Below are 57,830 nucleotides of genomic sequence, written 5' to 3' on the forward strand. Positions count from 1 at the left end.
GAGAACTGGAGCTCAACCCAACATCCTCGTAAAGATCAAAAGTCTGTCTAACCCTAAAAGGGCAGTTAGGATTTCTTATTAGTCGCTCTTAAAAATGATCCTTACAGAGGTCTCAGTACCAATTGTAAGACCTGGAAAGTGGAGACAAAGCCATGCATATTCATTATAGCTAAATTTGTCTTTTTGCTGTTCTGTTTCTCCCTACCCATAAATTACTCGCTTAAGTGAGTGGAGAGCACTGATGTCTTGAAGTTGCTTGGGGCAATGGCTTTAAACTGAAAGAGGGGAGATTTCGATTAGATATAAGGAAGAAATTTTTTACAATGAGAGTAGTGAGGCGCTGCAACAGGTTGCCCAGAAGGAGTTGTGGCTGCCCCATCCATGGAAGCGTTCAAGGCCGGGTTGGATGAGGCTTTGGGCAACTTGGTGTAGTGGAAGGTGTCTCTGCCCATGGCAGGGGGGTTGGAACTAGATGATCTTTGAGGTCCCTTCCAACCCAAACCATTCTATGATTTTACGCTTCAAGTTCCAGGGTTAGGAATTTGCTCAGAATATCCTCACAGAAATTCTGGTCTCTAGGGTAGTTTGTTCTTGTTTATTGCTTCAATCTATGATGCTCTAGTTAACTTCTTTGGCATCAGGAACTGAGAAAATTGCTTTGTTCTCCATCTGTTCTGGTGAAAGGACAATTAGAAAGGGTAAGAAAACTGCAAGATGACTGGACTTTTCTAAATTAATATGACTAATAGTGATGGTTAATACTGTCCCAGAGCAAGGTGAAAAGCTCCTTCTTCATACAATGGATCCTGAAGAGCTGGTGGAAAGGGATGTTTTTAAAAGGACAAGTAAAGTAGTTGGAAAGTTTCATTCTCACATTTGGATGACCTAAATTTATGAGCTTTTCAAAGTTATCCAGGATGTTTGTTTTCAGAGATTATCATCTTCTAAAAATCTGTTTTGGATTATAGGTGGACTTATTGTAGAAAATAGTTGAAAAAAATAATATTTTTCTACATGAAGTGCATGTCAGATCTTGAAAGTAGAAAATACTATAAAAGGCAATTTTGATAAATACGTTTGCCACGTAAATTTGAAAAATTTATAAGTTAATGTGATACTCCTCCCAATCATCTTTAGTGTGAAGTTCAATTTTAAGATCTCATTCTTTAGAGTATTAAAGACAAATATGCATTTACTTCTTCGGGCCACAAGTTAAGACCAAGTTTACCAGATGATAGGATGCCAGCTGCCACAAGGAGGAAGTCACTAGGTAAGATATTTTTGGTGGAATAAGCATTCACACAGAATACTTCTATTTTCAATATTGAAAATACGTAGTTAAAGATCTGCTTTTCACTGTCTAAAGTAACAGTGCTAGAAACTATTTAAAAAAAAAAAAAGTTTCTTCCCGTAGAGTAACAGTACTTCTGGTTCTTGAGATTTGTTGAGTTTCTGTGCCGAGAGAAAAAAAAAAAAAAGGTAGTTTCACACTTGAGCTCTGCAAGCAGCAGCAGAGGCAGGAAGATGTAATCACGGATGTGGGTTCCAGCAAGCTGCTGCACAGGAGAACTGCGCTGGCGGCAGAGCTCTCCGCCATGAATCCAGAAGAACAAATTGTAACGTGGCTTATTTCATTAGGAGTTTTAAATTCCCCGAAGAAAATAGTAGATGATCCGGAGGAGTTCCTGAAAACTTCTCTGAAAGATGGAACTGTGCTTTGTAAACTCATTAATCGACTTCTGCCGGGATCTGCAGAAAAGGTAACTTTTTTTAAGACGTATTTCACTAGCCTGAAACGGAGCACTGCTCCACAAAATAATGTCCTGGTCATTCTGAGGTATGGTTTTCTTTGGTGAGATGAGCAAGGAGCATCAGAGAGAGGAGTGTTGTACATGTCAGTTACTAGTTGTATCTAATTGAGGGTGAAGTATGGTTGTAGCTTTAGTTCTCAGATTTTGCCTCTACATCCAGAAAAAGACCCCAAAAGGTTCCAGTTGGCCGAGTTACGCATGGTCATTCCGCGGCAGGAAATACTGGCCCACCAGAGATCAAAATGTCTTGGGTTTGAATAGAAGGATATGCAGGTTTTGTATTTACGTAAATACCCTTAATTACAGTTGTGAATACATTCACTCTTTCAGAACTTTTACTGTAAAATACTTTGTTAGTCAGAAAATACACTCAAGAAGCAGATTAGGTTAGGAATAAATAACAAACCTTGCACCCATGCCATTCCGAGCCGTCCCGAGCCCGGCAAATCCATCAGCACTGAAGCCGTTTGAGCCATGGGAGTAGCTCCGATGGCAGTTTTTACAAGGCATATATTCAGACGGTCCAAAAGTGTGAGAAGTAACTGCAAGAGGAAAAAAAGGAAGGAGTCCAATGAGAGATAGGAAATGGCAACGCAGAAGAGAAGCTGTTTAATTAAATAGCAACCAGCCCTGGTTCTCCACCCTGTAAAACAGGAGCCTTTATTTATGATGCAAAAAACAGGTTTGCTAGCTCCTTGTCTTTGCTCGTATGTGATGGTCGGGGGGGCAGGGTGCTCTTAAAGGTCACTGATTTCCCACTGGCACTTCGGGCACTGTCATATGTTGACATTCAAGACAAGATGCCGACCATGTCGATGTGTGCATCACTTCCTCCAGGGGCTCGCTCTTCCTGCCTCGACAGCTTGCCTGCCACCCCCACCGCCCCCTCAAGAAGCTTCCTTAATTCAGTATAAAACGCACATGTCAATATTCATGCAGGCCTGCTGAACAGAGGCTATACGGAGGGTAATGCAATGATCTCCGTGGATTTTCTTTCTTTAGTATTGCCCGGAGCCTAAAAATGAAGCTGATTGCATCAGTAATATCCAAGAGTTCTTGAAAGGCTGCGCACTCCTTAAAGTGGAGGTAAGTCAACTTGGATCCTTTTTTTTTATTGTCGTAATGTGCTTGTTTAATCAGCCTTCTGAAAGGAAGCCAGACACCAGAGGGACGAAATATTGGTAGTCATTCCTCATCTTTTGTATTAATAACATAAATTAGAGCATGGGTAATTTAATATTCTGTCTGGAGAATTTGGAAATGGAGTGTATCAACTGTGATCTTGACAGATTCCTCCTCGTCTTTTGAGACACACCTAAATGGTCAGGTAGAAATACGTGCAGCAGTAACAGGAGGTCTGTCTAAACAGAGTTAAGCAGTGTGGTCTTGTTTACTTTTTTTTTTTGTTATTACAGAGAAGGGATTGCAGGTGTTAGCCTTGCTTTAATACGAAGGTGAAATATTCTTAATACTGCAATGTTTTTCATCCCCTTGCAACTCTTGTGTGAGATTCTACCAAACACATAATATTAAATTGATCCTTACACTTGAAAACAATATTAATGAAGAATGGACACCTTTTCAGTGGCTATTCCTGATCCTAGCTATATGCTGACCATTATTCTTAGGCATAGCTCATATTTGCAAGATCAGAGTCTAAATTAATTTCAGAGTTCAGCTATTTTGCCATCAAATTTTTCACTAAGTGCATATGGATTTAAAATGTAGAGACTTTTGTATCCCACTTAACTTCCTACAGTAAAAAGGAAACCTGTAACTAAGAGCCGTCACTGTCTCGTTTGAAATATGCTCAACATTGTGAAAAAAATATATTCTGAAGACAAATTCTGCCAGAAGCAGGGACAGCCTCCTTGGGCATTACACAGAATATTCATGCACCGCAGTGAGAAAAGTCCAACCTGTGGTACCTCTTCCTGCGCTTTTGCTTTGAAGGTCTGATCAGGCAAAGAGCCTTTCTTCTCTTCGGAGCGTTTTAGCTAACCAGCATGAAAATCTGCTCATTCCAGAACTGTTTCACTGGCCTGTTGTCTCCCAGTAATGCATTTCTCAGAGCCTGCTGCAGCAGCCCAGTTTTAAGCGCAGATATATATAGAATCACTGAAGGCCTATCGCATCAGAAATCAGTTGTTGCCAGTCTTCTGCTGTTGATCGTGTGACTTCCTCCATTTTTCAGAGAGTTTTATTTTTCTATTTAAAAACTGATCATAATGGTTGTGGTGGAAAACATTAAATAATAGGAGTCTTAAACAGCTAAAAGATAGGACAAGAGAACAGTCCTCAAATGCCCTCATAGTTTTCAAAGCCAGTTCTGCAATATTGCAGTCACACTCCACAATTTTCAGATGCTGGGAAGTAGCAACGTTGTGTGTCCAGCTCTGGGTGTTGCTCTGATCCTCCCTGTGCCTTTCCTTCCTTGGTTTTAATTTAAGAAAAGGTTTCTGACTTCTTTTTTTCTTCTGATTTATAACCACCTTAAGCTTTGAGATATTCTGACCCTTCAGTAACTTCCCTAGTGCTCATGTGGTTGCCCCTGTCTTGCTTGCCATGAAAGGAGACCTCAAATCTCTCAAGCTCGAGTTTAAATTTTGCAGAGAAAAGAAAATTTTATTTTTTTCCAAAATATTAACTCATATTAGAACACTAGGGAAGATGGAAGAGGAAGAATCCTGGCTCCTCTCAGGCAGAGGAATGCTCAAGGTAGGACAGCTGAGATGGTGGGCAAGACACAGCACAAGTCTGAGTGCTTATGCTTCCCTCTGGCTCTCCTCTTCCCGCATTGCCAGCTTTTCTGAGTGCTCTGAAGGCAAAGCCAGAGGAGACATGAAAACCCTCTGCCATCTGTTCCTTCTAAACGCTGCCCTGTTTGGACCCTCTTGGCGAAGAGGCTCTACGAAGTGGACCTACAGGAGGTCCTCCCTCATGTCTGATGCTTCCTTTGCCTTGGGAAGGGTCACTGCCCTTCAGAGGGGGTTCCTCTGCAACACATTTACCCTGAACACGTTTGGAGCATCAGAACAGGCAGGGAACCTTCTGCTCCCAAGGTCTGTTGGCAAGGAAGTTGCAGTGATGTTTTATGTGTAAGGAAGAGGAGCATAGGATCTTTTCTGCTCCAGTAACCTAGCTTGAGAAAGGAGTAATATGAGGAAAGCTCTTGGCTTAACGGGTTTGAAATCCCTGTCACCCTACTGCTTACCCAGACTTTGGATTTGACAATTACACACTAATGGTTCTGTCAAATTCTGCCCTTCTCCAAATGCCAGAGAGAACTCTTGTTCCTTAGATATGAAGAAGTAGCCTGGGACCGGATCCGAGCCACTTCTCCTGTCTTCAGACTGACAAGTGCATGTTAAGGTCAGAGATTCTGTTCCTGTTGCAGATGTGAGCAAAAGAGGATGTTCTGAGGAAATTCAGAGCTCGTAACTTCTGCTCTGGATACTGACTTGTACAAAAGGGCCTCATCCTGGGCAATCTCAAGCATGAAAAACTTTTAAGGCAGCAGCTACCTTCATACTGTGCCTTAAATTTGCTTTTGTTGTAGACGTTTGTACAGCTGCCATTTGGATCTGAATACATCCCTCTGCTGAGCATTGCTAGCAGGGAAGGCGATCAGTGGGGAAGGTGGGGTTTCCACCAGCATTCGGTTGAAACCTGAGTCCCACCTTCCACTGAACGGATACTGGTTGCCAATCTCTTCCAGTGGGAGGGCATGTAAAGATGTAACTCCCGCAAAGCTACGCATACGCACTTCCCTCCTACCCTTCTTTGTTGTCCTGGTAACTCAATCTTAGGAAGAGGGAGAAAGACACAGCAAGGCAAACAGCACCTTCTCCTGTTTTCATAGAATCATAGAATGGTTTGGGTTGGAAGGGACCTCAAAGATCATCTAGTTCCAACCCCCCCTGCCATGGGCAGGAACAGTGAAATATTTGTTTTACAGGAACAGTGAAAGATTTGGACGTAGCGGAAGGGATGGAGAAGGATGCTCCGTGACCTTCCTGTTTCGAGGTGGCTCTGTTAAGTTGCAGCAGCTCTACAAGCTGGTGGTGTGAGCTGGAAGAGTCCATCTCATTGCAGGGTATAAATAACCAAACTCTTCCTTAGCTTCAGCCTAGGACTGAAACCTGCAAAGATTTGCTGCTTGAAATGTGTTAGTCCTGAAAAAGAAGGCAAGCAGGGGAATAAGTACCTTCTTCTAACTAGACAAGTGCTGTAATTAGGTGAAACAATGATACTGTCTCTAAAATATCCCGACTGCTTTTCAGTGTTAGAATTTGATCCAAGCCATAAGAATGTCTATCAGCCCAGCTCTCCTGAGACAAGAGGGCTGAGCAAGGACGTGGGCACCTTTTTGGAGCTTAACTGTCTTTAGGGGGTTCTTTGGTGGTTTGAACTGAAGAATGGTGCAGATAACCTGGTTTTGCTTCATTTACACTGTGGCTTCAACCTCTGAGCTGTGCATATGACCCAAGATGTGGTCCAGTGAGTGAGTACTGCAAAGGCAGTGACAGCTGGATGTAAGCAGGTTGAGATGGAAAGTGGAAGGCAAGAGGCTCAGACCTGGTGGCCAGGTGGAGTCTAGTTTGGAAGACACAGGGAAAAGATCATGAGGAAAGAGAAAAATCAGGTAGGAAAGAGAAAAAACAGGTAGAAAACTCCCAGCCTAGCTTGTTCTTGAGGACGCAAACAGGAACTGTTAAGTCTTGACTTTTGCTGTTGACACCACTGTGCATGTAACAACAGCAGCTCAATAGCTGAGCATCATTTACTGCTGAAGAAGCATAAGACCTTCATTCAGCAGCAGCATTTTATTGCTAATATAACCACAAAACTTCTGGCAAGAGGCTGAATTTTGTGAACTAAGAATGGTTTCTGCAAGATAAATCAATAGCTGGATTAAACCTGGCTGTCCTAGAAGGATCATAGAGCATGCAGCGTGTCATTGCCACCATGGGCAGAACTGAAGCTCTTTCTGCAGTTGAAGGTGCTTGCAACCTTCACCTGTCTGTTTGTACTTGGATGGAGGTCTCAAGAAGGCAGATGAAAAATCACCACCTGCCATGGCTCCCCATCCGTGTGCTCCCAAAGCCCGCTCTGCTTTGGCTTCACTCCAAAGTGGTTACCTTTCCTAGCTGCGCACTGCCAAATGCAAGAGCTCCTGCCCAGCACAAGCACAAGGGAATGGGTATGTCTGAATTCGGTGTCCCAGACCTCTGCCTTGCAGGTGTACGAGGTGTCTCTGACACACCTGTGACCCTGCATGAGGTTGGGACCTACAGCTGGGTTTCACCCTGGCTGTCAGGACAGCGCTCCGCTCCCTTTCCACGCTGCAGCCTGCTGTTGCACTGAAGCGTCCGGGGATTTTCACGCTTCCCGCAGCAAAGTGTTCCCCGAACAGATGGGCGCACGCAGCACAGGCGCCGAGCTCGCCGTGGCGAGGACATGCTGTCTCTGAGAACTCGCTGCCTCGACTGAACTGTGCCTGTCTGCAGGCCCTTCTGCAACGTGGTGCAAAACCACTGTAATAACCATTTCAATAACCTGGATTTTCCTTTCTTTTCCTATCCTTTCCTCTTCATTTTTCCGGTTCTTTTTCCTTTCCTTCTTCTTTTTTCTTTCTTTCCTTTTTCCTTTTCTTTCCCTTTCTTCCTTTTCCCTTCCCTTTCCTCTTGCCCCTCTTTCCTGATTTACTTTTTCCCTTTCCCTCCCCGCCTTTCCCTGTCCCTTTTTCCCTTCCCCTGTCCTTCCTCTTCTTCCCTTTCCCATCTCCCTTTCCCCTTTGCCGTCCTTCCCTCCCTCCCTGCCCCGGGCTGCCCCGCGCCTCCCGCCCGCTGCCGGCGGAGGGAGCTGCGGCCGCACATCCCGCCCGCGTCCCGCAGCGAGCGGCAGCGGCGGGGCGGAGCGGTGCGGCGGCGCCGCCTGTCACTTCCCCTTCCCTTTCCCCTTCCCTTCCCTTCCCCGCGCCGCGATCCGGCTCCGGGTCAGAGCCGCACCGGCCGCCCCACGGCCCGCAGCACCGCCTGCCGCCGCCATGCCCCGGGGCTGCGCGCCCGCCCGCCCGCCGCCGTGAGTACCCACCGCTCCGCGGGCACCGGCACCGGGCGAGCTCTGCCTGGCCCCGGCCTCGCCGGCGTCCCCATCCTCCGGCAGCCCCGCCGGTGTCACCGGGCGGTCCCCGCGGGTGTCTCCAGTGGGTCTTCAGGGCTGTCGCCGGGCAGCCCCCGCGGGTGGTACCCCCACCGGGCAGCCCCGCGGGTGGTACCCCCACCGGGCAGCCCCCGCTGGTGTCCCCGCTGAGCTTGCCAGAGACGGAGCGCGGCTCGTTGCTGCCCAGAACGCCGCCCTGGTGTTGGGGCTGGCTGGGGGGTCTGAAAGCGTCGCGGCACCGACGCCGAGGGGTCCGAGGGCCGGGGGGGGGGCTCTGCGGCGGGGGGAGCCGCCCCGCACTCTGTCTCCGTCTCGCCGGTTCTCGCAGAGCCGGCGGGGTCGGGCCGCGCCGCCGCTCCCGCTGAAGGCGGAGGCGGGTCGGGCAGGGGGCAGCCGGGGTCGGGCAGCGCCCGGAGCGCCGGCACCGCCGGCAGTCTCGGAGCGGGCGTGGGACGATCTGGTTCCAGCCTCTCGTCCCTCGGGTTTGTGTCGCGGTCGTGCCAGGCTTTGGGCTTCGCACCCAGCTTGAGGTTTGCCGGGGTTTTGTCGTAACTGTGGAAGGGGTTGGTGCAGGTAGAGCAGCTCGGGCTCGAAAGACAACCCGGCTTCCCGTAACTTTTCTGCAGCTCCCATCCGAGTACTGAGATTTTGGGTGCTGATAACTTGCTAGATGCAGCTGGGTTTGGTTTTTCGTCCTTCCCGAAGAGGTGAGTGCTCTTCGGGTCACTGCCCTGCGAGCACCGGCCCCTCCTCACCTTCTCACCTTCTCGCTGTCTTTCGGAGGCGGACGGGCGGTGCAGGTTTGCTCTCTCCCGGTGTGATGCCTGACGGAGCAGCCGGACTGTTTCGCCAAGGGGAGCTGCAGCCTGTGATTCTGAAAGCAGGAAAAGCATTTAAATGGAGATCCTCAGATGACAGGCGTAGATTTAAGCGGGGTTTTACTTATGTCCACCAGATCTTTCGCAAGCTAAAAGCAAAAAAGCTATTCCCTCCTCTGTTTTTTGTCTAGCCTTGCAGCTTGTCTTTTAGTTAGAAATGGAATTATGGATGGATTGTGCTGGAAAAAGTAATTTTTAGCTGATAAATGAGGACTTTTCTATATAATGAATTTATTCTGGAGCAAGCCACAGAGTACATTTACATTACAGTAGCTGATCCAGAAGTTTTCCACACTGTTCCACGGTAGCTATTCCAGACAATTTCTCTATGAAGAAAAGCCCTGAGAGTTGTTGCTTGCTTTTGGACTAGAATTGTTTTGCGTATCCCTCCTGCCACCATTTTCCTCTGGATTTTGTCAGCCTGATGCCTCTGAGCTTACGGCATTATTCTGTGCATTGAAAGATCAGGGATGTATTTTACTACTTTAGTCTTTTTTTTTAAAAAAAAAAAAAATGATGCCATTCATTCAAGGCAGGACTTGTTTTTCTGGACTTACTGAAGCGGAAGAAAAGGATATGACTGAGAAAATGACACACCAGAGAGATGCACGCAGACATCCCAGCCTCGCTGTTTACTTTTCTCATCTTCTTGGCAGGAGGGTGAAGGCGCGTTACTGTAACGTTGCATCCTCCAGCAGCTGCCAACAGGGTCAGCGCACGCCCGGGCTCTCCGTTACCGTCTCCCTTTCCACGGAGACGCTAACGTCGCTGCTCAGGGCTGGAGGCGATGCTCAGATAGCACCGGCTGCAATTCCAAGGCAGGAAAACTAGTTCACACACCACTTGGCAGAGGGGATGGGGTCTGCGTGGTCCGAAGGAGCAAACCCAAGCGAGCGTGGGCGATAGATCAGCTCGGAAACAGCCCGAGGTAGGTGGGGGTGTCCCTGAAATGTGCAGAACATTAGATGTAATCAGAGCTGTGGAGCTACTGATTTTAATATTTGTAATGACAGCAGGCTGTTCCTTTCCTGAGCGTGGATTAAATTTCTTTAGGGTGAAGCCTTTCTCCGGGTATTGAGTGGCTGAGTCAATTTTTAAATATACTCTCAACAAAGAGCAGCCTTTGTACTGCCCGTGTTGGACTTTGTTGCTGCACTGATGTGTTGAAAGGAAGAGATGCCGTGAGCATCCAGAGGATGTGGAAGAGGTCAGTCCCCTTCCGATCTGAAATATGCCGAGCGTACTCAAGGAGCTATATGTGGAAAGCAAGGAAAGGGCCATTTTAAAGGGCATTACTGCCCTTAAGGTAATTATTACTCATGTGCTTATGTAGCAGGATACACTCTTTAGTGCTTTGGAAGTGTTTATAAGTAGATGATGTTTGCCAGGAGAGCTTTAAAATCATCTTTGCTGTTCATTCATGGATTTGTGGTCTCCATCTGCGAGACAACGTGTATTTGGGGGTTAGCAGATGCCTCAGTGGTACCAATAACAGGGGCTTTATTGCATCACTTATCTTTGCTTCATTAATGGTAGGATTTGTACAGTCTGTATGAACTCGAGAGCATTTCTCATGCTGTAGAGGGGGTTGCAGTGTTTTGGAAACTCAAATTGCCCCTCGTTGTGCTGGTGGTGATTTCTGAAGGGCTGGTGGTACAAGCTGCAGGTTGGCAGTCACACAGAGTAAGCCCTTGCTACCTATGTATATCTGGTTTGCTGTGGAGGCTTAGGAACACAAAATTCTTTAGAGTGGGATTTTTGCGCAGAGAATGACTGGTTTTGGATTCCTGTAAAAAACTGTACATGTATTACATATGCCATATTGCAATAGCAGAAAATTCGGTGTGTTTGTTTCTTGTGTTGCGGAAGATGTGTGTGTGTGTATATACATAGACATGTACAGCCTCAATCTCTTCAGCTTTCCGTAACAAAAATAGCAGCAAAATCTTTCCTTCCCTCAAGGCGAGCAATAACCTTCTCCGTGATTTTCAGAGGAGTCTCTTCTCTGCAGACAGCACCGATTTCTTCCTTCCCTGTCCCCAGCGTTATGCTCTAAATGCTGCCCGGGTCCCCCTGCCCTTCCCACGCCACCTGCCCCCGGCACCCCAGGAATTCACTTGCTAGAAAGGAAATGGGACTTGTCAGCCCTGAGTAAACACCCGTCCCCTGCAGAGACATACGGGCTATGGAATCCTCGCCGTCACCCTCTTCGTGGGCTGCTCAGATGGCCGGAGTAAGATGTTTTGGGTTCAACTGACCAAGGTCCTCTTTTGTAGGTGTTTGATCCCCATGATTTGTACACCGGAGAACAGTTCTCCAAGGTCCTGAGTACATTAACAGCTGTAAATAAAGCTACCGAAGGTAAGAAAAAAGGGGTTTTTCTGTTGCCTTTTCAAATTCTGTCTCGTATGTGTGCTGGGGTGGGCTGGTGGTGGGTGTTTTTTTGGTAATTCTTAGTTTATGAGGATTTCTAGAGCCTTGGCAAATTGGGCTGCCAGCACTGACCGCTGATGCTGGATGGTGGGATCAACATTTCGTGCTTCTACCAACTCAGAGTTTAGATGTAGTGTTCCACTGTGTGCACTTTGCAGAGCTTGATTATTATTGCTTTGCACTAAGGGACCTCTGCTCAGTTTTGACAGTACTAAGGGACCTCAAATTAGGTCATTGTAAAGGAGCTTCAATGTAAATCAGCATGCACCTCCCAAAATGCAAATACCAGATTTTAAATAGTGCATTTTAAAGCCAAAATCAGATCCATCTGCATGGTATCGTTACTGAATGCCAAAACAAACGTCGTTGCCAGATGCTCAGTCAATTGTATTGATGTTTCTCTCTCTCCTCTCCCTGAGTCCGTGGAGTAAGCTCCTAGATTCGGGAATCGAGCTGGTGGCTTGTCATGCCTCCCTGGGTGCTGGAGCAAAGCAAATCAGATCCTCTTGTTTCCATCCCAAATACGTAGCTGTTCCCCACGGGTTGCTTTAAACTGATACTCAGTCACAGTAGCTGTGAAAGGAGAAGTTTGATGAGGAGGACAATGACAGTGTAGTGCTCTGGGGAGGGGTGAGAGGACCAGGGTCTCTTTGCCAAGGGGCTGAGGAGCAGCTCTGGGCTGAGCTGGAAAGAGTTTGCAGGGTGGAAAGCATTTATGGCCCCCGTCATGCAAACGGATTTGCACAGAGTCCTGCACACCCACCAAAGTCCAGCACTACGAGGAGACGTGAATTTCCCAGTTGCAGATTACTTTTTAAGTGATTAAAAGGGGAAAAATTCTAAACCCAAACCCACGATTTTCCTTTCATGGGAAGGTTTTTCTGTTGGCTTACTGTGTTTTGGCCAGATTTGGTTTGCGGTGGTTTTCTCAGTTGTTTTGCTGCTCTTTCAACTGAGTTTTTGCTTTTGAGTCCTTTTCTGCTAGTACAGAAGCTGCTTGGGTGTTCCATGAAACAACTTCATTGCTGGGATTGGACCCTCTCCTCCCTTTTTCCTCTTTTCTGTGCTGTTCTGATACAAGGTTTTATAAAATTGTATATGTAAAAAAATACGTAGTATATTTACACATTATATAAACTATTGTACAAATTATTATGTATATATTATATAAACAGCAACAGACATAAGAATAATATAGTAATATACGATGTATAATAACATATATAATATCTAATAATAATATTATATATATGTACACACACACACGTGTGTGTATGTATGTGTGTACAATGCTGCTCTGAAGAAATTCAGGTTCTTAGACTGCCTTTCTGCAGCCAGTGCTCAGCTCTGCTGCCAGCTCGGTCCCTGGAAGTCCGTGATGGTAATTCAGCCTCAGCACATCTCCTTACAGCCTCTTACTCTCCGTTAAATGACAGTACCCCGTGACCCCGGGTAGAAAGCTCTTGTGGTTCGATATGATGTGGGATATAAAATGCAGGTTACCTTTGCAAATGCTGTCATTGTGATTGACGTTAGCTTCAGTATTCTGAAAGCAAAAAGAGTGAGAAACTTTCCTGCTCTCTTCTTGCAGCCACCTGTGTCCCCGCTCAGTCCATGCGATCACTGGGTGAAGCTCAGGACAGGGCTTTGCTGGGGAATAGTTTGTATCACACGTTACTGATGGGGCTATAGGAAAGCTGGAATCCTCTTGGTTTCATGGCAAACATCTGTTTGAACATATGCATTCCCCGTTTAAATGTTAAAAAGCACAATGCCTGCGATATAATTAGCTGCTGAGGCAGAGAGCGCCCTTGGGAAAAGTACAGGGTAAAATAAATACATGTCTAAAACGTTTGCTTTTTGGTGGCTTGGCCAAGTTCCTGAGAAGCAAAAGGCTGTGTCCTACAAATTGCCACTGCAGATGGTCCGGTTTGTCTGTCTTGCCAGAGGCCAAGGGCTGAAGGGAGCATCAGGACAAGCCTGGTACCGGCTCCTGCAGCTCCTATTATGGCCAAGGCTCCATCGTGCCTGTGCATCCCAACACCCGCAGAGCTGCTGCATCCCAACACCCTTGTTGGAGGCAGAGGGAAGTAGGTGACAGCTGAGGAAATGTGGTGAGAAGGTGTTTCTGAGCATCCATTTGAAGTCCAAATCCTTGTATCCTTGTGGATCTTATGCAAATAACTAGAGGCATCATTTATAGCAGATAAACTCAGAGTTCAGCAGCTGTCCATCAAATAATCACAATACAGATCTTGATGCTTTTATCTGAAAGAGAGGGCAGGGGAGGAAAACCAGCTGTGCTGGATCAGGCAAGGCTCATCTGCCAAAAATAGGGTAGGAATGTGAGCAGAAAACCCAGCTATTTTAACCATAGTTTAAGCAACATATGGCAGCAGTGTTCCACGCTGGACCAGACATAAAATAGGATGCTGTCATGATGCAATATAAATGATACACTTCCCTGCCAAGCTGTCAAAGTCAGTTTTACATTTGTTTCTAGGTTGCTGCAGATATTTATAAAAGCTTTGGAAGACTGGGAGGGGCAGGGAGAAACATAAAATCTCTAGTAACCGAGTCATTTCCGTGGGACTGTTGCTGATGGCTTGAATAAGCAGAGAAGTCTGGACTCGCTGTTTACACCCTCCCTTTTTAGAAGGAATCAGAGGAAGAACATCTCACGCTGGCAGTCGGCCACCCCTCCTGGCCGATGAGTCGCCAGGAGCAGCCGAAAACCACTCCTGCACAAATATCAGGATGCTTCAGAGAGAAAAAAACCCCACCACTCTGTGTTTGCAAAGTGGGTTTTCCATGCGGAGGGGTTTTGCTGTTGCTGCAGCCCGGGGAGCTGGGAATTCACCCTGCGGTCGTCAGGCGGCTGTGGAACGAGCAGGGCAAGACAGAAAAGTGACTCACGGACAGCACAGGAGATGTAACGTGGATGTTGTCCATTGCTGGAGCGTGGACTGGGTGGGCTGGTGCGTGGGGATGGTGTGGTTGGGGTTTGTAAGGCGGCAGCGCCTGGAAGCTGTAGTCACAGACCTGGAAGGCATTGGAGAAAGACAAAGCAAGTCCGTTCTCCGGGAGCTCGCAGTTTGCGTTGCTCCAGGTCCAATCTAAGGGTGAGGTGTTTTGCTATTGAAACAGAATCCTCTGGGGAGAGTAAAAGCCCAGCTGAGTTCCTGTAATTCCCACCAAACTTCCCTTTCAGAATGGTTTTTCCATGTTGATATTCAGGCTGAAGGAGAATGGGAACATAGCCGTCTTGGAGTTTGTGTTTTCTGGTTCCTGTGCATGCTCGGTGCCTCGATTGCCCTCTGCCCTTGGAGCATTTTTAGAGAAGAACTCCAAGCGTTATCCAGGGGACTTGCACACCCAGCACAGCGATGACCTCAGACTGCTCTTCTCTGTCCTCCTTTTGAGGTCCATGGGCACGCTACGTCCATACTGAGGTCCATGGGCATGCTAGGTCCATACTGAGGTCCATGGGCATGCTAGGTCCATACCACAAGGTGGAAAACAGCAGCTCTGGGATATAGAAATGTTCTTAAATCTGAAAAGAAGCTGCAGGGCAAATCTCAAAAGTACTTTGCAGTTTACTGAAATGGTAATGTCAGCCGGTGCTTCATCCTGAGCACTGTGGCACCTAGAAAGGGGGAGGTCTGAGTGTTGTCCCATGGTGTGGTATGAGGTAGAGTAGCATAGAAGTACTAGGAATTTCTGGGTGGTTTGAATCCCGTGTTTTTAGCGTTCTGCAGTGTTTGAGCCAGATTCTGGGGCTGAGTGCTGCCAGGTGCTGCAGGAGCCGGGACTTCTCTTGGTGATGAGGCCACTGACTCAATCTCAGCATGGAGCAGTTGTGACCAGGAACCTTTTTACCCTCTGGCAAGTTCTTTGGTATCAATATGGAAACAAATTGCTAATCGTGAAAAACAGATACATGTCAGAGCAGCAGCGTTATTTCCAGCGTCAGGCAGGTGGTGCCAGGAACAGGCCCAGAGACTAGTTTGCGAAACGATGAGCTTTGAGCATGTGAAGGAGACAACTCCGAGAGCTTCTGGGGCAGTCTGAGCCTTTCCGTGGTCTACTGGTCTCCTTGGCGTGGATCTCCTGTCCTTCATCAGCACGATCTGAATCCCTTTCTCACATGGTAGTGGCAACGGTCCATGAGCAGTAATCAAAATTGTGCCTAGCCTCTTTCAGCTGTATAATGAACCCAGAAGGACTTCTCTGAATAGAGAAGCGATTGTGTTGACCAGCTGTTCAGCATTCTTCCCCACTCAGCAGGGAAGCCCACGCTGCAGCTGTGGAGGTGACCTAAGCGTGCTTGCTTGCGAGCTAAACTTTGAAACACCTTCAACAACGCTTGCTCCAATCCCAGAAACGTTCCCAAATGGACAACAGCTGAGCATTATTCTGTTTTTCTACCATTTTAAGGGGGATTTCAAAAACATACCATGATCGGATGCGTGGCAGCAGAGCTGGCATAACCTAGGAGTGCCTTGGAATGCGATTCAACTTTTTCCATTGTGGAAGGGATAACCCAGGCCAGCAAAACCATCCTCACTGTTGACCAGGAGTACCCACGCTGGAGATACATTGCACTTGCTATTCTGCTCTGACAAATGCTCTGTCAGCTGTTGTGCCCTGTTCCTGCTTTCTTTGCGGGCTTCACTGTTTGCTTTGATGCAGAGGGATGGTGGAGAGTTGTGTGAAACTCAGATGTTTTTTCCTCACCAGATCAGCCGTCAAAAGGGCCATGTTCACATCTGTCATCTCTTAGCTCTGCGGCTGGAGGTCCCCACGCTGACTGCAACGGCACAGCTTCACAGTCAACGAGGCAGTCCAAGCCTGTGGTATCCTTTATTTAACATCTCATCAAGGGTTTGAAGGCTGTTGGGGGTAGAGGGATATGAGTGGTGCCTCTGGGTCAAGCACACCAGAGGAGTTTGTTCTCCCCTGATCTCCACCACGGCTTTGCTGCCTTGGCTGGAGAGAGTCTCGTGGCATCTCCAAATCATGATGCTCCTCTCTGTGGCATGAGAAGAGCGAGTCTCTTATCTGCCCACCGTTGCACTGTGAAATTAAATCAGTGCTTGGGAGGGACCTTGTGGTCCTCTGGCAGGAGTGCTTACACAAAACAAGATGTTATTGCTGTTATAAAGAGCAATACTGAAAAACAGCTGTCACAACAAAGAACAATAGCTTGTCCTAGTGGCTTCTGCTTTTTTGGACTGTTTACTGATGTTTTTCCATGTTTCTTTCCTTAGGAGATGACCGAGAATGGCAGTCATCAGCTGGTGGTAAAGGCCAGGTTCAATTTTAAGCAGACCAATGAGGATGAACTCTCTGTTAACAAAGGAGACATTATTTATGTCACCCGGGTTGAAGAAGGGGGCTGGTGGGAAGGGACCTTGAATGGAAAAACAGGCTGGTTCCCAAGCAACTACGTCAGAGAAATCAAATCCACCGGTAAGCAAATTGCTTTCAAGGGCTGCTTGAATGACGATGGTATAATGCAGTGTAGATCCTTGTGCCTTCGGGAAATTGCTGCTATTTATTAAAGACCATTTGAGTCCTCGAAGCAGCAGGGCTAATGGAAGGATGAACGAGGCCAGCAGGGTGAAGCCCAGTCTTTCGTTCGCATGAATTGTTTGAGAGCTGCTTCACCCTCTTCCCCGGCGCGTTGTGCCTTTCATTGCTCCCCCGAGCCCCAGCAGCGCGGGAGCGGGGCCGTCGCCGGAGGACGAGGCCAGAGATGTCTGCGTGGGTTCCCTTTGTCCTAAGGAGCTGCCAGGTCGTTCCGGTGTCTGAGCACAGAATTAGCTTTTTGTTAGAGACCTTGGTCAGGCAGAGTGTTTACATTTGATCCTGGCAATGGTGGATGCTCATGGTCTCAGTGAGGAAACCAACAAAAATCATATGGCCACAGGGGACGGTGCCCTGGTTTTGTCCATAGCGATGGCTGATTTCACGTAGCGCGATTTCCCCCAGACGCATCTTCTGCTGCGAAGCTGCAGGCGATGTTGGGAAAGGAAGAGGGAGGGAAGGATCCATCTGCTGACATCTGCCTTTACTGAGCTTTGTCTTGAGCGTCCTTAAAGTTTTCTGTGATGTGATTTCAACCAGATGTGGGATGGTGATGACATGAAGCATGCCCCGGCTAGCTGCCCTGTAGCATCACGTACCCATTCAGGCAGCTCACCCCGTTGTGCTTCCAAGGCCATTGTGTGACAGTAATCTTGTTTATTTTCAAAATCTGACTTTTAATTCCTCAGTGTGCCTTGAAGGCTTACCTTAGACAGAGACCTGCTGCGTGCTCGGTGCTGGTTTTATGGCTCAGGATCAGCTGTGAGACATCAAGGGTGGTCTGCAAAGTGTACGGCCCCTGTTAGATGTCCTGGCTCCTGTACTCACAAGCGAAAACACAAAGGAGAGAATAATAAAAAAAGTGAAGGAAGAGTAAAATTAAGAGTGAGTGTTCAGAATTAGGCCAGTTTTTATTTCATTCTTTATGAAAAATCGTTAGGATATCTCATCTCCCACTGTTTCCCTCTGGGAAATGCTGTCTGAGCTGGAGCAGGACGTGGCAGCAGAGATTGAAGGCTTGTCTGGCACGACCCAGGAATCGCTAATTAAGTCAGTGAGCGGAAAAGAGAAATGTTTTTTAAAAAGAGAGAGCAAACTTCAGTCCCATGGGGAATATCAGATGGGAGCTGCATGAAACAACCACACCTCATTGAAGCGAAGGGCGAGTCTCCCATTGACCCTGATGTAGCAGCCCATCCGATTATTTTTTTTTTTTTAATCTGCAGAGCTTTTCCCTCCAGATCCTCTCTCCAGCACCCATTTCACATGGAAGGAGGGTTCATTCCCCCAGTCTCTGCTTGTGCGGGACGCGTGGCCACATGGACCATCAGCTCACCCTCCCCTGCCCCTGGACCGCTGCCCAGGGGCTGTAGCCTGGGAGGAGCCCTCGCTGCCAGCCAGCGGGAGCTGCTGTCCTCGCCTCCGAAGTGCGAGACTTGTCACTCTAAATTGAGTTACTTGTTTTTTCAGCAGCGTCTGTACTTGCACTGTGTCCTGAGCGTGCCCTTCGGGTGGAAATAACTAGCTGTGTGGAGCAAAGCTCCTCCGAGTCTTTAAATGAGGCACAGAGCTCCCGGCTGGAAGTGACAAGGAGCTCTACAAGGGCAATAATTAGACAATACATCAAGCTGCAGTTTCCAGGGCTGAATTCATCATGCTGCAGTTTCCAGGGGCTGAATTTATCAATTTCAAGCTTCTCCCCTGCTATTGGTGTGGAAGTAATTGCCTTCCGTGAGCAATGGCAGGGAGAAAGGAGGGGCTGGCTGCTTGGCTTGGCTTGGCACGGCACAGGGGCGTTTCGGTACGAGGTGTGTGGCGTGGCCAGGGCTGGTGGTGCAGCCTCATGCTGCCGACCTTTCCCAGTCCGGAGGGGTAACGATGCCAGGAGAGCTGGCAATCCATGCTGCTGGCAGGGAACAGGCTTCTCTGCAGAAGGAAGGATGGAGCAGAAGCGTGTGTGTGCATGTGCATGTGTACCACGCTGGAGGCGTCAGTGGGGATTTAGCAAATGCAGCAGATGATGAGAGTTGACTTCCAGGTTTTTGGGAGCTTTTTATTCATATCTACCTTTGTTCAGTGAAGGATTTTGCATCTCAAATGGTGGCGGGAGTCAGGGTTAGGCGTACTGATTGGTGTTGGCTTCAAGTACCTTGTGAATCACCTGGAACAAATGGCTGTATCCAGCGTTTCTGGTAGACACCTGGTGTGAAAACCCAAATTTTGTGGGCCGCGTGAAGCTTCCCCGTAGCTCCAAACAGTGCCAGACGCTGGGCTGCTGCCAGGGATTTCAGAGCAAACCTGTAAGTTCGTTGGCAGAGGCTGCTGCCGGTGCCACGGGAGCGACTCGCTCAGCTGCCGCCAGTGCCACGCACGCCTTCGGTTTGCTCCTGGTTTTTCTGAAGCAGGCTGGCAAACCTCACAGGTGAAGTTTTGTGTTCACAGAGATGAAGTTGTGTTTGCTGGACATGATGCAGCAGTGACTTTTCCTGCTTGAATAGTGAGAGCTGTGCACTGTAATTTATTGATAAATTTTTTTTTGTACAGATAAACCACTCTCTCCCAAAGCATTAAAAGGACTTGAAAGCACTCAACTGACAAAGAATTATTACCCTGTGGTAAGTTTTAAAGTGCTGATCATACATTTTAATAAGTAGCATGTTATTAATCTTCTGAACTGGCTCCTTCCCTTAGAAATCATTGAAGCAATTTGTAACAATTGGGGATGTGACTCTGTATTTAAATGCAGCTGTTGCCGTTTCCTTGATTGAGGGCTGTCGAGACAGAAAACCACAAATGGAAGTTATTGCAAGATGTCCAAAGGAGAGACTCAAAGTAGGCAACCGAGATAACGTAGCAAAGGTGGCAGCTCTGAGATCAGTGTTGGGGAATAAGGGACGATGTCTCTGGTCCAGTCCTTGCCGTTGGCTGCCGGCTATCTCCCTTTGATGAAGATGGGGAGATAATGTCACGGTGTGAAGCAAGCCAAATTAGGGCTCTGATCCATAATCCCTTCCTTGGGTTTGGCTGCAGATGTTGCACCGCGGGCTGCCTGCTCTGTGCCTCTGCCAGCAGCCACAGCCTTTGGAGAAGGGGCAGCTGCCACGGCTCACAGCCTGGCTTGTTGGCTGGGCTTGGCTTTGGAGCAGGTCAGCCTGCCAGGCCGCGAACGGCGGCTGCGGAAGGGCTGGAGAAGCATCACCTCCTCTACTGTCTTGCCGCTGGAGCGGTGATGGCTGGCAAAGGGGGGCAGGTATCTTCCTGCTGCGTCCAGGCTGGAGCAAGCCCTGCCATGTAAGAGGGTTGAAATGCCTGCATGTGAACGTCCCTGGCTCTCGGTGCCGGAGGGGAAACGTGCTCGTCAGCATGTCTAAATATATTTCAAGCAAAGCAAAGCAGAAATAACATGTCCAAAGAGCTGGGAACCACTTTCACTGTCTCCAAAGCTCTTCTGCACAGAGAGACCCAAGTGCTGACTTGGAGCATGCAGGCGGTGGGTTTGTCTGCCCTGGTGCCGGAGACAAATTGTCTGCTGAGGTGGATTAGCGGGACCAAACCCAACTCGGCACGTTCTTGAAGTGGCAAGTGAGCTGTGGCCCGGCTCGAGCTGCCGCAGGAGCCGTCCTTGGTCCCGGCCACTGTTGCATTGCAGTTGTTGCCTGCCTTCGTGCAAACAGTGCTCCCGGGATGCATGCACAGGTTGTTGGTTTGCATACCTCAGCAGCCAGTTACGCATGCAGGGTTAGGCGAGAGCCTCTCAGGGGTCAAATACGAAACTGGGGTCAGAACTGACATTGTCTTCATGCTTTGCCAGAGAAGAAGAAGCAGCCCTTAACACCTGCTTTCCAGGCCTCCCCCAGTTTGCAAAGAAAATCCCCAAAATTGGACCCCCCCAGGGCTTTCCTGAGCATTCTGGGTTCTGTGTTAACAAATGTAATTTATAGACTTAAAATACACTTCCATGCTTTTCCACACTTGGAAGCTGATGTCATGTTCCTTTAACTAGTCAGTAGTACTAAGATCTACTCAGTGCTCTGTCTCTCACCCTAGGTGTTGCAAAATATTCTGGAAACAGAACGAGATTATGCGAAGGAACTACAGTCACTTCTGGGAACTTACTTAAGACCCCTCCAGTCTTATGATAAGTAAGATATAAGGGCATCTGAGGCGGAGACAACCCTGTAATATCAACCACAGTTGATACTACAGGATACGTTACTTTCCTGCTTTTGAATGCTTAGGGACTGTTACTGCTCTTCTTGTAAAGCCTTGCACCTTCTGTGAACCAGAAAAAAAAAATTCCCACGTTGTACAGGTTTCTGCTCTTCCCTGTTCCTCGGTTATCGTGCAGGCATTGGGCTGTGTGAGAGATGGGCATTTCCCATTACAGCCCATCCGCTGGCTGGCGTGTGGCTGTCCCGGCATGCATGTTTCCCTGTGCCTTGCATGGCTTCTTCCCTTGTAACGTGCCTTGTTGTGACTTCTCGGGCCCGAGCGGCGTCTCCTCTTCATCTCATCATTCCGCGCGCCACGATGTGTGTTCTCCGTGGTTAGATTGCCTCTTGCTAAACCCAAACTGCTGCTGAGCAAGAAGCGGCCCCCCTGGCACCCGCTGTCCACACAGCCAGTGGATGAAGCACCTCCGTGCTTGGGAAGAGCCCGTAGCCATCCCGTACGGCCTGGGCAACGCCAGCAGGGCTGGGGGCTTTGTCAGGGCTTACCTGCCGAAACAAGCTGATGTGTTTTCCATCCGTGCCGGATGTAGGAGTGTGGTGCAGAGGCAGCACACACTGCCCTGCCCTCACCCCGGCAGCGACAGGCAGCGTATCAGTGCCCATCAGCAGATTCCTATCAATGGTTTCACCCTGCGTGAAAGACCCGGCGCGGTTAGCTTTGCCTCCTGATTATCGCTCCAGCTTTACAATCGTCTTTTCCAAACGGTGCCGGTGCGACAACCCCATCCACGCGGCTGCGTTTGGGGCCAGGGTCCCTCCGGCTGAGCATGCTGCGAGGGGGACCGGGCAGCCCTGGGGACGTCACGGGCAGAGGGCAGATGTTTAGACATTGTCCAGCCCAGAGAGATGGGAGAGCAGTGTCTTGTATTTAAATCTCTCCTTCTTCCTTGTGTCTTCACGTGGGTAGATTCAGCTGTGAAAATTTCTTGTGCTCTCAGCCGTGTAGGCAGCAAATGGCTTAAATGAGGGTGGTATGAGAGCAGCTCTGAGGATGGCAGAAGCAGTCATGTTAGTTTTGGCTGAGAAAAATCCAACCTCGCTCAAGGAACAAAGCAACCTGTACCTGAGGGGCCGCTCTGCAGGACCCTCCTCCCATGGGGAAACCCACAGCATGAATCCCTGAAGACAAAGCTGTCTCTGTGCCTGTGCACACACCTCCCTCCCTACCCCTGGCTGAAATCCCATCTGTCTGTGTCTATGAGACAGCTAAACATCTGAGAAGATTAGTGTGATTAAGTGATTAAAATCCAATTAAGATAATCTTTGACAGCAGACGTCTTCTCTGGGAGGCTGTGGTCTGTAGCTCACAGATGATGGATTTTGTGTTTTCCTGTGTCCCATGGTGTGTGTGGGGAAAGATAAATTCCTGGGCTTTTTCGGAAGGACCTCTTACAGATACCATGGGGATGCTCCTGAGAGCAACTTCTCTTTGATCCTAATTGGTGGTTTGATTCTTTTAGGCTCAGTGCTGTGGACATCGCGTCGTTGCTGGGGAACGTGGAAGAAATCTCTGCATTTCAGCAAACTTTGAACCAAGCCTTGGAAGAAGTTGCGAAGTAAGCTCGTGCCGCAGTGCCAAGGGTGTTAAGCTCTTAAACTGCAGCTAAAAACAATACAGAGACACATTCATTAACGTTCCTCCTGACTGCTGTCTTAGACTTGTTAAGTATAGAAGAAAATAACGGGATTGAGGAAAGGCAGCAGGTAGTGCTTTGGCAGGAGGGGAGGTAGGAGAAACTCTGACATTTCTACTGTTCAGGCATCTGCTGAGTGAGAGTGTCACTAGACCTGACATGGACGTGTCGCTGGAGCAAAGACGCCAACACGTGAAGGCAGGCGTGAAGGTGGGGATTGCCAGGGAGCAAAGAGCAAATTATGAGCCGTAATAATTTCCCTCTGGGAGGCTGGCAGATGTGTTCAGCCTTAGCCCAGCCTCTCGTTTGGAAGGGCTGAAGAGAGATGGGGAAAAGACTGAATATTGGAAATGTGTTCAGGCTGTGGCTTCCCTTTCTCTCTCCATCACTTCTCCCATATTCCTGGGTAGCCCGGACAGCGGGACCACCCCTCCATTGCACCCAGTGCTTTCCAGCACATTCTCGCCAGCCGCAGTGGGCTGGGGCATCCCGCTGCAGTTGTGCTGGTGGGACAGGACAGGCTGGGTCACACCTTGTCCTGGGCTGATCGCGGGATGTGATATTTGCCATCTGCACCACAGAAACCCAGACCTGTGTGACGACCTCCTCCTTCCCAAGTGGCAGGCGTGGGTCTTTCGCTTGGTCCCACAGTTATGCGGTGACCCGCGAACGTCCCCGTTGCAGCGGGTGGTTCCCGGGCAGGTACCCAAGAGCGCCGGAGCTGCGGGGTGCAGAGCAGGAGGCTTAATGCTGTGGCTGGTGTGTTGGCATCTGTAGGCTCCCCGAGAACCAGCAGCGCGTGGGAGGCTGTTTCATGAACCTGATGCCCCAGTTCCGCTCCCTGTACTTGACCTACTGCGCTAACCACCCCTCTGCCGTCCACGTCCTCACGCAGCACAGGTGAGTGAGGGGGAAGGAGATTCAGACTGAAATCTCTTTAAAGAGTTACTTTTGTTAATACTTGGCCTGGCATGGCTTTTGGCCTGTATTTTGACAATAGAGCAAGGGGGGTAACATGGGATGCTGCTGCTGGGAAAACTGCTGGGGCTTTGGGCTCTTCAGCATCATCTCTCAGGTCCGGCGTGGAGACAGCTCATGCTGCTTGTCTTCAGAGCTGGTCTCACCAGTCCTGTCTCACAGGACTTTCTTACCTTGGGAAAAACAAGAGGCAACCTCAGCCCTTGCAGCAGCATCTCCTGTGATTGTTGCCTGCTGAAGGACCCAGATGCTGTTTCAGACCCACAGCTGAAGTGCTCACACACTGGCCCACGGGCATACATTTCCCCGTGGCACGGCGGTATGGGGCACGTTGTTGCAAAAGGAGGGTGGTCGTCGAGTCACCTGGAGTTACCCAGTTCAGTCATTGAGCTGCTGTTCAACCCAATGGTTGATTTGCAGGGTGGTTGGTAGATCGCAGTAATAACATCTTCCTTCGACACGTCCGACGTGAGTAGACACACGGATTTGTGTAGCGTCACGCTAAAGAGCATGCCAGGCCAAAAAAAGGCTACAGCTGTGTCCTCCCTAATGCAGTTTAGCTGTCCTCCCTGCAGCAGTGGGAAAGCCAGGACCCTGGCCATTCTGTTGAAGTCTTCCCTTTCTGTAACAGGAGCTCACAATATATTCACTTCCCTGCTGAAATCCAGATTTAATTCAGCCTAATGAAAAACATGCCTCCCGTAAACAGCTCATTCACACGGTTCCTCAGCCTGACCCCTTTTTTTAAATCAATCCAAGAATCAGCTTGGGCTGACATGCACGAGCCGTGTTTTCCGGAGCAATGTACGTGCTTATCACACCTGCATCGCAGCTCCCAGCTGGCTCCCGGCACGTCGCTGCGGCGTCCTCCAGCGTGGCGTGAGCCTCTGCGGCCCCTGCTGTCCGCCTGGCCCTGTGCCACCCCGCCGCGCCAGGGGACCGACTGCCAGCACTGATGTACCCCACCACCACGCACTATCCTGCCCCGTGTCCTCAGGGAGCAATGGGGTCTTGCTGGGCTGGTCGCTCACAGCTCCCTGCCTGCCCTGCTGGGTCTGCGGCGAGGGATGCTTGGAGGGGAGGCTGGGCTGCCTCTAAAAAGGCGCAGCTCGGAGCAGGGCCCCAGCCATCGGGAGAGCGTGGGAGGCAGCAGAACACAGCCCTCAGTGGTGGTGAACCCTCCTCCTTGTTGTTGTTGTCTCTATTTATAGCGATGAGCTGGAGAAGTTCATGGAGAGCCAGGGTGCGGCCAACCCAGGCATTCTCATCTTAACCACGAGCCTCAGCAAACCCTTCCTGAGGCTGGATAAATATGTGACACTGCTGCAGGAGCTGGAGCGGCACGTGGAGGTAGGTGGGATGTGGGGCTGAGCCTGTCAATGCTGCAAGAGCTGCCCCTCGAGCTGCAAGAGGCACCTCTGCCCTTTGGTATTTGAGCATCACATTGCTAAAAGTACTTGTCACCCCTCCAAGGAGGTGTTCCACCACTGTGGGACATCACCTGCCTTTCACATTAAAAATGGGTCAGCGGTGGAGGAGCCCCGGAGGGAGTCGTGGGAAGACACTGCCGGCTCCTCGCCCCAGCCCTTCCTCAAACACTGGCCATTTCCAGCACAAGTAAAAGCAGAGTTCAGGGTCAGGTTAGAACTGGTGTTTATTTGCACAGTGGGTAATAAATCAGTGGGTTTATTATCATTTTATGAGATTCCTGTCCCTTGCTGCTGGCTCCTGCAGCTCATGGGCGCATCCTCGCCCCTCGCCGGAGGCTTGTGCCGCGCAGGCAGACATCGACCCGGCAGCCAGCGCAGACGCGGGGGCGGAGGAGTGAGTGCCTGGGAGCAGGGAGAGCAGCCAAGAGGGACAGAGGCTTCCTCGGTGGGTGGCAGATCCGCTTTAGGACATTTTTTCTCCCCCGGGACTGTAAAGATCTCTGCCGCTGGAGCTCTGCTGCTTGCCTGCCCCTGCGCTCCAGCCGCAGGGATGCAAACCTCAGAGGTGGTGCAGGGAGGTCAAGAAAACAGAAGTAACAGTCTATTTTTAACCAGGTTTACTTTTTCCTCTCTTCCAGTATTAATTACCAGTTAATTACTCAGCATGCTCAGCCAACAGGCAATAGCTGTAAACTGAAAGAGAGAAGATTTCGATTAGATCTAAGGAAGAAATTTTTTACAGTGAGGATGGTGAGGCGCTGGAACAGGTTGCCCAGAGGAGTTGTGGCTGCCCCATCCCTGGAGATGTTCAAGGCCAGGTTGGATGAGGCTTTGAGCAACCTGATGTAGTGGAGGGTGTCCCTGCTCATCGCAGGGGGGTTGGAACTAGATGATCTTTAAGGTCCCTTCCAACCCAAACCATTCTATGATCATTCAAATCCACATCTCAGCCAGAGGATTAAAAACTCTGTGCTTGAGCCAGGGGTTTTTGTATGTAGGAGAAGAGAGCCTGAGAGCCCGCACTGGGGGCACACTACCAATCGGACCTGTCCTGCTCTCACCTGCCTTAGCTGAGCTGCAGGAACGGAGCTGAGCTCGGCTGCAGCCGCCATGCCCGTCCGGAGGCAGCGTGCTCTTTGCAGGGTGCTGTGTGGGGGTCGGCAGTGGATTCGGGGACACACGTGTCACCTCTTGGTGTCTAAGCCGAGCGTGGGGGTTTTGTTGCATGAATCAGCCGGGTTGAGGTTTAAGCTGCGATGCCGTGGGAAGAGTTTGGATGTATGCAGTATAGACGTATGCGGCGTGGCTGTGTACCAGAGCGTTCCCTGCACCGCTGCGCAGCTGGACCTGGGGCAGGTCTGTCCAGGGCAGCCCTCGTCCCGAATTCAGAGGTGAGTGATCCCAGGCAGCCTCTGACAGCTGCAGGCACAGCTCCATCACAACCTTAGGATTTGCTCGGCGTGAGGTCTGGATGGTGAAGAGCTTATGATGTAGGGCCTTAGATGCCCGGGAGAAGGTGCTGGGAGAGTACTAGCATACAGCTGCAGTTGGAGATAAGGGGCTGCATCCTGCTTTCCCCTCCCTGGCCTGAGCTCTGCTCAGACATGCCCTCCCTTAGACCCAGAGGTGAAGTTCCCATCGATGCTCATGGAGATGGAAATCTTGATGGGGCAACGGCTGAAATACCTTGCATACCAGTGGAGTTTCCTTCCTGAAGGTGAAACCAGAAATCCACCCTGTACCTCTGCCTCTTTTGATTGATTTTTCTTTGCAAGCCAAGTTTGTTCGAAGTAAAATCATACCCACTCTTGCTCTGGCTGCTTTACGCTCATTAAATTGGTATCAAATGAATTTGATGATTTGTTTAAACCGTGTCACATGGAACAGGGTGGTGAGGAAGATATCTGGGGGGATTTTGGCCCCGTGCTGCCCGAGCCCCACATCACCCAGCACCCTGCGAGCTCTGCATCCCTGGGTGCAGGAGCAGCGGGTGCTATGCCAAGTGGGTGCCGGTGGCTGAGGGTTTGAGGGTTTGTTCTCTCCCTTCACTAGGAGGCGCATGCGGATCACGAAGAGGTTCTGAAAGCCATCGCGTCCTTCAAGTCTCTCGTGGTAGGTGGCAATTCTTAAAATAGAGCACTCTGTTTCAGGGCTGCGTTTCGCGAAGAATGAGTCAAGACTGACATTTGTCTCCTCATTAGAAAAAAGAAAGAAAGAAAAAAAAACACACAGGTCTTTTGGAATGGAAAAGACAGGTTGTAAAGAATCTTAATTTCAAGTTTCAAGCCGAGAGCTGCCCCTCTGGCTGCAAGTTCCAGCAGTCGCACGCTGGCTCTGTGGTCCCAGAAGCAGAGACAGAGGATGGACGACTTTCTCCTCCGCTGCAGAAAGCCATGAGTGGGTAGTGGTGGCGGCGGGATCCCTTTGATCTCCTTTTGCCTCCATACCCTAATTGTTTGCCACCTGAAACTAGACCGCCCCTCGCTTGTTCAGATGCGCTCTGAAAGGTTAACACGGGCGTCTGACTCAACTGCTGGTGCCAGCAGGAAGGTCCCCTCGGAGCCCATCGAGCGACTCTTGCTTTTGTTGAGGTTTGCTCCCTGGGCTTCGGGAGGCTTTGACCGTGTTGCAGGTAATTTGTGGCTCCCAGTGCCATCGGTGAGGAACAGAGTAAGCGGCAGCAAAGGGATGAGTCAGAGGTAGCAAACCTGTTTCTGTGAGCTGTGTTACCTGCACCCCTCAAAGTCCTACTGCACCGAGATGAAAAAGAGCGGGAAAAGCCATCCAGGCGCGCAAAGGTTTTACCCAGCAAAGCTTTTTTCGGTTATTAAAAAAGCTACAGCCTCTCTCGCTTTGTCACCACTGAATGCCTTTCACTACAACCACTCCAGATGTGGTCCAACTTCCTTCCTTAGCGCGGCAGATGCAAGTTTTCGGTGCTCAGCAGCGGAGATAAAAGACGAGGAGGAGAAAGTTCATAGAAAACAGGAAAGGGCGATCGTGTTACATTTACTGAGAAACTCAGCTCCCTTTCCATTTATTCTAGTAGGTAATAGGGGAATAATTCAGTTAAAGTACGAAGTGTCATTAGCCTTTAGGAATACTCGTAAGCGATGGACGGTTCTAGTTGAAATGTGTACTTGGGTGCTGAGCAATTTGATGTAATTATGGTACGAGGCTTAGGGAGGATTTGAGGTTAGACGGGCAGAGATGCCCCTTGCGATGGACGCGTGGTCCCGTGGTGGGAGCAGGGAGGCTCCGGAGCGAAGGCAGGGAGGGACCGTGGAGCCGCCGCGATTTGCGGTGGTGCCTCTGCACAGACAGCGGTGGATCTCTGTGGGTTTTATAGGGATGTACATGCTGGGAACAGTGGATTCGGACACTCTGGGAGCTGTCAAAGCACTCAGCAGTTGCAAAACAGGAGGAAGCCCCCGCAGTTTGGCTCAAATTTGTGTGTTTTCAGACTAGACCCAATCCAGCTTCTCTCTTTGAAGACCTGGACAGTCAAAGACTTTGTATGAAGCTGAGCTAGAAAGGAGGAAAATCTCTGTCAGAAATGGGTTTGGAAAAAAACCAAGCAGCTGGTGAAAACTGAGCCTGGGTTTGGCCTTGCAGCGATTTTTCCCTGTTGGCAGAGGGGTCAGTTAAAGCAAGTTTTGCTTGGATTCGCAGGGCTGTCGTTGCTCAGTCAGCATTGTCCTCTGCTTGCTGAAAGCTGCTGGAAGGACTGGCAGCTCCTTGGAGCTCTACCAGTCGCCAGCTGCTGAGCATGGGTGCAGCTGTTTCAATTCCAGCACCTTCAAAAGTTTCTTTTTTGTGCTACTCTGCTGTGCCGCTGAAATATTGCGGCAAGTCCCACTTCTGGGGCTGCAAATTTTGGTTAGAAAATATCTGCCCATCTGATTCGTGGGGGGCTTTGCATTGCTGCAAGCATAACTCTGCTGTTTGGGCAATGCGGGCAGAATCTCTCTGAGCCACACAGAATCAGAGACATCTAACTCTGCGCTATCTTGGTTTGGAAAATGTGACCCTGTACTGTCAGAGGTAGAACTGGTTTGGAAAGATAAGTTTTCTCAGTGCAGTTCGCCATTTCTTTGACGTTTTGACTTATTCATTACTTCATAAATCGCTAGGTTATGACTTTTTTTTTAATTAGCTTTGTGTGCTAGAGCCAAAGCAGGCTTTCCTGATCCCTTGGCGTGACCAGTCCCAAGCCCACGTGGCTGCAGGAGCGTTGCTGGTGAAACTGCCTTTGTTGGGATGGTTTGGGTTTGCTCCCACCCTTTGGCTAATGAAGCTCCCTGCTGTGATTCCCAGTTGCAATGCCAAGAGCTAAGGAAGAGGAAGCAACTCGAACTGCAGATCCTTTCCGAATCCATCCAGCGCTGGGAAGGAGAGGACATAAAAACGATGGGAAACATCATCTACATGTCCCAGGTTATGGTACAGTGTGGGGGAAATGAGGTGAGTGTCCTGCCTAAAGATATTGTGCCCTAATGCGTCCCCTTGCTCGTGGGAGCAGCGATGCAAGGCTGCAGCTGCTCTCTCCAGGCCAGCAAAGTGCTGACAAATAAATAATTTTATCTGGAGAAGAGCTATGCAATGGGACTGTGCACGTCTTTGGAGCCCAGCACACCGGGGGCTTAACTTAGGGCCTTTGGTGACACACTTTGGAAGCGAAAAGAAGCATCTTGGTGTCATATAGCACGTTATTTTCCCTCCTTTCCCCCTCTGTGACTTACTCTGAGAAGTGAGAGTGACTTGAAAGTGTGTGCATTAGCATAAGCATTTTGCCACGTCCTGTGCACAGCGCGGCAGCCGCTGCCACATCCCGTTCCAGAGCTGACTGTGCTTTGGAAATAACGAGAGGGATTCCCGTGCTGTCGGTCCGAAAGCGCTGCACCAGTGCTTGCTGCAGCCCTTCACCAGTGGTGTTAAAGCCATGCGTACTGTGGGCTTGGTGTGGGAAAGTGCCTGCTATCACTGAATTGCTTGCTTGCTGTAGCAATTTTTCCCTGGGAAGGGAAGACCTGTAAAACAAAGCCCTGTAGAGTCTAGTTTGGGATGTGGGGTGCTCGAGGACATACATAAGGTCTTAGTCTTCCGAGGCACTCTGAAATGATTGGAAGAGGACATCAGTAATGTCATTGTCAGGATTAGTCAGGGTGCAGGCAAAACATCTGCAGGAAAAACTAGTACAGAAATGAGATGCTGCAAAGAAAAGAAGCCGAAATAATTGGTTTGGGGGTGGTGTCTGGAAGGTTGCGATTCCAGCTGCAGCAGGTTCAGTCTGATGGAGGGGAGTGCTGGTGATGCATTGCAGGCTGGGCTAACCCAACCTCTTCTCCCTGCAGGAGAAAGAAGAGCGATATTTCTTGTTGTTTCCAAACGTTTTGCTGATGCTGTCTGCCAGCCCACGGATGAGTGGGTTCATCTATCAGGTAGGCAATGCTTAGTTTGAAATTGCGAGGCGTTAGGTGTGAAAAAGGAAATCAGATAGCTTTTATCAAATTCAAATCCTCTGTTTCCTTAAACCTGTCTGTTTTGATGCAAAGGCCCTCAGGCTGCCCCAGGACACTGGGGTGCCTCTGTCCTGCCAACTGGTAAAACACCATTTGGGAAATGTGAATGCTGTGAAATTAGAAAAAAAAACCAACCCAACCTTGCAGCGTGTTGTCCTACATGCTGTTCTCAAGAATGTTGTGTGCGTGTGTAAGGTGTCCTCAGCCAGCTATAGGGTTTTGGCCCACACCACCAGCCAGCCAGCTGTCAGTGTTGGGCCATCTCTGGATAAAGCTTCACTACTACAAAGCCCACTGTGAAGAGCCCAGAATTTCTACTCCGTGAGACACCCCAAACGCTGCATTTCTTGTGGCTTACCGTTTGAATGGCTGCAGTCACGCTGCTGGGAGCTTGGCAGTTGCCTCCTCCACTTGCCTGAAACCATTGATACCCTCCAGGAGAAGGATGCTCTGGTGTTGATGTGTCATTTGTGGTAGGCAAGGGTGGGAAGGATTTGGGAAGGATTTGACTGGGCATGCAGTTCAGCATGCAAAACGGAGGGACAGGGAAAACTTTCAGTAAAACCAGGGGAAGTTCATCCTCCTGACTTGGTTGTGAAACGGGTTTGCACCTAGTGAAGGGAAAGGGTGGCAGATGAGCCGGGGATGACTCAGTTGTTGTGGGAGCCTCTTCTCAGGAGTTTGACCTAGTTGTGCAGGGAAATCTAGATCCATGCATTAAAGGAGACTCTTCCTGCAGCCTGAAGCCTTCGCAAATTAGTTTTTGATGGCAATTCCCAGAGGGAAAGGGATCAGCAGAAGCAAGGAGAACAGTGTGCTCTGGGAAGCAGATGCAGACACTGACTCCTCCTCGATTCTCCTAGGGAAAGCTGCCTTTGACGGGAATGACGCTGACTAAGCTGGAAGACGCCGAAGGGAACGAGCACATGTTTGAAATTGCAGGTCAGTGTAGCCCCTGCCTGGGGACATCCTCCCAGTCCCAGACAACGTCCCACTGGAGGTACTGGTCCTCCTTCTCCCTCACACACTGCACCTTGCTCTTTTTGCTCTTTTACTGTGCATCTGTGTTCCTGAGCATCTCCCTCCTGGTTGAGGCAACCTCCTCCCAGTGCCCTCGGGCTCCATCTCTGGCACTGGGCTGCTTTCGGAGACCGTAGTGTTTTGTATGGGACAAGCCTGCTGCCAGGGCTGGTCGTGGCCCCAGTAGCACTGCTCTGTGCCATGTGTGCCCTGTCTGCGTCCAGGGTCCATCCCATGCAGCTGTGAGCCCCTCATTTATTGACAGATGGGTGGCTCTGGCTATCAGGTAGCTTCCCTAATGCAATGCTCCTCCCACTTTTCCTCTTCAATTTATCTCCTTACTTGTAGCTATACACGGTTGCTGTGCTCAGTGATTTGGCTGCAGTGCAGCTGTTTGTGCTGGTGGTATTTGGTATCAGGGTCCTGTTCATCAAGGAAATGTTGCCTTTGCTTACTTTTAACCTTAAATAATTCCTCACACGTTCGTCTCACCAGTTCCCTTTGCTTTTCTGTGCTGCTCCCATGCTGGCTGGCACTGGGTGCCCGAAGCACGATGTGCAGTCACATCCATGCCTCCGGTGGTGAGGCACTGGAACAGATTGCCCAGAGAAGTTGTGGCTGCCCCATCCCTGGAGATGTTCAAGGCCAGGTTGGACGAGGCTTTGGGCAACCTGGTGTAGTGGAAGGTGTCCCTGCCCACAGCAGGGGGCTTGGAACTAGATGATCTTTGAGGTCCCTTCCAACCTAAACCATTCTAGGATCTTTTCACCAGCCTTTTGCAGCCCCTGCTTTGCAAGCTGAGGATCCGTTTGCTGCTGTGCTGAGTTGAGCTCTCCCTGTGTTTTCTCCTGGGTCTCTCTGGCTTGTTAAAGACATTTCTTTAACCCTCTGCCTCAGGGAACATGACAGAGCGGATCACCGTATCCTGCAGCACCAGCCAGGACTTGCACGAATGGCTTGACCACTTGCAAAGGCTGACCAAAGGGACCTGCAACACCGTATCCAAAACGCCGTCCTGGGGTGCCCATTCGGTAAGCGTCTCTCCTCCCCGGCCTCTCTGCCGCCCGGGCTTCCCCAGCGCTGCCTGCCCGCTCTTTTTGGGCAACGTGCTGTGATATCGAGGTGACATGTACAGCTGTGAGACACGTCCTGCAGTTTTGCTTGTAACCGTGTTGTGCTTGTGTCATTTTACGTGTGTCCTGCCCTATTTTTGTTGCGTCTTAGATGTCTCAAAGAAGTTCATGGTGAGCCCTTGTCCATCCCCCTCTGCTTGTTTAGTGGCTGACAGTCTGTGTTTGCTTCTCCTCTCTTTTCTCAGACATTTAGTTCAGCCGGACAGATCCGTGGGCCTTTGGAACCCCCCAAAATCCTCAAGCCCTGGAGCTTGAGCTGCCTCCGTCCCGCTCCTCCGCTCAGACCATCAGCAGCACTGAGTTACAAAGAGGTAATGTTCCCGCGTGCCTCGAGAGGACCGTGGTTTTGTGGCAGTCCCAGTGGCTGGGTTTCTTATCCCAGTAGCAAGGGCACAGACGCTTTGGTTTACTGCCCTTTTGTTAATGGGGATGCTGAGAGAAGAAGGTTTTGCCCCGCTTCTGCAGATGTGTGATGGATGCTCGTTGAGGGCTTGTGCTGCACATGAAGCACAAGCATGTGTGTTTGCAGGCTCAGCCCCGTTCTTGATGTTTGCTGTCAGCTGCTGGTTATCACTGGTCCCACAGCGGGGTGTCCTACAGCCTTGCCATGTCCCATCGGTGCTGTGATGGAGCTCCTGCTCCTCCTCCTCCTCCTCCTCCTGCCTTGGTCTGAGTGGTGGGTGGGAGCTGGGCTCCCTGCCGGGATGTGCTGCATCGAGAGGAGCCGTTGCAGTGGCTCAGCATCGCCCAGGATGGAGCAGCAATGCTGCACCAAGAGGCAGGGGAGAAGGGCCTGTTGATATTTCTCGTGTCCTCCACCCTGCATTTTGGTGGCTGGAGCAGGGCTCCCTGCAGCAACCGTGGGGTTTGACTCTCCTTCGCCACCCACCAGAGTGTTTTACGCACCCATTACCCCGCTGGGACACAGCAGCCCAAGGGATTGCTTCCCCCACACAAACCCCAAGCCTGGGAGGTAGGAGGTGACATGGGGAAACCCAAAATACAGCCCAGCTCCCATTCTCACCCCCAGCTGTCACTGCAGTGCTCTCCTTCCCTACCTCACATTAAACTTTTGGGATTACTCACCGGTAACTGGGGTAACGTTCCTCTTACTGAACGAGCACTCCGGTTCTGAGTCAGCCACCTTTCTGGGTACAGCAGCCCTGGGAGCGTAGCTGCCAGGGCTCCAGCGGGGACAGGGGCGAGGAGGGGGCTCGCACCCCCTGAGCCCCCGCAGCACTGGGGGATGGAGAGCCTGGCAGCCGCGGGGCATTTGTGAGTCCGCTACTCCAGGTAGAGGTTTTAGGTATTCTCTCAGCGTTTTGTTACGTTATTTCTTTAAAATTTGTAAAATGACACATTTCAGTGCGGGAATTAAATTCTCAAAAACCAACCAAGCAGACTGGAAACAACCCTTAATCTTTGGCTGGTCCAAACCCCTGTCATAGATTAAACTGTTTCTTGCTTGCATGGTGAGCTAAAATATAGGAAGAAGCTTGAATTAGAGGATAAATTTTTCTGCATGAAAGTGCAAGGCTGGTATCTGTGTATAAGAGAGGTCAAAACCACAGATGGAGTGATGTCATTAATACCACGGGCCTTTGCAGTGTCTTGGTTGTCTCCTGCCGCGCGTAGCGGGACTTAAACTCTCTGCATCGAAAGCAGGCAGAGGTTTTTTCCCGGGGCGGGATGCTGCTGCAGGTGGGATGGCTGCGAGGTGTCCGAGGACCAAAAATGTGCTTTGCATGGGAAGAGGCTGTGCTGGCCGCCTCGGTGGAAACCCAAAGGCTGATGGTTTGACCAGGGCTGGGGCAGAGCTGGGCGGGTGCAGTGTGGTCCCAGTGAGTCCAGCCTGTGCCAGGGGGCAGCTTCCCTCCCAGGGGAAGGACTCGTGGGTGTGAGCCTGCATTGACAAAGGTGAAATAAGTTCCGTCGTTGGCCCGAGCAGATCTGCATCTGCCTCGTCCCTCCCTCCGGGGTGCTCAGTCACTAAGCAGAACTCTTATTTTGCTGCTTTTTGGTTTTGTGTTTTTTTTTTTTTTTTTTAATTTAAAGTAGGGCACAAAATGAACTATGCTAACGCCTCAGTGCAAGTCACCTTCCTGTAATGATGTAATGAAGGAATACAAATATCGAAGGTTATTTGCAGGGAAGGGAGTGGGGGAGTTTGATTACGAGATTAGAGATTTTCAGACATCCAGTGTTATTTTATTTGGCTTCTAGCAGTGTAGGATGGGATGGCAGAGTCTTGTGCGTTTCCTCATACCTAGCTGTGCTCAGGAAACCCCAGAACCTGCTTGCGTACCGCACAGCGCTCGTGTTATTTCCATTGAAATTGGGTCATTTTTCCTGTTCTGTTTCCAGTAATCATTTGTAATGACAGAGCAGGTGCTGTGGGTAAAGCGGTGTGTCCGGATTCAGGTTAAAAAGTGGAAAAGATTTACAGATGATTTCTTCTACTTTTTTTTTTTTTTTTTTGAAGTGGCCTGTTTTGTATTACGTGAAGGATTTATAACATCAAGATTCATGACTTGGCTGGCCAGACCTTCAGGAGAGCTGCACGGCTCCCTGTGCCGAGCATCCCAGGGATGGGACCATCCCTAGGGTGTGCAGGGAGCTCCCCGTCCTCCCCGCCAGCTGAGCAGGGAGATGCTGCTGAGCTGATGCCTGATGATCTCAGGTCTGCAGTGAGGATGGCAGATCCCCTCGGGGAGGGTCCCCTTTGAGAAGACACAGTCCTGGGGACTTGTCACCAGGGTGGGCAGAGCATCCCGTCATCCCAGCTGGGTCAGGTTGAAGACCACGGGCCTGGAGTTGAGCACGGGACTGGCACCAAGGCGTGTAGCACTTTTAGGTTGTTTAAGTTGTTCTCTTAGGCAACCAACATCTACAGAAACCTACTACTAACCGAGAAGGCATGTTCTCTATTTTGATGCGTTTAGAGTGTATTAATGCCCACTTACCATGCGTTTCACATGTCATTTTTTTCAGTTTTGCATGGCACCGTGCTCCTTTGCATGTTGATAGTGCTCTAAAACCAGTACGGAGGGTGTGCCACATTAATCGCAAGACTAACATTTAAATGTGTTTTAGAATTGTGGATTTAATGAACTTGGTCAATAAAATCATCAGTCTCTCACACTCATCTTCTCTTTCTTTGCATATTCATTGTAGAGGATGTCTTATATCTTAAAGGTAAGGGTAGATACATCTCTTTGGCTTATTGTGGCAAAGAATGCTTGTTCCTGTTCACGCTTCTCGTGCTTGCATGACCCTAATTTTGCCTGGCTGTATCAAGAAGTTACCGTGAGAGTCCGTAGTAACTGGCAAATACATTTCAAGATAACTCTTGAGAAGGATTTAGCATTATGGTCCTTAAACTTCCTGGCATGCCTCTTCTCCTGCTTAAAATCCGTATTGCATGTAACTAATACACTAATTCTCTCCAAACAAGCGCAGCTTGTAACGCAGCGAAGGAGGTAAAAGCTTGTGTTTCTTACTTGTGGAGTCATAGCAAGCACTAACTCTGTGTGTGTTTGTTTGTTCTCTGGGTATGTGTGTGGGGGATTTATACTCTGGAACAAATTGTCTGCACTTAGAAGCAATGTTATTTGCCAACTGTTTTATACTAGAAATGAAATCAAGTCAAGGAACTAAACAGCATTATAGGGTTTTCTAACGAAGACTGTGGAGTTGGTAAGCAGACTCAAAATGCTGTGAATGTGTTTGAATTCTTTGGCTAAAGGTTCTTAGCCGAGGGCTGAATTTGCTAGAGGAGCTCGTCCTGGCCCAGACCTGCAGGTGCAATTCCCACTGCTGTTCCAGGGAGCAGCAGACCACGGCTTCCCACCTGGGAAAGCCAAAAAGCGTAATTTCCCTCGACTTTGTCATTGTCTGCTTTGTAGTTGTGTAATGTGTTGTGCGCGATGGGGATAGCTGCAGGCAGCTGCGCGGCTCCGCTGGTCGAGCTGCCTTTGGTTCTGGTTAAACACAAGAGTCTGTTTCTCTGTAGGATTCGAGCAAAAGTCCAAAAACAATGAAGAAGTTTCTTCCTAAAAGGAAAACTGAGAGAAAACCATCTGATGAAGAGTTTGTTATTCGGAAAAGTAAGTGTTGTGGTTTTTCACTTTTTTTTGGAGATCTCTGTGTACTCCAGGAGACTTTGAGCAGAGCCTTTCTGACGGTGCAGGATGGGACCGGGTGCTCACGTTGTGAGCAACTCTGTGTGCTGCTGAGCATGGGAGGCTTCTGAAAGCCCACTGGTCCTCAGCCTCTGACAGATTCCCTCCCAGTTATGACTACCAGACGTGCCACCACCCTCCTCGTGACTGCTAGCACAAGGTCACGGGTTGTGAGTGGTCTTGTTCTGAGTATGAAGCCAAGGAACTACTTCCAAGTAGTTAAAAACTGCAGTAAAGCTGCACATCAACAGTTGTCAAAATATATCTGAGAGCTGGGACAAACCCTCACCTTGGCTGTGCCAGCAGGTCCTGGAACAGTTTCCATGGGGGATCAGGGAACAAAAAAAAGGGCCTTATCCCTGCAGGGATGTCCATCTGCAAAGAGGGCTGTCCTGACAGATCCCTGAAGCCCACGTGAGACATTCCTCGAGGGTTTTATACGAAAGGCCATGGTGACCCAGTGATGAGCTGCTGCAGGGTACAGCTTGAAGGTCAGTTGTCTCCCTCAAGAAGTGGGAACTGAGCTGAGGCTGGAAATGAAGACTTCACGTTTCCAAGTCCTGCTCTGACACAGCTGTACCAGACACCTTGCAGGGTGTCTGCCTGCCCATCTCCGGGCGCTCCCTGCGCCCAAAGTCAGGCATCACCCCCTGAGTTTTGCAGAGATGAGCAGCTAGAAGTGCTTTTTCGTTTTCAGTCGTGGTCCTTGATGCCACAGGACATTGCAAAGGCCAGAAAACATGAAGGACCTCAAAAGGGAATTAGGCAAAATCCCAGACACTTTCTTCTCTTAAGGGACTTGGGAGCAAAGGCTGGGAGAGATGATGCCAGAGCACTTTGCGTTTTGTCATAGCTGCTGTTTGCAATGTCTTACAGGTACTGCTGCGCTGGAAGAAGATGCTCAGATCCTGAAGGTGATCGAGGCATACTGCACTGGGGCAGGCTTCCAGCAAGCTCTCAGCTCAGGTGGGCACACAACCACATTGCTGAGTTCTTACTCTGCCTGCAACGCTGATAACCCCTCTGGGAAAAGAAAAAAACAGATGGTTGCATCATACAGCAACGAGACTCATGCTAGGAAACCGTGTGGTGTTCAATCTTCAAGATAAGGGAGCTTCATCTACCCAGTGGTTTAGTTGCCATTGTTTTTCTTCTAAACACAGAGAATGAAGCAGGTAGGAGGGCAGATGAGACACGGCTATTTCACCAGCACTTGTTAGGAATTAAGCAAACTTAGTGAGTGCCTGTGGCTGTCAGCACTGAAAACCTGATGGTAATCTCAGGTTGCATATAGCTTTAGAAAGGAAGCATGAATATTATCTCTCAATCAGCTGCGTGCTTAAGAACAAGCTACTTCATAAGAACCTATCTAACATCTTCGACTCTGGAAATGCGGCTATTTATCGTTGCTGGTGAGATGTTGAATTAAATCACTGAACTATCAAATAATGGCACATTTAAAAAAGGGAGACCGTGTTTCTTCTGAAAGCTCCCGACCCTAATGGAATGATTTCGTTTATAAGTCATGACGTAGCCTTAGATGCAAGGAGCGCTCCTGAAAACTCTCCACTTGCTGCTTTAGCTCCAGGGTGGCACAAGCCCGTAATTAACCATGGCAGACAGCCAGTGGCCACTCAAGCCCCGCGTCCCCAGTGTGTCCCCGGGCTCGCAGAGGAGCCGGGAGAACGAGGGCTGCTGCCTGCAGAGCACCCTGGGCATCAGCCAAAGTCTCCCTTTTTCTTCCTGATGAGCAATTCTTGTACACAGGCTCCCGTAAAGACTCCATCCCCCAAGTCCTTCTTCCTGAGGAAGAGAAAATCATCGTGGAGGAGACACGAAGCAACGGCCAGACTGTCACGGAGGAAAAGTAAGCGTGGCTGCTCTCCGCTCGCAGATTCCTGTGTTGCTTTTTGGGAAGATGCTAAAAACCAACGCCCTCGCCTTCTGCATCTCCGCAGCGGAGCGCGGCTGCTGTCGCCGGCTGCTGCCTGAGTCCTGGCAAGAACCACCAGCAATTTCGGTTGCATTTTTGTCCCTTTTTAAGAGCAGAGTCGCCTTCCCAGCAGCTCTGACGTGGCTGTAGCCCTCTGGGAGTCTGTGCGTCGGGTCCCGAGAGCCAATTTATCGAGTCCCAGAGCTTGTCCAGATGTAGCTAATGGGGTCAGGGAGGCCAGAACCAAACAAGTGGTTTTATTTTATTTATTTAATTTTATTTTAATTTATGTTAGTTATTTTTCTATTTTATTTTTAAACTACTGACATGCTGGGCTGCTTCGACCCCTTGGGAACCTGCCTGGCACCCCGTCTGTGAGTGCTCCCAGCTTGTTACGTAGCTTCAGCATCTGGATGACAGCGCTGATGTGCTCCTTTTCTAACCCAGACAGCACGTTCCTTTCATGCTTGTTTTTTTACAGCATGTCCTCAAGGACTCGAGGCCGTTTTTCGAAAGATGCTCAAGCGTCTTCAGTTTTAAAATCATTGTTATTTATTGCAGTAGCGTAAACAAGGAAGCCAAAGCCACAGACCTTTGTTGATAACTTCAAGATAGCTGAACCAGGTATTTTTCTTGAGTTTTGAGAAAAGAGCCCTGAATTTTGGACCTGTAAATGCTCCTGGGCTGTTTCCAGAGTCCCCTTGCAGGCAGCAGTGATAGCAGCAGCCTAATGTTCTCAAAGCAGAAGCTGGAAGCACCTTCCCCATCAGCATCTCACTCACAAAAGCTCCCATGCAGTTGCTGTTTTGCTGCTTTCCAGCTCTTTTTATTTCTTTTTTTTTTTTTTTGTCATTTCTCTTTGCAGGAGCCTTGTTGACACGGTTTATGCACTGAAAGATGAAGTCAAAGAACTGAAGCAGGTAATCGGAGTGGGGTTGTTTGTGCTGGGAGTTGAGCAAAAGCCAGCCAGGCTGCGCTGGGTCATCGTCTTTGACTGGTCAGTGCCCACGAAAAGTCTTGCCGATGCCGGTCCAATCCTGCAGCTCCCTGAATCACCGTTAGTTTTCTCCTGGTTTAGCTCCCTGAACGTGCTCACCGAACGGTTGCTTGAGCACCAGAGCCAGCAAGAAGGAAGGAGTATTCGGTCTTTGTGGTAACATGAAACTTTCTCCCTACTCTAAAAACTCCTTCGACTTGACTGTTCATTTTGTAGGGGTCTGGTGGATAGTAATTCTTGTAGACTCAGAGGAAATGTGTCCTCCTCCCTCCAGCCCCAAGCTTGGAGGTGGGAGAGGCCACCCCAGGAGGACAGGGTCCTCCAACCTAAGCTAAAATTAGGCTTCCAGGAGGATGCTTCTGCCAGCTCAAAGTCACTGGGACTTTTGTGCAGGTCCGTAAGGTAGTAAGGGTCTGCTTGAGTGGATTGGACCACAAGTAACCCGTAGTGTTCATCCTCACCAGCCCACGGTGACCTGTCAAGTGTCCCTGATGTTTCATCACCTCTCAGGCACCAGGCACATGGAAGTACCTCGTGCCATAAAGTGCACTGGCTTTAACTGGATCTTTATTCCTTTATTTTTCACCTCGCAGGAGAACAAAAGGATGAAGCAGTGTTTGGAGGAAGAGCTTAAATCCAGGAAGGACTTGGAGAAGCTGGTTAGAAGGCTGCTGAAGCAGACGGACGAGTGTGGCAGGGAGGACACGGGGCGCAAGTCGTCCCTGATCGCCTGAGCTCGGGGAGAAGCTGCTGGCAGTGGTGCGTGACCTCAGGTGTTTTTTGGGAAGCGGAACTGGATCCTTTGCCTCTTCTTGCTCCTTATTTTGTCGGTTTAGGGAATTTTGTTACAAAAAGAAAAAAGTTACAGAGAAAAAAAAATAGTTTTTCTTCCATCCAGTAAGGAAATAAACCAGAAACAATCACAACTAAACCAGTAAGCAAGCGGTCCATGATTCACAATTCATCTGCAGCAACTAATACCTCATCGTACCTGCTACTGGGAGCAAATACAAACTCTGCTAGTGATTGCTGCTCACAAAGGGTTTGGCAGCAGTTTCCTAGAGGAAGCTTAAGCACTTTTTAATGCTTTCATTCTTTTCAAAAGCACCGGTACCTATTTATTGAATGAAAACATTATCAAGGCGGCATTGAGCAGAAACCAAAAAGCACCGCGCTCCTCGTGTCAGATAATCACGACTGGGGAAGCTTTTCCCATCCACCTCCTTATTTTCCCCGTTAGTTGACTGTAGCGAACTAGAGCCCAGCAATACTGTGGTTCCCGTGTGGCCTTGATACTGATTAAAATGTGCAATTAACGTGAAGACATTTGAAGTCCGTGGGGAAGTCAGATGCGGAGCACCTGTCAGAGCGCATGGGAAGGTATGTTGCACAGTACTGCCTCCTCCTAACAGCTCGTGATCAGCACAACAGGTAACTGCTGTTCTGCCCCCCCCAGCCCTTTTCTTACGCATGACCTGTAACTCCTACCCCCTGCTTCGTTTTCACGTTGAGCGTCCAGGTATCGTATGAGTTGATAGTTTTGCTGTGCTTCCCCTTGCAGGACACGCTTTTCTCTTGTATGAAATGTAGACAGTGCTTGGCAAAAGAAACCAACCCCCAAACGCGTTGGTTCCCTGCTCCTTTCTGCCCGCCTTAGGCTCTCCATCGCTCCTTCCCGCCAGATGGGAACGTAGCCAACGGCCACTTCTCCCTGCATTGCCCCGAAGGGGCTTTGGGCTACGAAAAAGGAGTTTTCTCTTGGGATAGGAAAGCTATTTATGTTTATGCTTTGACAAGAGCTGGAACGCTCCTGGGGCAAGGACGTGCAACACCCTTCCAGATCCCTGCACAGCTCGTTGAGCACAGCACGCAGGCAACATGCATATGTATCGGCTATCTTCATGTTACTTGGTGTTATACCCTAGTTTAGAACTGGTGTTTTCCTTCCTTCCTTAGCACCGTTATAAAAGTAACCTTCTGTTAATGATAAGTCTTACGTATATCACAGGGCAGCACGGTCCCAGGGCGTGCAGACACACCACAGCTCATTACAGTTGTACTGTTAACGTTGGTCATGAAGGACGTAATAGAGGCAATAATTACAGCTCCCTCCTTGCAATTGAAATTTATCCAGAACATAGCAAACAGTGTTTGGGGAGAGCTAGACTCCAAAACATCACAAGGAGTATAAAAAGAAAACCTCTTTAAGCTTTTTCTAGGACAAAACAGAGGTCTTTTTTTTTCTCTGGCTACATTTGCCATCTCCAGAGCATCCCAGCTGGAGGGTAGCTCCCCACATCCCTGCCCAGACATGCAGTTGAGTCGTTTGGTCAGTGGTCAAGCCCTGCTGTGCTGGTTAATCGTTTTCCAAGATAACGACCTTCACCGCACACTGAGCAGCTCACGCCACTGTTCCGGGGTGCCATGCACAGGCACCCCAGCCCTGCCCTGGCACCCAGCCCTGCCCAGGCACCCTGGCCATGCCCAGGCACCCTAGCTGTACCTGGGCACCCCAGCCCTGCCCAGGCACCGCAGCCGTGCCCACCCAAAGGTGGGCTGGGGACCAGGCTCGTGACGTGCAGCCGGTGCAGGGAAGCAAACCAAGGGCCATTTACACTCCAAGGAGAGGGTAGAAACGTTTCCTCGCTGCCCCCTGGTTCAGCTGGAACCCGTGCCGTGTACATGTGCATGTTTGTAAGACGTAATGTGCTGGAGGGCACACTGGGACTTTTTGGATCAAGCGTTTGTCAAGAGCTAGAAGCCAAAAAAAGACAAGAAAATAAAATAAAAAGGAAAAGAAGCCATGCCGGATGGACAGCAATGTTTCCATATTTACTATGTTTACAGTGCTTTGTAAATAGGTTCCAGAGAGTCTGTCTTTAGATGGATGTTGTGTCGGCTGCCTTCCAGTTTATCTTTGTCATGTAGGTTTATTTACTGTAACTACTTATGCAAGGTCAACTTTTCTAACATGTTTTTATTTTGAACAGTTTTTTAATCGACATTTTCAACAAATAAAGACGGATAAAAATCACTTCTTAGCTCTCGGTGCTGCTTCCTTTGCTTCTACCACAAAAGCAAAACCAGTCCGCTTGCTCTGCGCATCCCTGGCTTGCTCAGAATGCCGGCGGCTGCATCATCCACCCTCCGGTTTACTGGATGCGGGTGGGGATACTGGTGAGGATGGTGATGCTGGCACTCGAGCTGTTGCTCCCACCATCACCCAGACCTGCAGCAGGGAAAGGCACCTGATCCCAGGGGAAGGAGATGCATTTCCATCCCTCACTTGCACTTTGCTAACAAGGATGCTTTACGGAGAACCAGCTGCTCTCCGCTGCACCAGCATGTTGCTGTAGATAAGCGACTTCCTGCCTGTTTGAGATTTTTTTTTTTTTAGTTAGTTAGTGTGTGTTTTTTTTCTGGAGATTAGGTGTGGTGACAGGATTTCCTTTGGTCTACCGCTTGGACAAGACCTCTCCTGCACACTGATGTTTAACTCTTTCATAGAGACGAGCTGTGCGCTCAGCCTGCAGCCAAAGTGAGAGGATGGAGGGCAGGAGGGCCAGACCCTGCTCTCCCTCCCCAAACACAGTAGTCAGAGTGGGGAAAAAGAACAAGTAAAAGACACTCTGGTCTTGGGTGCATCGTGGAGAAACACTGAAGTCTGCAAGGGAGCCCTCTTGAACTCCAGTGGCACTTGGGGGAATTATTGCAGAGGCAGAGCAGGGCTGCACCTGGACCTGAGTACCCCAGAGCCTGCATGGGGCAGAAGAGCAAGGACACATCTCCCAGGCTCATTTTGAGGGGAGCATCTCCATTCTCAGGTCCCTGTAAGGCCAGATCCAGACCCTCCATCCTGCCCTCCTGCTGACTATGAGGTCCCTTTGTCCCCCTCTCTTATACCATCTTCCCAGATGACCCCTTTGCATGACCCAACTCCAATGCAGGCAGCACCAGCATCCTCCAAGCAGTGGAGTTTGGTTCCAAATGACCATCAATGTGGAAAAAACAGAAAAAAAACCCCAAACAACAGCTCAATCTGCACAGCACAAGCCACCACCACAGCTGGGGATGCCCTGGAGGTGCCCATTCATGGTGGCCTGCTTCTGCTCACTGCTCCAGTACAGCACTGCTTCACGGCACAGCTGCCCCCGAGCCCAGACTAAAACCGGGGGAGAAGTGTCCATTGTCCCCGGGCAGGGGTGCGTGCAATGGGTTTGGCCTAGAAGAAATGGAGACCCTGCCAATGAGGACCCTGCCCTGGCCAGGGGCAAGGGCTGTCACCGAGCAAGGGGTGCTGAGGTGAGGCTGGCACCCAATGCCTAACTGGGAAGGGGGATAAAAAAAAAAAGACCCTAAAGTAGCACACGGAGATGCTGGGACAGGTTGGGACAGGCTTGTCACCCACATGGCCACTCTGCACAGCCACATAGCACATGGACAGCTGTCCTCCAGCTCCTGCTGCTCAGCAGTCCTCAGGTCAGCAGCATGACCCCACTTGGAAACTGGCATCTCAACCTTTTGAGAAAAAAAAAAAAAAAAATCTCATTTCTTATACAAAACTAAAAAAAAATAATACACTTCCCAGTGAATTCAGTGTGTCTTGAGCCATGTAATCACCTCTCCCAGATGACCATGCTGCTGCGTGCTCCTGCCACTGCTCACCCATCACCCCTGTGCCAATCCTGCTGATGTGCTCCACGTCCTCATCGCCCTCATCCCCTTGTCCCCTCTTTACTCAGAAAGGAGAGCAAAAATCAGTCCAGAAACCATAAAATCCACAGCTCAAGGAGTGACAGTGAGGCCCCACGTCAAGGGAAAAAAAAAAAATCAATTAAAATAAAATCAATGTATTGACGACCTTCAAACTTTCCACAAGGAGAGGAAACCTGCACCCGCCACGGCACGGGGCAGGGGCTGGGGAGGAGAACAAAGGTGCTCGGGAGAAGGCCACGGCTGGATGGTGGCAGTCGCATCTCCTCCCCTCCCACGCGCTGCCTCACGTCTGAATCCCACGGGCTATTTTTGGCAAGCAAAGAAACAGAGGCAAGCAACAAAAGCCCGGGGAAAGGCAGCAGTGCGGGCAGGGGGCTGGGGCTGGGCAGGGGAGGCGGCAGGTGGCATTTGCTGCTCTCACCGCAGGATTGCTTGAGTTGCTTTATGCCTAATTTTTTCTCCCCTATTGAACTGTTTCCCCGAACCGCACGTGAAAATCTATTTCTCCGTGCGATTTGCAGCCTCTGGATCTCTTCTCAGTGATTCAGGCCTGGGTTTACAGCCCAGCACACACCCTCTGGCAAGTGCTCCTGGCCACCCAAGCTGGGGGCTGCAGGGGGTTTCAAGGCTGTGTTCCCCGTACCTGTAACCAGCAGCATTTCTGCTCCTGACGGCTCTGGGCACCCAAGAAGGGCCACAGCCATGCTCCTCGCAGCTCTCCCCTCCTCTCCCCAGCTGCTCGCTCCCACCCAGCTTTTTCCCCTTTCTCAGCCCATGCTGGTTTGTGTGGTCTTTGGTCTCTCCTGTGGCTCCCACCCACGCTCCCAGCGCAGCTGCATACCTCCACTTCCACCAGGGAGGTTTGGACCACAGGATCTCACCTTGTGCAGCATCCATCCATCTGTCTCTGTGCTCCAGAGTAGACATGTCTCTGCAGGCTCCATGACCCTAGGGCAGGCAGGAATAGTCCTTTTCCAGCCGGGTGTCCTAAATATCCTTAAATTAACCCCCACCCCTCTGCTCCACAGCTGTGTCGGGGGCACAAGCCTCTGGGCCTCACTGCCTTCCCAGGGCAGGGTGATCTCTAATCCATCTTCCAGCCAAAATGCCTGTGGTGCTGCCTGGTCCTGGCACCCAACATGCCCCAAGAAGTGGATGGGTGCCCCTGGAGGCTTTTGGGACTGGCTGTCCCCACCGTGCCACCCCCCAGTTCCACTGCACTGTCCTCTCGGTCCCCAGATCATGAGCGAGACCCTGGGAAATCCCATCCTGGGATCAGCCACTTGCCTGAGAAGGGTGAGTGGTGTTCAAAGCATACAAAGCATCCCACCTCTTAATTTGTAAATTGTGTTAGTCAGAGAGTGACAGTGGATGAAACCCCGCACTTGGGACAGGGGAACTGCAAGCATTGAAGTATGCTGCAGAACACAGCTGTGGCCACGCGCAGTGCCTTGGCACGCAGTCCTTCTCCATTTACCAGTGTAAGACGGTTTTCGTTAAATAAATAGTTTTTATACACAGTGTTGGACAAGAGTGGTCCGTTCCCTGCTGAAGTCAGGCAGTTTAGGAGAGCAGCCAACACATACGTATTAAATTGTAGTACAACCAGACTGGCTCTGAGCTCTCTGCCGACTTTGGGAGGGGGCCATGCCGGGCACCCAGCACTGCAATGAGCCCTGCAGGCTGTCCTCTCTGTCCCGGCAGCAGTGGCACTCAGGCACCCTATCAGGACCAGACCTGCAGCCTCCAGCCAAGCAAACCCTAAGGACTGCCCAAAGCTCTTCCACTTGCAAACCTATTGGCTTCCATGAGTATTTCTAAACTTTTACATTCTGACAGTTGTGATCTATAAAACCAAATACTTCAGCCTTGCCACCTTTGGCATCTTTAGATGCTTTTAAAAACCTGCAGCATCAGCATCCTTGTGCTCTGCGGTTGCTCAGCTCACCTTCTCTGCAGGCCAAGCTGGAGAAGAGGGTCAGGAAGATCCCAGTCTGCAGTGTCATTCAGGTATCCCCTGTCCAAGAGTGGATCCTGCCCATCTGCACAGTCCTGCTCTCCTGAAGCTCCAGGAAAAGTGCTGCTGTGGGCACATCCTTACTGAGGACAGCCAGAAGATGCTCTGCACATGCATCTTGGAGGGCTTGGGAAGAAGCAGTTGGTCCTGCCACCCCCGCGCTTTCCTGATCCTCCTCTTAGGGTAGGAAGGGTCTCAGGAGAGGAGGAGCCAGGTCCAAATTTGATGGTGGTGGCCAATGCCCCTTCCACAGGGGAGTAAAATGGTCCACAGGCAGAGGTGGGAGGAGCACAGTCTGGCAAGCAGATTCGGGTCACCGAGAGCAGAGCACCGCTGGTGCCAGAGTAGGCTCTGGCTTGGAATCAGAAGTGCCCTCTCGGCCACCGATCGCCCCTCTGATGCAAGGTGATTGTCACAGAGCATGAACCTGGCCAAGGCAGTGTAACCCTAAGAAATAAGGCTGGTTGAGTTTCGTAGATAGGCATGGGTGGAAAAAAGGGGGTTCTCAAGATAAAGCAGACAGTTAGGACGGCAACGATGCATCACCAGCAGCCAGCACGTAAGGAGAGCGCTTGGCTGATTGATTCCTTTAGAGGAGATGTTCCTAAGCCTTTGAATGTTTTTCCGTTGATGTTTCATAAGCAGATTGGTATGGGAGATACGTATGAACCTAGCTTGGCTTGAGGGCCCTGAGCCATCCTACGTTGTTAGGAAAGAAATGTTGATGGTAGAGTTTGCTAAACAAAGCTCTTGTGACATAATGGAGACATCCACCCTGCCAGGCACGCGGGGCATGGTGGATCTGGACACACAACACTAGTGCGTACCAAACCGTTGGCAACGAAAGAAAAAAGCAAAGTGTGAACAACGACAGCTTCAAACTTTTTTCCTTTTGTGTTCTCAGGGCCCCTTGACCCTCATTAATAAATAACAAAATATACAAATTAAGAAACAAGGAAACCAAAGAGGCTGAGGAACATAAATATGGGAAACAGGGAAAGCCACTTTGCTCAACAAAGTCGGTCTGGACCCCCAGCCTGGGGAGGCCCCCTCCTCACTACAGCTTGAAGATGCCGAAGTAGGTGCTGCCATGGCTGTAGTTCACTCGTGTTGAGTCTGTGACGTTGACAAAGACCATGTCGCCTTCCCGGAGCTTGAAAACACCTCCCTCCCGGATGGACTGGAGGTCGCAGAGAGACATGGAGGTGCTGTGTGTGTCTAGTCCCTTCAGCAAGAGCCGGTCCTCTTCCATGGGGAGATACAAATAAATATAGAGGGTGAAGGGTGCTGAAGTCGCCGCCTTGGTGCAGAAGCTGACTTGGGAGTAGATGTAGTAGAGCCCTGCTTCCTTCACCTTCAGTTTCCCCTCCTGGTAGGATATCGAGTTGCTGTTCATGGGGCCATACATCGTCGTCTTCCACTCTAGCACTGTGGGGGGAAAGCATGGCAGATGAGCTGGGAGCAGGAGATGCCCAGTGTGGCAGGGTGATTTTGGGGTGACACCCAGCAGACATTTGGCATCACAGCTTCTGTCTGCTGCAGGTGCGGGCATGGGTCCTGCCCATCCCAGGACACCATCACCAGCCCAGGAGAGCAGAGTCCCCTTCCCCAAGGCCACAAGATGTTTAACCAAAGTTTCTAGTCACTGGCCGTGACACCCTTGAATCGATTACGCAAGCAGAGAAGTGTTTTGCTTCCTTCATCCAACCAAGTGGAATGCTTAGGGAGGAGGATTGCACACAGTCACCACCACGGGCCAAACACCCCCGTGTTCACCCCTGCAGGGTTGCTATCTCCACGGCTTTAGCTGGCACAGCCTCTGAGCCCTCAGAGCACTGCCAAAACACACCTCAGCTCCTGTCTTCAGAAGCACCCACCCCAGGGCACATGTTTTTTTCCAACTGGGTGCTGCTTTTCCTCCAAAGTCCCTCTTCCACTTGGCCTCTGGAGAAGGCAAGACTTTGCCAAGGAAGCACAAAAATAAACATCTCACAATTTCCGCCCCTGGCAGGGTGCAGAGCTGGAAGGTTTTTGCAGGGCAAGTGCTGCCTCCCACCACCGGGACCACTGCCCACGCAGACCTGCTGCAGCCATGGCTTTTGGGGCGCTGTCGGTGTCATCAGAGTAGCTCATGAACACACACTCCTGCTGGAGTCAGTGCAGATAAGTCAATAAAGAGACCACAAAGCCATGGCCGTAGGGGCTGAACTCAGCTGTGACCTCCGGGAGGGATTTTGGACCTCTGCTTTCTCCAGCCTACAGAGACACCTGTGAGCAGTGAGGATGAGCAACTTGGCTCCAAGAGGAACAAGTCCGACTGTCCCAGTCCAAAGTCCCCACAGCGGGATGACACGGGTGGTTCTGGGGGAGCCACACAGCCTGTGGTCCGTGCCTGTGTATCCCATGGGGACGTTCCCTCTGTGCCCGACACCAAGGAGCAAAGCTGAGCTCCAGGCAGCTGCTGGTCTCTGGGCGATTTCAACCTCTTTTATAGGCTCAACCAGTGCTTAAGCAGGGAGTTTGAAAATGCAGCGAGTTTCTCGCTTCTTTGATCTTATCTAACACTAAGCTTTTCACAGGTAGACTGAGCTCTGGGTGAAATGCTGCGTCAGAGATGGAAAGAGCAGTTGCTGATTACTGGCAGTTACTCCAGAATTAAATCAAAAGTGCTCCGATTGCAAAATCCTTGCCAGATTGAGGGACTGACCTTGCCAGCTCTGACTTGCTTCGGCAATCCTTGGTCTTGCAGGATGTCCCTTAGCTAAGGCAACACCGAGCTGCGAGAGCGACCACCGTCTTTGCAGAGGGATGCACGCATGCGAATGGACTCACGTGCATTTCTCAGACCCAGCGTGGCTGTGGCTGTGAACACGTGCAGCTCACCTAAATCAGTCTGGAGCTATGTGTTTTGCGACTATAAAGGCATCAGTCAGCCCATATTGCTACCAGGACTGCTATAGGTGAGAAGATGACTGATTAGGTCAGCAGATACAGTATGCTGGCAGAGCCTTCCTGCAGCAGCTGCTCCAGCAAGACGTGGCCAGAAGAGCAGAAATGTTGCGTTTTGAGCCCCCCCCCCCAAAAAAAAAGAGAGGTTGGTTTCCTTAAATAGGAAGAGAAACAGTTTTCCACTCATAAAAAGCACTGTAAAGATGAAGCCATCGTAGCGCATTTCTAGAAAGACATCTACAAGGACAGCCGGCATGGGATGTGCAAACCCCGCGTGGCACAGGTGCGCATGGTGACGTGACCACTGGGAAGTTTGCCATGCTTTGAGGATGTTGTATTGTCCCTGTCCCTGCCCTTACAGAGCCACGGGGCCAGACTGCAGGGTCCAGCCAGGGGACGCACGGTGCCATGCCCCACTGGCTCCCTGGCCAAGGCAACGCTGAGCGGGTCTGTCTCACCTGAGACTGCCTTACTGCTCTTCTGACCTGCCAGGTGGGCTGCAATCGGCTGCCTCTTCTCTGCTGCAATTCAGAAAGGCCAGTGTTATCAATGCCTTGGCACCCACTATCCCCCCCAGCAGCACTGCTCCTCTGCAGGGACCACAGCACCTCCCACCCTTCGTATTTCTCTGTGAGCCAAATCCAGCTCAGAAACACAGACTCCAAAGTCCCCCCTCCCAGCTTTGAGTGAGGCAGGATCTGGCCTCTGCTCAGCAAAGACACTCAGTTGCCTTCAAAGTGGAGCCTCTGAGGGATAAAGCCCAGGGAGGAGACTGTGCCACCTTGCCCACCATGGGAACATCAGCTGAATGTGCCCACTCCTTACCTGTCACGGACGTCTCGTTCTTGTGCATCAAATGGGGATGCTCATGGCCTGCAATGCAAAAAGGACACAGATTTAATTCTGAATTCATTTTCATTGACTTTAGGCAACGTGGCACCCAGAGCTGCCTGCCCTGGTGAGACAGCCATGCCCAGTGCCCCCCTCTGCCAGCCCCATGCTGTGCACCCATGGGGATGCTGCAAACCCTGGCCCCTCCCCTGCCTCCGTGTCCTGCCCTGGGACACTGGTGGACTGTTGTAGGGTAAAGGGAACCTCCTTCGCTTCCCAAGCCAAGCTGTTCCTCCTGCCCCCAGCAAGCCACAGGTGCCCTGACAACACCAGCCAACTCACCTCTCTGCATTTCAAACTTGGGCTGCCCCTTGCTGGCTCCTCCATCCTGAAACAACAGCAAAATATATGAGTTTTTTTTTTAAGATGTACAAATCAATTATTTTGAAAGCTTCTGTGTAAAGGATGCTCTGGTCACTGCTCAGGTTGGTGCTGTTTGGCCCTGACAGCCCTGTCAGCTCTCAGCAGAGGGTACCCAAAATCGCAGAGCCCCTCTAGTACCTTCCCCAGCATCTCATATGGCCATGGGCAGCACAGGGATTGTAGAGTCCATGGCCTTAGGTTTTATGCAATTAAAGTGATGTGATGGGGAAAGTTTATTCGAAAAAAGAAGAAAGAAACAAGGAAAAAAACATCTCCTTTTCATTGAGAACCATGTTGGAGAGCCATGCTGTAGGTGCTGCCCAGAAGGTTTTCAGGACTGCTGAGCAGAGTCCATCTCAGACACAAGTTTCTGTTGTCTGTTGGGTAATGACGCAAGCCTGAAGGTTTCGCTGAGGCTTTTAATGTAATCAGGCACTGACAACGGGGAAGAAATGTCCTTCTCCTTCCTGCTCTGGCCAGCACAGCCCTTCCTAAACATGGAATTCAAGGGCTGAGCAGGCTGAGAGCACCTCATCCCTGGCTGGGCAGCCTTCAGCTGCTCCAGGAGGATATCGCAGTGCAAGTTGGCTCTGACCTGCTGCACCAGCTGGAGGTGCCATCCCTGAGCCAATGGGGTGGCATTTGCACAGCATCCTCCTCCTCCTCACCAGCTGCCGAGAGCCGTGCCGCCTGGCCCAAGCCTTCCACCTTCATCAATGCCCGGGCAAAGTGAGTATAAAAGTGCTGCCAGTGGCAGGTGGCCCCAAGCATTGTCACGGCCACCCAGCACAGGATCAGAGCAAGGTGCCAGACAGCAGAAAATCAATGTTTTTCAGACTGGGATCGGAGTGCAGAACCAGGATAGCTGCAGCTCCATCCCTCCCACTGCAAGCCCTGAGCATCCCTTGGCATGCTGCAGCTGGACGTGCTCTGACCAAGACCGCGTTGAGAAAATAATTAATGAGCTTTCTCAATGATATCAATATAGTGTAAAAATATAGTGGAAAAAGAATATAGCATAAAAAAGGGCATGTGTTATGCAGCCCCAAGGTAAGGGGCAGCCGTGGTTTTAAAAAAAAGCTTGGAGTGAAGCTGTGTGTGTGAGTGGAAGCCCCCCCTCCACCTTCAGCGGGGTCTTTATCCACCTAACAGCAGCGTACCTTGCACTGGAGGTCCTGGAAGCCCTTTAAAATCTTTTCACAGTCCAATAACGTCGACTTCTGACCTTCTGCCGTCTGACATTTCTGTACTTTCCTCAGGAAGATGTAATCTTCATTTAAGCTCAACACCTCTTCCATCTGCCAGTGGGGGAGAGAAGAGAGGGTGAATGGGATGTTAGTGGGAAACCTGCAACAGCTGGCAGCAGAGCCACGCTGTGCTCCTGCCAGCCGTCACTTGCAGCCTGGAAAGCTCAGGGTGGGTTGTTCAGCACTGGGATGTGCCGGGCAGACACGCTGCGGGTACCAGGTGCTCCCACCAGCCGCCCGGCACAGCATCTGCACCCGCAGGTGCTGGGAATTGCACCCGCGGGGCAGATCCTGGCTGGCAACGCTGGATGAGAGGAAGGTTGCTCAGGATCCCTTCCTATTTTCTTTGTCACCTTGATAACGGATTTGAATTTCCCACTCTGCCTTTTCCAAAGGGCAGGTGGCAAATATCTGCCTGCCCGCCTTTACAGACAGCAGCACAGAAATCTCAGCGAGCGGCTTGGGGCTCTCTGCTGCTGCCACACCGGCCCCCGCAGGCAGCTGGGATGCTCGTTTTTCGTTTTTTCCAGCTAGCTTATGGACTAAAAGAGCTGCCAAGAGATCAAAATGGCTTGTGGGTTGAGGCTGAATTCTGCCACAAACTTCAGATTAAAAAAAAATAAAGTCAGAAAGTAAAAAAAAAAAACAAACAACAAACAAACCTATAAATAAAACCACCGATTTTTGAAATTACACCTCTTTTTTGTAAAAATCTAACGTGCAGCTAAACGGTAAAGAGAAGTGCAGACAGACATGAGGACACAGAGCCTGGCAGAGAGCTCTGTGCAGGCGGCGCTGGGCTGCGGAGGGTCAGCTTTGAAGCCCTGCCGTGAGCTCTGAAGGCAGCTGAAATTCTCAGCCACCCGTGACCGCATTTCGGCTGCCTCTGATCCTCTGCCACGGCCCCATGTAGTCACGTTTCATGCTGCTAGAGACCTTCTGCTCACCCTTTTGCCCCAGGTTGCAACCCCCGTGCAGCAAAGTCCCCTTCCATCCCCTCAACTTTTAAGCTCCTTTAGCTCAGGATTGCTCTCCACTCTTGAAAATCAGCAGGCACCCACTTAAATTTCGACTTAAGTTGAGGCAACGTGCTTAAAAATCAGTAATCTGGTAAGGAGAACTCCTTCTGGTTTTTAGACACATTTCATTTCTTGAGCTGGGAGTCTTTTCTGGTTTGGAGGAAAGTAGCTTTAGATCAGTGATTTTAAGCATCATGTGGTGTGGCTGCAGTCATGGCAACCTCAAAACCACCTTTTCAGTTTTTAATTTTTTGGTAAATATTGTCCCAAGTATGGGGCAGGATCAACGACACCGCGCTTCCAAAAAAAAGATGAAATATTAATATCTGCTTTTTCCTTCCCAAAGCAGAAAGACAGTATCTGAAGTGAGATGTTCTTAAAATTCACACACGTAAATAGTAAAAAAAATTAATTTCTGGACCTCGCCACCCTCATGATTACTGTCACAGTGCTACCAAGTGCTACAGCACCAGAAAAATCACCAACGAGCCTACAATAGCCACTTGTGTGTTTAAGCCACATTGTCTTCTGCCTAGGCTGGCTGTCAACTGCCAGATTTGCTACCAACAGCTCTTCTTGATCCATCCGTTCTTGTTTTGTTAGTGAAGGGAACACATCTCTTCCTCAGTGTACATCTTAGTGGCAAATTAAAGCAGAAATGAGAACATGAGTGTAATAAATCCCACTCCCCTGTCTATCCAGTGGCTGGCATCGTCTTCTACCATGTTCATCCCTTTGATGAGCACATCTCACCGTGGCTGAAGGCAAGTCATGTTAGCAATCCGGCAGAGACAATCTTAATTCTCCACTTACCTTATCCATCTTCATGTGAAGATACAAGCAGAAGAGTACAGTCCCAATCGTCTGTGCTACAATAAATACAGCGAGGATGCCCATGAACATTTTCATGGTGCTGGGTCGAGGTGTTGCAGGACTGTAGGGTTCGTTCATCCTCCGTGCGCGTTGCTGGGGCTCCTTCAAATGCTCTGCTTGCGCGTAGCATGAGAACTGTTGTGTGAGCACCCGCTGCTCAAGGGATACGGGTTGCAGCAACCTACACTTCCTGGAAAAAACTCTTCGTAGTGGGTAGGTTTGTTCACTACCGTCTCCCACAACAAAAAAAAAAAGGTTGCTTAGACTTTCTTCTTTGGTGCACTTCCATGCTTTTTCCTACTGTTCTACCAGAAGCAGAGAGAAGTTCTTATTCCATATATTCATATTTGCCCTTGAAACACTCCAGACTATGCTCTGGGGTTTTTTTCCTGCTGTGGATGAAAGTCTCATGGCAAGTTGTCTTCAAAGAAATGAAGACTGTGAATCCATGGGCAGAGCTGCTGAACTCCAGTGCGGGATTCCATGGGCTAGGAAGCACTCAGAAAGTCGATTGTTTCTCAAAAGGGGAAGAAAGGCTTTTTGCTCTCTGTTTCCTTTATGAGAAGGATGATTTTGCAGTTAAGGCACTTGGCTGAGACAGGTGGGTTGTGCTGGTTTCTGGCCTTCTCTCATACTCCTCATGGGTGAAGTCTCCTGCCTGGATAGGCTGGATGATCCTTATGACCATCTCTATGGGCACTGGGATGCCACCGTGGGCACAGCTTTCATGCTCCTCAACAGCCAGCAGAGTTTTGGGTCTTGGCCATCAGTTTGGAGAGACAAGTTTTAATCAGCTTTGTTGGTACCCCAGTGATCTGCTCATCCCACAACCAAGGGAACAAGCTTGCCCATGTGCCCTCCATGTCACACTCCTCTTGAGCCAGCAGCAGGTTCTGCTGAGGTCCTGCCCCTGAGCCTGAGCCTTCCCTGCCCCGACTCAGAGCTCTTCAGGCATCCAACACTTTTGCAGCCATGCACCACCAGCACAGCACAATAATTTAGGGTAAATGCAGAGAGGTCTTCACTGCTTACAACAAGGGACAGACCTCCTTTTTCCACGTAAAGAGGGTAAATTTGGGTTTCTGTGGGGTAAAGGGGAGGAGGGCTGTGAGGTCATACTGTGAGGAGGGCTGGGGCGCTGGTTTGAAGACAGTCATCAAGCCATCATGTAAAGTTGTTTTGAAATTATCACGCAATGCTCTTATCAGATGTGCATGCAGCAAATAAAGGGTTGGATCCTGCGAGAAGCAGCAGGGTGCTGAGCAGGGCGCTGCTCGTCAGCAGCCCCAGGAGAGGAGGGTACACAGTGCCTTGTCAGAGCTGCTCAGAGCATTGCAGGATGGAGTCCAGCGTTCGCTTTTGCTGTCTACCCACTCTCTCGCATCCTGTCCTGTGTGGTTAGAGTGCTGTGAGCTGCAGATGCAAACGCTGGTAACGAAGCGCAAACATCTCTGCAACCGAGTCAGAGTTCGACCTTGGCGGGTCACCGTGTTCCTAAATATAGCGTCCAAATCACAAGCGTGGGATGGCATCATGGGCAGCAACTCAGCGGCTGGGCAGAGGACAGCCTGTGGCCGAGGCCCTGGTTGGTGCTCTGTCGTCATATAACCCCTCACCCTGTGGGGACTGTCACCCCCCCACACGACTAGGGAGCTTGAGACAGGGCTTCCAGGCCCAGGGCAAACTCCTCAGTGACACTTTAGCCTTCTAGAGGCACGAGGGGCCCCTGGGGTCCTTACCTTAGGTGCCCATGCCCTGAGGGCTGCTCATGTGTCCTCACCATCCAAGGGCTGCCCATGTGTGTCCTCACCATCCAGGGGCTGCCTGTGTGTCCTCTTCACTCAAGGGCCGCCTTGCTCTCTAGCTCCCTGGGGCAGCACTGGGGTCACAGCCCCCACAGGAGTGTCCTCCTAGCAGGAGTGGGGTGACCCTAATAGCATTGGGGATGCACCGTCTCTGGTTGGCGAAAAAGAGTCCCCTTGGCCTCAGTGGGGTTTTGGACTCAGTCCCTTGGGCTTGCAGTCCCCCTGAGTGTGGGATCGAGCCCACGCACAGCCTGGGGGCACTGCCAAGCCACTGTTTTTAGTCCTTTTTAGCTTAAAGTGGGCATTACCTCCCTGCCCATGACAGGGAGGTTGGCTTAGATGATCTCTAAGGTCCCTTCCAGCCTATGCCATTCTATGATTCTATGATTACCTTTGGAAAGGTCAGCCCTGGACCCCAAGCAGGGGTCTGGTCTGGCACTGAGCTCCTAGACACTGTCCCTGCCACGGCAAGCTCACCACAGTCAAAAAGCCATTTCGTGGTGGACATCCCCAAGGACACCGCAGACAGCTGAGGGCCACGAGGCCACGGCAGGGTGCAGTGCCCAAATCCCCGAAGTCCACATGCTGTGCCTCAGCCCCATGGCAATCACCAACATTTTCCGGGGCTCTTCAGAGTTTCCTCTGAATTTAACACTCACATTTGGGGGAAGTCTCTACACGAGAAACAAAATTACACAAGAAGTCATCGCATAATGCTTTACTTTCCCCGAATCCTGAGTGTCGGGACTGTGAGGCAGCCGATTACGTGTGAAACCACAGCAATGAGCATTGCAGAGAGCAGCGAGTGATGCTTTGCACAGCTATTCCTGAGCCCTGGCTGTCCCCAGCAGATGAAACCTTTTCAAAGCCATTTCTGGATAGCCACCCGTCACCGTTTCACCGAAACGAGAAGAACCTGTAGGTAATGCCAGATACCCCGAACACGTCACCAGCCCCATTGCACGCACCTTACTGGGGAGTCTGGAGCCATCAGCAGCCTTGGAGGGGCTGCTGGGCTCGGCAAGGAGGGTGGGGAAAGGCTCCGGTTTTAGGTACCCAACACAAAACATCGTTGAAGGGTTGGCCGGCTTGTGCTGCAAACCAGGAAACTGAGAATCACTAGTCACCGGCACCATGACGGGCAAAACGGGTGGAAAATATGACAGCGGGGATCCTGGCAGAGGTTCGTCAGTGGGGAGGGCAGGCTGGTGGCTCCTCTTCAGCAAGCCGTTGCTCCACATTGGCAATCCAGCCCCTCGCTGCCCCGGCTGGCAGGGAGCAAGCCCACAGGAGCTGCTGCCTCCATCCTCACCAACAGGTCCTGCGGCTGCTCTGGCTCAAGCCGTTGATGCCCCATTGATGCCAGTAGCACAGAATCTACCAGGAGGTGCTGACTAAGCTCTGGGGAAGGGAGAGCCCCATTGGGCCATCCCATCACCATTACTGTTCACAGCCAGGCAGCCCAGGAGGACAGAGCTGCCATATCGGTGATCCCTGAGGAGATGCTCTGTCTCTGCCTCGCTGCTTCACATGGATGGTAGGGATGGGAAGAGACTCCAAATCCTCAAAATCCGCTTCATCCCATGCCACGGCCAGGTAGCATCATGGCTGCATACCCTTGACCGCTTGGGTGCTGTAGGAACATGGGGGAATGTAGCAGAGGCAGGATACAGCCTTGGGGAAAGAGAGACATGGTCCAGAAGGATGATGGACAATGGAGAGAGGACTCAAAGCCTGAGGGAAGAGCCTGCCTCCATGGAATTTTGCCAGGGAAGGTGAGGTCACACCTTCATCTGGTGACAAGCCCACCAACAACAAACCAACAGGGTTTTCTTTCACCCCTCAAACCCTCTGAGCATAACCATACCCATTCACATGCGAACCCAAACTGGCACGGTTCCTCCAGGCAGATAACGCCTGGGTGAGACAATGGGAAAATATGATCCATCATTTGCATTCCTATTGACCTAGTTGCGGTATTTCCGCTGATCAGCAAATTGTCTCCACTTGTACT

The 57,830-nt window shown here is 50.3% G+C and overlaps 2 protein-coding genes across 4 annotated transcripts; one reads left to right on the forward strand and one right to left on the reverse strand.

Moving 5' to 3' along the window:
* Nucleotides 1-1,581: 1,581 nt before the first annotated feature.
* Nucleotides 1,582-42,300, forward strand: ARHGEF6 (Rac/Cdc42 guanine nucleotide exchange factor 6). 2 transcript variants are annotated; one of them, XM_086619923.1, is made up of 22 exons: nt 1,582-1,760; nt 2,814-2,897; nt 11,131-11,215; nt 16,028-16,143; nt 16,558-16,759; nt 19,421-19,491; nt 20,924-21,018; nt 22,569-22,664; nt 23,520-23,642; nt 24,932-25,070; nt 27,203-27,262; nt 29,468-29,614; nt 30,505-30,591; nt 31,536-31,614; nt 32,590-32,723; nt 33,011-33,136; nt 36,000-36,020; nt 36,838-36,931; nt 37,883-37,972; nt 38,774-38,873; nt 39,805-39,859; nt 40,530-42,300. In XM_086619923.1, the coding sequence occupies exons 1-22, from the start codon at nt 1,596-1,598 to the stop codon at nt 40,668-40,670; spliced, it is 2,310 nt and encodes a 769-aa protein (XP_086476049.1). In that variant the 5' UTR covers nt 1,582-1,595; the 3' UTR covers nt 40,671-42,300. The 2 variants fall into 2 exon arrangements, with proteins under 2 accessions (XP_086476049.1, XP_086476051.1); XM_086619925.1 differs by having other exon boundaries at nt 16,028-16,140.
* Nucleotides 42,301-47,726: 5,426 nt separating this feature from the next.
* On the reverse strand, nt 47,727-54,089 carry CD40LG (CD40 ligand). 2 transcript variants are annotated; one of them, XM_009977235.2, is made up of 6 exons: nt 53,952-54,089; nt 52,033-52,170; nt 50,792-50,837; nt 50,444-50,491; nt 50,077-50,139; nt 47,727-48,097 (listed from the first exon to the last, which is right to left on the reverse strand). In XM_009977235.2, the coding sequence occupies exons 1-6, from the start codon at nt 54,087-54,089 to the stop codon at nt 47,727-47,729; spliced, it is 804 nt and encodes a 267-aa protein (XP_009975537.1). The 2 variants fall into 2 exon arrangements, with proteins under 2 accessions (XP_009975537.1, XP_086475847.1); XM_086619721.1 differs by having other exon boundaries at nt 50,780-50,837.
* Nucleotides 54,090-57,830: the final 3,741 nt, after the last annotated feature.

The sequence above is a fragment of the Tauraco erythrolophus genome, chromosome 13, assembly GCF_009769465.1.
Source record: "Tauraco erythrolophus isolate bTauEry1 chromosome 13, bTauEry1.pri, whole genome shotgun sequence".
Taxonomy (NCBI): Eukaryota; Metazoa; Chordata; class Aves; order Musophagiformes; family Musophagidae; genus Tauraco; species Tauraco erythrolophus.

Coding starts and splice junctions, on each gene's coding strand:
- ARHGEF6 (XM_086619923.1), top strand. CDS start 1,596: ATGAATCCAGAAGAACAAATTGTAACGTGGCTTATTTCATTAGGAGTT. Junction 11,216..16,027: donor TGTAAATAAAGCTACCGAAG/GTAAGAAAAAAG, acceptor TTTCCTCACCAG/ATCAGCCGTCAAAAGGGCCA. Junction 39,860..40,529: donor AAGTCAAAGAACTGAAGCAG/GTAATCGGAGTG, acceptor TTCACCTCGCAG/GAGAACAAAAGGATGAAGCA.
- CD40LG (XM_086619721.1), bottom strand. CDS start 54,089: ATGAACGAACCCTACAGTCCTGCAACACCTCGACCCAGCACCATGAAA. Junction 50,140..50,443: donor GAACGAGACGTCCGTGACAG/GTAAGGAGTGGG, acceptor TCTGAATTGCAG/CAGAGAAGAGGCAGCCGATT. Junction 48,098..50,076: donor GAGCAGTAAGGCAGTCTCAG/GTGAGACAGACC, acceptor TTCCCCCCACAG/TGCTAGAGTGGAAGACGACG.